This window comes from Ranitomeya variabilis, chromosome 2 (assembly GCF_051348905.1).
Source record: "Ranitomeya variabilis isolate aRanVar5 chromosome 2, aRanVar5.hap1, whole genome shotgun sequence".
NCBI classification, from domain to species: domain Eukaryota; kingdom Metazoa; phylum Chordata; class Amphibia; order Anura; family Dendrobatidae; genus Ranitomeya; species Ranitomeya variabilis.
The window spans coordinates 345,854,176-345,906,154 of record NC_135233.1 but is presented as its reverse complement, the minus strand read 5'-3'; the positions used below and the strand labels follow the sequence as shown (position 1 = coordinate 345,906,154).

Below are 51,979 nucleotides of genomic sequence, written 5' to 3'. Positions count from 1 at the left end.
CCGTCTGTGCTTGCCATTCCTATCTGTATATCAGCCGGACCCGTCAGCACTCCCTGTGACAGTCTGTATATCAGCCAGCCCCCTCTGCACCTGCCAGTGCCAATCTCTATATCAGCTGCACCTGCCAGTGACTGCCTGTGTCAGCTGTCTTCACCATCCAGGCTGTTCCAGCTACCAGTCCGTTTGGGGTCAGCTGCTGTGTGTCCGTTGTCTTTTCTGGAGTAGCACCTGGTGTTCAGCAGTAGCCAAGCCTAACCCCACCCTTAGGGGCTCTAGTGAAAATCAGATGCACACGCCCCTACAGGCTCTCCTCTGACCATGGCACAGTGGTTTCTTCACTCCAGTTACAGTTTGCACTGGCCATGGAATCCGCTGGCTCTCAGGCTTCTTCTGTCTCTGACCTATACCAGGAGGTCTCTCTCCAGAAAGATCTACAGGATAAAATACTCTCCTACCTGCAGACAGTAACCACCCATCTAGATTCGCTGTCAACTTTGGCCATGTCTGCTCCTACCCAATCTGTGACCACTTCGCCCATGACCCAACAGCTTGTCAGCTGTGTGCCTGGCTCCAGACTCCGCTGTTTGTTTCTCTATGTTATGGCAGTGACCATGCCCTATGTCGGGGGTTTATTAATGAACTTTCATCATGTCCCATCTCACTGGTGAAGCTCTAGCGTGGCTCAATCCCCTATGTAAGAGAGGGGATCCTATTGTGTGAATCCTCCAATCCTTTCTTGAAGCTTTCGATGAGCCAGGCTGTATTTCTTCTACAGCATCTTCTCAGACTACGCCAGAGTATCCTCAGTACGCTGTCCGTTTTCTTATCACCTGCTCTTGCCTGGAATAATGAGGCTCTGGTGGCTACCTTCTTGGAGGGCCTTCTTGGGTGAGTCAAGCATGAGCTGGCCGGTCGTGATATACCTACTTCACTGGATGACCTGGTGTCCCTTGCAACCCGGATTTACCTCAGGTTTCATGAGCGTTCCAAGGAGGTGACCCATGGGACCTATGCGCCTGGCTCCTACCTTTCAAAGGCCGATCACTGAGCAAGCCTTGGCTTGCTCCCCCAGAGTCTGTGCAGATTGACCAGGTGAAGATGGCTAAGCGTCATCAGGAGGCTCATCGTGCAGAGGGAAGATGCTTCTATTGTAGCAGTTCTGAGCATATAATCCGTTTCTGCCCACAGAGATCGGGAAACTCCAGAGCCTAGGGTCTGTAGGAAAGGCTACCCTGTGTGAGAATCGCTCCTTTCCATTGCTGACTGTCAATATGCATTTTCTGTGGTAACACAGGTAATCTCATTTAACAGGCTGTTGTGAAGCAGTATCAAATCCCGATCCAATGTCTTTAGGATCCGTTGGTGGTTTCATCGGTGGATCGAAAACTTCTCTCTGAGACTATCTTTTTCGTCAACGAGTCGGTGGAAATTTGGGTAGGAATGCTACACTCAGAGAGGATTCCTCTCTATGTGGCCGTCTCATCCCCTGCTTCTAGGTCAGCCATGGCGGCGCAAACACAAGCCTGTCTTGGATTGTAAATCCGGAGAATACTACTTTGGGGACAGGAGTTCCGTGAGAGCAGTCCAGTTCCCATTCATCCTACTTGATCTCTGGCTTCTCCATCTAATTTGCCCAGCTTGCCTGTAGCATATTAGACATACGCTGACGTCTTCAACAAAAGCGAGGCTGAGACTCTACCACCTCATCGGCCGTATGACTGTCCTATCGATCTTCTTCCAAGCGCTTCTCCTCCACGAGGATGAATCTACCCCCTGTTACAGTCTGAGACCCGAGCCATGTCCGAGTACATTAAAGAAAATCTTGCTAGGGGATTTATCCGGAAGTCTTCCTCCCCATCTGGAGCAGGATTCTTCTTTGTAAAGAAAAAGGACTGTTCACTTTGACCCTGTATTGAATATAGGGGTCTCAACCAAATAACAATCAAGAATAAATATCCTCTGCCTCTGATCTTCAAGCTGTTTGATTGTCATAAAGGTTCCAGAGTCTTCACGAAAATCAACCTTTGGGGGGCATACAATCTGATCTGAATACGCTAGGCAGATGAATGGAAGACTGTTTTTAATACATGTGATGGCCATTATGAGTATCATGTAATGCTGTTTGCATTTTGCAATGCCATGCATTTTTCAAGACCTGATGAACGATAACTTTCGTGATCATCTTTACATGTGTGTGGTAGTTTACCTGGACGATATTTTGGTGTTCTCCTCCAATCTGCCTTCACACCGAAGGGATGTTCTCCAGGTTCTGCAGAGATTAAGGAAGAACCGTCTGTATGCCAAATATGAAAAGTGTGTCTTCGAGCAGACCTCTCTTCCTTTTCTTAGGTACTTCATCTCCGAAACTAGCCTGAAAATGGATCCCGAGAAGGTGTCTTGGAGTGGCCCTATCCAGACAGTCTTAAAGCTATCCAGCAGCTTCTCAGATTCGCAAATTACTAGCACCAGTTAATTCCGCACTTTTCCTCTCAGACTGCATCTATTTCTGCCCTGACCAACAGGCCAATCCTAAGATTTTCACTCCAGAGTCAGAGAACACCTTTGTGTCTCTAAAACAGGATAGTCCTATTTGAGGACTGGCCGCAGGTCTACTGACCTAAATACAAAAGCTTTATAGGTATATATGGGCCTGTCTGCTTTGGATGAAGAGGCTTGAAGTCAGTCTGAAAATATTGTTTCATCCACAGATCGTGGAACTTAGATGCGTAAAGCCACCGATATCAAGATGCAACACTAAAACCACTCCCCTGGTCCATCTGTAACCATAAAAAATCCTTCTCTCCTCAAACCCATGGATAATTGAGGCACAGACTGAAAGATGCAATAATTAATAGTGATCCCCTAATAAGCCGTGTTCTGTATGATGCAGCATGAAGGCCGCAGTATCACCCCTCCGAGCTGAGGAGGGACACATGGCGATGCGGGGCGCAGACTGACTGCAGGTGAGCTTAGATCTAAATACCACTGTAGAACCTGCATCTCTGTGCCCGTCCCGATCTTGTAGTAGGTCAGTGGGGGTCTCATAAAGACAGATTCTTTTGGAGCCTAAGGTCCGAGTCAACCTGTCCTTCCCACTGCGGACAATCCAATGCAGTCCAGACCTGTAGATGCAGATCTACGTCCATTGCAGAGGCTGACATGTCAATTTATAGCACAGATTTCATATCTGCACTGTGGTCAGTCTATAAACCTTATTCACACTGCTGCTTCTGTAACACACAGGGTATTGTCCACAGGTAAGTCTGCGGTGTAGCCATCCACCTGGAGGAATGACCCCTCCAGGACTCGGTACCTTTTATCACCTCTCCATCATAGAGCCATAAGGCACGAGGGCTGGTTTCTTGCAGGAAAAGTTACATTTTGTCAAGCTCTTTAACATTCCTATAAACATAGTGAAGGAGTAATTAGTGTCGGCCACGTAACAAGCCAGAGTGCTCCTGTACCAGGGCACAGTCATATGGAAGTGCATTGCCCTACACAAACATGGCCGCGGCAGCCTTGCGTGCGTGCCCGGGGAGGAGCCCCGCCAGCCTGTGATCATGTGCTAACGTGCCCTTTATAGACATGGCGTCACGTCGAGCTGCCGCCTGCACTGCCCTCCTCAGACATGGCGGCCGTTGCTTCATGCGCCGGAAGGTGCCAGCAAGGTGACCCAGAAGCTGATTCTTCGCGTCGCCTTCTGATGACGCGCCGAGCTGCCATTGGTGGAGATTGCGGTAGTGTGTGCGACTGTGTTCCCGGCTGCTTCTCCCGAGATCCGGCGAGTACAGTGACAGAGCAAAGAGCAAGATGGCGGCGCCGGGGGGTGAGACTCAGGTAAGTGAATGTATCCTGCGCCTCGGCCTGTAGACCGGAGGGGAGGGCGCGGCTCTGCGGGGGAGACCAGGGTAACACGCAGGTGAAGGATCAGTGTGGAGCCCCCTCCCTCCAGCGATGTGGTCCGGTATATGCCCAGCACTGCCGCCTCCATCAGTTTCCTAATTCCTCCCAATGTCACATGTGGTGCACGGGCAGCCCGAGCCAGGGACAGACGGGGCTGTGCGGCGACCCCTGCAGCACGGCGGACCACAACTCTCAGCAGGCACCAAGATGGCACCACTGAGACCTGGCACCTTGTAAGGGGTAGTGCACAGAGAAGCTGTGTGTCCGCAGGCTAGGTGGGGGAATGTCAGACTGCAGGACATACCACCCATCATGGGCAAGGGGACCCTCCCTCCACACCCTGATTATGAGCCCCTCATCCTGGTCAGCCGCAGGAAAGGGGACCCCCGCATCCTGGTCAGCCGCAGGAAAGGGGACCCCCGCATCCTGGTCGGCCGCAGGAAAGGGGACCCCCGCATCCTGGTCGGCCGCAGGAAAGGGGACCCCCGCATCCTGGTCGGCCGCAGGAAAGGGGACCCCCGCATCCTGGTCGGCCGCAGGAAAGGGGACCCCCGCATCCTGGTCGGCCGCAGGAAAGGGGACCCCCGCATCCTGGTCGGCCGCAGGAAAGGGGACCCCCGCATCCTGGTCGGCCGCAGGAAAGGGGACCCCCGCATCCTGGTCGGCCGCAGGAGAGGGGAGCCCCGCATCCTAGGCGACCGCAGGAAAGGGGACCCCCGGCACCCACATTGATCACTGGGAGGCTATCACGGGAGAGGGGACCCCCAAAAGCCAACTCTGCACTCTTTGATCAATGGAAGGATGATCGATCACTCCTCCCCCCCCCCCCTTTTCGCTCCTCGCCATTGTCAGGCATTGTCCATGGCAGGCAGGTATTGCATGTGCGTCCTAATAAACAAGACAGCTGAGCAATATATGGCAAGCGTCCATCGGAGTCCCGTCAGCAGCGACTTTTTGGCCCCTGTGGAGACACGAGGGTAAGTGGGTGCTCTCATCCCCTTGCCTGGCTGTCATTAGACAGACCTCATGGACCAGGGCTCATCCCACTGAACGCCCACTCCCCTTCCCCGTGGGCAAACTACTACTTGGACAACACGGGTTGAGGGTAAACCAGTGTGGCAATACTTTATTGAACCACCAACAGACTATAACACATAGAGCAGTCCGAACAAATACACAAGATGGTGCACGTTACAGAGTCTCACCCTTTTGTTGGCTCACCGGGATTAGAGGAGCTGCAACTTCCAGGGCTGACTACCCCCTCCTTTTGCACCCCGCTTTTGGCTGGCACCCATAGAGAGAAAGTAGCAGCAAGCTTCAGAAGCTGACAGTCCTTTGTGGTATGTTATCTTCACGGATTCGGTGGAGCTGGACATTTTTCTTCATGTGGCCAGTTGACCTGATTGTCTCAACCTGGCTTCTCCAAATTTCTCCATGGGTCCAGGTGATGTGATTCTCCCAACCTGGCTTCTCTAAACATCTCGATCATCTTCACTTGATTCTGTGCAACCTGGCTTCTCCAAACGTCTCAATGAGTTCAGAGAGATGGTCAATGGAGCAGATCTGTATTTCTCCAGCTGGAGCCGTGGTCCCCTGAGCTGGCGTCCTGTAGAATGTCTCAAATCTGTATTCCTCCGCTTGGAAACAAGAACAAGAGGGGCACACTCTTCTATCCTGTCAGATGGTGCTCAGAGGAAAAGAATACAGTATAAAATATATGTGTAACCTCTGGCACTCAAAATATTAAATATTTTATATTTCCTCCGATTGGAGCCATGGTGCATTGACTACTCTTATGTAGAGTCTTTTAGAACAGAGGCCGATTCCCCTTTTATAGTTCACAATTGTCCTTCAGGCCATCATCCACAAGTCAGGGGGAAGGTGGGATGAGTTTCCTCATAATCAATCTGCATAGTGTGTCCTACACTGATTGCAGGTCAACAAGCTTCATGGACTAATACAATCGGTAACTACATAATAGCAAACATTGATTTTTCAAGTACCCTGGGTCCTTGTCTTCCAAGGATAGCAGCACAATAAGTTGCAACAAGTATCAATTCGAGTCAACATTCAGGCTCACATAAACATTGGCCTGTGTCTCTTGACCCACTGAAGAAAAATACGTCTGGCCTAATTAAGAATTGAGGCTGTGACGAGTCGACACAGCATTCAATATAGAATTGAGAGGCTAGCCCCTCGTTTGCAGTGGAGTACATGATTGTGCACAGTCCTCCAGAGACAGAGCCTCTCTGCTATCCCGTGTAGGCTGGCATCAGATGGGCATAAAATTCTGTATGTGGATTGCTATGCCCGGACTGAACACTGGTCTCACGACATGAACTTGCAGCCTCATAAATAGGACATGGGGTGTCTTGCAGTTTTGCAAAGGCGCATTGCGCCGTACTGTTTATTAATGGGTTGTGCAGCATCTCTACCCTCTACACACACCTGCCATTCATGCCTTCTTCCCAGACACGCTATCATTGGTAAGGCACAAGTGAGTGTGCCGGTCAGCCTCTGTGTTGCTGTGGGAAGTAATTTGTGCGACTGATCACCCGAGTTCTTTGCAATATGTTATATGTAGGGGCGGCAGCTGTAGACTGTTATATGTCATGGTGCTAAAAACTGTGCCATACAGTCTACCCCTTCACAGAGCAATGCTGGGCAGCTTGGATTCCCCACCTCGGCTCTTATCAGGCTGCTTTATGGAATTGCTATGCATGCAGCTTGCTGGCTCGGCTGAGCATACCCATTAACCACAGTGTTAATGTTTGTGTCTGGTCGGACCTTAATCAGGAATTTTTATTGCATTCACTTATTAACCAATTCACAGGAGGATTCCTCCACAGCTGGTCTTGATGAAATTAGCAGAGGTATGAATGCACACTCCCCCATGATCTATGCAAAATGGCGCATGAAATAACTCCTTAATAATTTGGGTATGGCAGAGCCAAATTTGTGTATCATCTTCTACATTCTTAGTTAATGGGTGACTTGGTCACCCAACACCAGGCTCTGCGTAGCATGGGCATTCATAAAGTGGTTATTCCAGTGGAGATCATGATGGGGTGATCCCCGAAACGTCTGACTAGCCGCGGCCCAGTGTACATAGCTGCTAATCATTACGGATTAGAAGAGCAACTTTTTGTCCTTGTGAGTTAACACCTTTCAAAGGGGATTTACACTTATAGCAAGATCGCTTTATCAGGCTGCTATTGTAAGTGGAACAACAACAACCCCCTACAAACTGGAGCCAAGGGATCCAGAGTATCTTGTACCGAGCAAATACATTATATTTAAGCAGAATACATTAGCATAATTAAACAGAATAACTCTGCCAAAGCAGGACTAATTAGGGATCCAAACTAAAATCTGTATAAACAGCAGATGTCAAAAGGAGAAAAAAAAATAGACTCCAAGATTATGTATATACCGTACATTGTGGTAGAATTATAAATATATACAAAACCACATTAAGAGGCTATTTAAAGTTGGCAAGTTGCTCCATTGCACATAAGGCAGTACACTCAGGTGAGGTAGCAGGTGACAGCACATGGCGCTATGTGTGGCTATGTAAGAATAAAGTGCTTGAATTGCAGTACCACAAGTGGTATAAGGTGCATACAGTGGGCAAGTAATTACTGGTTTAGTGAGAATGAAAGGATCCCAGCCTACCACCCCGACGCGCGTTTCGCTGTGTCTTCATTAGGAGGTTTCCTGAGGAGGAGAAGTCGGCCTTTTATCTCCTCCTGTGCTGAAGCCAATTTGTCAATCATGCCACTGTGTATTATCCCAGCGAAATGCAGTGGTGAGCGGCGATGCTCCCCGATTTAGTCCACAAGAGCCTTCTATGAAGGTGTTAAGTTCAGATCAGGCGTCCCGTAGCTTAGCTTTCCGTACTCAAGACCATGATACCCGGACATCTGAATTAAACCTAATTTGCAGATTGAAATATCTAGCCAAAGTGGCTGAGGTGCCGTTGACTAATGCATCTTTTGACCACAAGTGTTGTTTGTTTGTTTTTTTTTGTTTTTTTAATTTCCAATCAATAGTTTGTATTAAAAGGGCCATAATTACACATGCAATAGGCATTATTTTTGATCACATGGCAATCATTCACCTGGATTTTCGGATCTGGCCAGGAAAACACCCCACCATTCTAGTAAACCACATCGAGATCATAAAAGCGTGTCTAGAATTTTACGCGGATTCCCGATGGCCATTAAAACGTCCTAATTTCTATCCAGATTGCCATTTATACTGATAAAAAGATATCCAGCTCCTAATAATCATGTCCGGGCTTCTCTACTGGTGTTCGTACAGCTCGAATAGGCAACACCCCGAGGAAGTGTCATCCAGGGCATAGTCTAAGGGTATGTGCACACGTCAGGATTTCTTGCAGAAATTTCCTGAAGAAAACCGGAAATTTTCTGCAAGAAATCCGCATTTGTTTTTGCGTTTTTTTTTCCCGTTTTTTTTTTTTTTGCGTTTTTTTAGCATTTTGCAAGCGAAATTAGCTTGCAGAATGCTAAAGTTTTCCAAGCGATCTGTAGCATCGCTTGGAAAACTGACAGGTTGGTCACACTTGTCAAACATAGTGTTTGACAAGTGTGACCAACTTTTTACTATAGATGCTGCTTATGCAGCATCTATAGTGAAAGAATGTTTAAAAATAATAAAAAAATAAAAAAAATGCTAATACTCACCTGCAGACAGCCGATATCCTCAGCGGCGTCCGTTTCTATAGATGCTGTGTGTGTGCAGGACCTTCCATGACGTCGCGGTCACGTGAGCAGTCACATGACCAGTCTCCCGACCAATCACAAGACCGCGACGTCATCGCAGGTCCTTCACCGCACACCAGCTATAGGAACCGAAGCGGCAGCATGCACCTGAGAGGCGGGAAGACTCCGGAGGCCATCGAAGGTGAGTATATCACTATTTTTTATTTTAATTCTTTTTTTTGACCAATTATATAGTGCCCAGTCCGTGGAGGAGAGTCTCCTCTCCTCCACCCTGGGTACCAACCGCACATAATCTTCTTACTTCCCGCATGGTGTGCACAGCCCCGTGCGGGAAGTAAGCAGATCAATGCACTCCTAGGTGTGCGGAATCCCCGCAATTCCGCATTTTTAATGAACATGTTGCTTTTTTTTCCATGATGCGATTTTTTTCGCGGAAAAAAATGCAACATTTGCACAAAAAATGTGGAATACACTGTAAATAATAGGAGGCATATGTTAGCGTTTTTTTGCGTTTTTATAGCGAAAAAACCGCGAAAAATACTGAACGTGTGCACATGGCCTTACACATGAAGATTTTCGTTGAGAGAAGACTTAGCTGGGTAGAAAGGTAAAATGAGCAATTGTAAGTACACCGTGTTATATAATATGACTGCAATATATTAAAAGGGAAAAACTTTGTTGGGAAGAGTGATTCTTTAACCCCTTCAAGACCTTGCCCTTTTTCGGTTTTGCGTTTTTGTTTTTCGCTCCCCTCCTTCCCAGAGCCATAACTTTTTTTTATTTTCCCATCGGTATGGCCATGTGAGGGCTTGTTTTTTGCGGGACAAGTTGTACTTTTGAGCAACATTATTGGTTTTACCATGTCATGTACTAGAAAATGGGAAAAAAATTTCCAAGTGACATGAAATTGCCAAAAAAGTGCAATCCCACACTTGTTTTTTCTTTGGCTTTTTTGCTAGGTTCACTAAATGCTAAAACTAACCTGCCATTTTGATTCTCCAGGCCATTATGAGTTCATAGACACCAAACATGTCTAGGTTACGTTTTATCTAAGTGGTAAAAAAAAATCCAAACTTTGCTTAAAAAAAAAAAAAAAAAATTGTGCAGTTTTCCAATACCCGTAGTGTCTCCATTTTTCATGATCTGGGGTCAGGTGAGGTCTTCTTTTTTGCGTGCCGAGCTGACGTTTTTAATGATACCATTTTGGTATAGATACGTTCTTTTGATCGCCCGTTATTACATTTTAATGCAGTGTCGCGGCGACCAAAACAAACGTAATTCTGGCGTTTCTAATTTTTTTCTTGCTGCGCCGTTTAGCGATCAGGTTAATCCTTTTTATTTATTGATAGAGCGGGCGATTCTGAACGCGGCGATACCAAATATATGTAGGTTGATTTTTTTTTTTTTTTTTTATTATTATTATTTTATTTTGAATGGGGCAAAAGGGGGGTGATTTAAACTTTTATTTTTTTTTTATTTTCTTTCATATTTTTTAAAAACTTTTTTTTTTTTTTTTTTTTACTTTTGCCATGCGTCAATAGTCTCCATCGGAGGGTAGAAGCTGGCATAGCCTGATCGGCTCTGGTACATAGGAGTTAAGCTCAGATCGCCCCTATGTAGTAGATTTACTGCATTGCTATGATTACCGACCACAGGGTGGCGCTCACAGCAAGCCGGCATCAGCAACCACAGAGGTCTCAAGGAGACCTCAGGTTATCATGCTGACGCATCGCTGACCCCCGATCATGTGGTGGGGGTCGGCGATGCGCTCATTTCCGGCCCGATGGCCGGAAGCGGTAGTCAAAAGCCACTGCCAGCGTTTGACAGTTAATAGCGGCGGGTGAATCACGTTTCCACCCGTCGCTATTTCGGGCATATGTTAGCTGTTGAAAACAGTGGTTTTCTAGGCTCCAAATATGTATTATGCAGACAATTCATAATCAAAGGTGTATTTCAGTCTCTAAAAATTCACTAGATAGTTGGTAGATCTGTGAAGCTCCCACCGATAGTACCTGGATGCGCACAATACCATATCGGCCACATGGGTGGGCACTTATTCTGGATCCAGCAAAGTGGTGGCTGGTGCAGTCCTTTTATTTTGGGCTCATTGTATCACAATGGGTTCCCGGACAAGCCTGAATTCGGGGTGGTATTACATAAATTCTTGCACAATTAGTTAAGAAATCAGGAAACTGGAAGCCCCGGTTTTTATTCTGAGTGATGTTGTAACTTCTGACAGGAGGCAGGTGATGGTTTCTGGAGTCCTCATGTTTTGGGGCAATGTTCTATGGAAGTACACAGGATACTATGCAAGAACTCAGTTTACATTGGCTTCCACTCAAAAGAGGTGGTCGGTCTAAATCCCGAGGAGGCGAACCCGGATTCCTAGTGATTAATATTTTAGGTGCTGTGGAAAGTGTGTAGGATGACCGTGCCATGGTGGGAGTTGTGGTTTGTGGTCTGCCAAGTTGCAGGTTGGTCAGGGCCATCATAAAATGTCCGTAGTGGAGAACTTGTAAGATCTGATGGGACAAAAACTTGCGTCGTTGTCAAGGACCGCACATATCGCCTTGCCTCAGGTTTTCAGATTTCTTTAGTTTTTGTGTAAATTTCTGTCATCCCGACTTAGTGGTGTGTTTAGTTGTCTAAATCCCTGATAATGGAGGCTTCGGTCTGGAGGCTTCCTCCCCGTCTGGAGGTGTTTCCAGCTCTGATGTGATGGAGGCCGCTTTAACTCCCAATTATGGCTAGATGTTGGGTTTTTTTGCCATGTTTTACTATTTGTTTTCAGACCCGTGACCCCGTATGCCCTGGTGTTTGTGTTGTCAGCAGGTATTTTTTTTTTCTATGTGGTGAAAACATTTCTTTTGTGTGTGTATAATACAAGGAAATTGGCGATTCAGGAGTCTGGTGGCAGAATGTAGTCAGGTCGTGTTTAGCTGGAAACGTGTTGTGCTTTTCGTAGAGATGACAGTGGAGATTACGACGAGCTAAATACTGCGGATCATTGGGTCACATTCAATACCATCTTGTGACCCAGTATACATCCATAGATAAATTGCAAATAATTAAAATTTTAAATTTATATGGAATAAAAGTTAAATTTTAATTACACATTTCCCTTTTCTCTTAAACGTGATCTAAATACTGGGGAGCTGCCTGTTCAGACTGCGCCTCTTTTTTGTCTCAAGGCATTGTGTGCTATTGCAGATCAGCCCTGTTTAATGTAGGGAAACTTGTCTGCTGTCCTATAATGGACCAACCCATCCCACAGTAGGAAAAGTTGGTGAAGAGTGTGGCCCCTACTCTGGGGAGCACAGCGGGACTTTCACCTAACCCCACTAAGACGTCCATGCATGGACCACGGGCTCCTGACCTGATCTCCACACCCTCTTGGGCTCTTTGCGTTCCAGGTGCCGCGGTCCTTTCTCTGACCCTTATACACGGAGGCCTAGATCTTTGTGCTACTATGCTATACTATATCACATACAATCCAAGATCGCAGATTCAAGTCCCCTAGAGGAACAAAAAAGAATTGTAAAAAGTGCGGTAGATAAAAAAAAAAAAAAATAGTCACAGAACTTTAAAACGCCCCATTTTTATCAAGCAAAAAAATGAAGAAATGTATAAAAAAATGCACATTTCGATCCATGTCTATATCAAAATCTAAAATTGATTTTTGTCATAAACACAGTAACGACAAATTGAAATGCCAGAATTGCCATTTTTGAGTCAGTACGTTCCTAAAAACAAAATGAGCTATATGTCGTGTACCCCAAAATATTACGGTATATTAAAAAATACAGCCGTCTCTCAGCTCCATCGATGGAAAAGGGAAGTTATTCATCTCAGAAAATGGCAACACATTCTTTTCTTAGTGTTTGACAAGTGTGACCAACTTTTTACTATAGATACAGCCTATGCAGCATCTATAGTAAAAGATAGAATGTTTAAAAATAATAAAAAAAAATGGTTATACTCACCTGCAGGCATCCGTTCCTATAGATGCTGTGTGTGTTCAGGATCTTCGATGACGTCGCGGCTTGTGATTGGTCGCTGAGCGGTCATGCGACCAATCACAAGGCCGCGACGTCATCGCAGGTCCTGAACACAGACCATCTAAAGGAACGGAAGCGGCAGCATGCCTCCGGGGCCATCGAAGGTGAGTATAGGACTATTTTTTATTTTAATTCTTTTTTTTTTGACCAATTATATGGTGCCCAGTCCGTGGAGGAGTCTCCTCTCCTCCACCCTGGGTACCAACCGCACATGATCCGCTTACTTCCCGCATGGTGAGCACAGCCCCGTTCGGGAAGTAAGCAGATCAATGCACTCCTAGGTGTGCGGAATCCCCGCAATTCCGCATTTTTAATGAACATGTTGCTTTTTTTTCCGCGATGCGATTTTTTTCGCGGAAAAAAATGCAACATTTGCACAAGAAATGCGGAATACACTGTAAATAATAGGAGGCATATGTAAGCGTTTTTTTCGCGTTTTTCTCACGTTTTTATAGCGAAAAATACTGAACGTGTGCACATGGCTTACGTAAAAACCAAGACAAGAAAACATTGCTGGAATTGCCGTTTTTTTTTTTTTGTTTTTTTTTTTTCATGCCTGAATTTATTTTTTCTTGTTTTTCTCCATACATTATATGGTAAAATAAACGGGTCTCCTTCAAATCTACAACTCATCCCACAAGAATTTTACTACTATGGAAAAATTACCGTAGTTATTTCTCATGGAAGAAGGGGAGGAAGAAACAAAAGTGACAAAAAAAACCCAGGACTGCAGTTAGATGAAATTATAAAATCCACAGCATGCCAAATCTTTGTGCCAAATTCATTCTGCGTTTAACCCTTTGCGACACTACATGTGCCACCCTGATCCCTTTACCTGTAGATTCTGACTGTTGTACATTTGTTTCTGGATTATCTATCACAGGTCTTGGGCTGTTTATGGATTATCAATTAACAGATTACCTGTCGCATAGAAGGGATAAAAAAATGAAATAAAATATCGCCGATGGACTCCATAATATATCTGCTTTATCCCTGCGGTTCCAGGGTCTCATCCCCTGATCCCCCTCCTGCTTGTGTTCAGTTTACATTGGCTGCAGCAGTCACATCCTGTATACCTCACATGACCGCTGCAGCCAATGAGTCTTCTGCTGTGGAGGCTATTGATTGACTGCAGCGGTTGTGTGGGATGGGATATAGGACGTGACTACTGCAGGCAATGTAAACCGAAGACCAGCGGGGAGGATCGGGGATGGCGAGGGGGTAGCATAGGTGAGTATGTAGCTACTTATCTTAGCTCTGTTGCCGCCAGTGAGGAACGTCTTACTTAATTAACTTAGAAAACGCCTGTTAAGCAATATACCGTGTAAAATTAAAGGGGATGTCTGGGCGCAGGTATTAATTAACCTGTCTGTAGAATAGTTCATTAATATCTGATCGGTGGGGGTCTGACCTGGCTGCCTGAGCATGCATTGGCCCATCAGTGGGGGTATCGGGTACCAGACCCCCGGATAGCTCGCAAGTACCTGTGCTTGGACAGCCACCTTAATGTCACTGGTGTAAGGGTCCGGGGATAGCGCTGTGTATCCTGTATATTCCCCATGAACGCTGCAATCCCCCACAGACCGTGCATACTGTTACTGACGGATTGCAGCATACAGCTGCTTAACCCTTACTGCACGCGCTCCGTCCTGATTCTGCACAGCACCTGATGGAGTGACATGGCCTATTAAAGGGGTGCTGCCCCCGAATTAAATAAAGTGCTCCCCATTGTAAAATGAAAATGCCCTACACTCCCCTCCCACCCCGGCCGCAGAGCTCATGTGGCACCACAATGTGACGGAGCCAGTGCGGGAGGAGAGTATAGGGGATTTCTGTTTTACAAGGGGGACTACTATATTTAAAAAAAAAAAAAAAAAGTGTCCGCTTAGTGGCCACATTCCACAGGTGGGGAAATAATACATTCTGTCGCTCCTCATCTTGATTTTTACATTGATCTGATTACTGAAGATTAACTTTGTTTTGTGCTTTTGCAGACCAGCATCAATGGCTCTGTCGGGACCGAAGCAGCCATCGCTCCTGACCAACAGAATGCGCAACAACAGCCGCCCCCGCCTAATGCATGGCAGGTGATCAAAGGTGTCCTCTTCAGGTCAGTGGTCTCTCTGTACCCCCACCGTATAACACTGCAGATGTATCGTGTGCCCATCACCAGGTGCTGCACTCAGGCATTGGGGCCACTGAATGCGTCACACACGGGTCCGGGCCTTCTATTGGGTCCTAATATTAAAATTGGGCCCCTCTATATTTAGAGAATGTCGCCCTTTTGGTTTCATAATGGCAATTCATTAATACGACCACTTTCTATGTATTGATCCCTCTGGATCTGTCACCCGTCAGACCCCCTTTTCATTACATATCTATAATTCCCCGTCCGCTAACTGGTTTCCAATCTGTGAAGAATAGAGCGCAGCTTTATCCGCTCCACAGTATATGGTGCTTTGCAGGGTGCACTTTGTTGTATTACCCATGTGTGACCAACAGGTGGTACTATTGAGCCAAGTTTACACAATTATATAGCAACTAGATGGTGGCCCGATTCTAACGCATCGGGTATTCTAGAATATATATGTCCACGTAGTATATTGCTCAGCCACGTAGTATATTGCCCAGCCACGTAGTATATTGCCCAGCCACGTAGTTTATTGCCCAGCCACGTAGTTTATTGCCCAGCCACGTAGTATATTGCCCAGCCACGTAGTATATTGCCCAGCCACGTAGTATATTGCCCAGCCACGTAGTATATTGCCCAGCCACGTAGTATATTGCCCAGCCACGTAGTATATTGCCCAGCCACGTAGTATATTGCCCAGCCACGTAGTATATTGCCCAGCCACGTAGTATATTGCCCAGCCACGTAGTATATTGCCCAGCCACGTAGTATATTGCCCAGCCACGTAGTATATTGCCCAGCCACGTAGTATATTGCCCAGCCACGTAGTATATTGCCCAGCCACGTAGTATATTGCCCAGCCACGTAGTATATTGCCCAGCCACGTAGTATATTGCCCAGCCACGTAGTATATTGCCCAGCCACGTAGTATATTGCCCAGCCACGTAGTATATTGCCCAGCCACGTAGTATATTGCCCAGCCACGTAGTATATTGCCCAGCCACGTAGTATATTGCCCAGCCACGTAGTATATTGCCCAGCCACGTAGTATATTGCCCAGCCACGTAGTATATTGCCCAGCCACGTAGTATATTGCCCAGCCACGTAGTATATTGCCCAGCCACGTAGTATATTGCCCAGCCACGTAGTATATTGCCCAGCCACGTAGTATATTGCCCAGCCACGTAGTATATTGCCCAGCCACGTAGTATATTGCCCAGCCACGTAGTATATTGCCCAGCCACGTAGTATATTGCCCAGCCACGTAGTATATTGCCCAGCCACGTAGTATATTGCCCAGCCACGTAGTATATTGCCCAGCCACGTAGTATACAGCACAGAGCCACGTAGTATATTGCCCAGCCACGTATGTCACAGGTTAAAAAAATAAACATATACTCACCTTCCGCAGGCGCGTTGTAGTTCTGTCGCCTGTGTGGGGTGCAGGCGGCTGCTTCCGGTCCCAGGGTGTGATGACGTCGCGGTCACATGACCGTGACGTCACGGCAGGTCCTTCTCGCGCAGGCCTTGTGATGACGTCGCGGTCACATGACCGTGACGTCACGGCAGGTCCTTCTCCCAGACCATCCTTGCCACCGGAACGTGCCGCTTGCATGGACCGGCCGGAGCATCGCGAGGAGCAGAAAAGGCGGCGGAAGGTGAGTATCTAATGATTTTTTATTTTTTTTTAATTATTTTTAACATTAGATGTTTTTACTATTGACGCTGCATAGGCAGCATCAATAGTAAAAACTTGGTCACACAAGGTTAATAGCGGCGGTAACTGAGTGCGTTACCCGCGGCATAATGCGGTCCATTACCGCCGGCAATAACCCTGTGTGAGCGGTGACCGGAGGGGTGTATGCGGGCGCCGGGCACTGAGTGTGGGGAGTAAGGAGCGGCCATTTTCTTCCGGACTGTGCACGTCACTGATTGGTCGTGGGCGTTTTGCCACGACCAATCAGCGACTTGGATTTCCATGACAGACAGAGGCCGCGACCAATGAATATCCGTGACAGACAGACAGACAGACAGACAGAAGGACAGACGGAAGTGACCCTTAGACAATTATATAGTAGATAAGCCATTTCTACTGGCCGAGTCACATAAAGCCTGGCGAGCACGTGCCTAAAGTGACTGCAAGAGCATATTACAATAGGTCATTGGAGAGCGTCCAAAGCGATTCAGACGGGGGTCCAGCGAACCTCCTCTTGCCTGCCGGCAGCCATGACTCTTGTTTTGATTAGTAACCCTGATGTGTAACGGAACAAAATGACCGTGCCATGCCGACTAATCAAAAGAGGGGTCTGGATGGTGATGGGTTGGTGGTGGTTCACTGGGCTCCTGTCTGGCAACCACAGATTACGGTTGTGGCCCCTGTACTGAGTCCTGAGAATGGATTTGCACCAATATCACATCAGTGGTTTTGCCAAGGGTCAGACCTTCATAGAGGTAAATGGGAGCGCTCCCCCTATTCAATGCCACACTCCAATCAGCTGATGGGCCGGGGGGCTCAGAGCTGAACTCCCACCCGTCTGATAATCATACAGATGGGTCATTCATTTTGAGAGCCTTATGTAATAATGAGATGTGAACTTCTTCCGTTTGGGGAGAGTCACTGACACAGGAATCTGTCTGAAGTCTTCATTTCCTGGAATATGTCATGTTATGTTGACTTTTCTCCTATTACAGGATCTTTATCATTTGGGCCATCAGCAGCTGGTTCCGCAGAGGATCAGCTCCCCAGGACCAAAACACATCCGCTGGGGCCCCGCGACCCCCCAGCCGCAATCTCTTTCCTAAAGACACTTTAATGGTACGGTTGTATTGTTGCTAGTACTATCCGGCTGAACTGCACCGCCGGGCGAGTGGCCACTCACAACGTCGCTCATCTTGTTTTTCTGCAGGACCTCTACGTGTTCCTTTCGGAGAGCGAGCACTTCACGGAGTTTAACTCTTCCACGGCTCTCTTCTGGGAGCAGCGAGATTTGGTCTACGGGGACTGGAGCAGCGGTGAAAATGGAGACGGCTGCTACGATCAGTACTCTGAAATCAGTATTCCTGAGGTGAGGGGTCGCATACAGATCAGTTGGCAGAAAAATAAATTGGGCCGACTGATGTCGTATAATGGTTTCCTATGGTGTCACACTGCGACAATCACACGTTTCCAAATATGTTGGATATTCTCTCTCGTTGGTTGCAGTTCACTTGTCATAGACTTCAGTGCAAGTCACGTGCAACTGTGCTATAAATGCGACGTGCCTGCAAGAGCGGGAACCTTGCGATAATTGCATTTTATGTCTTGGTCTTAGGGAGTCCAGAACAATGGCACCTTCTATATTCATGTATACCTGACCAAGAGTGGCTTCCACCCGGATCCCAGCCGGAAGGCCGTACACCGGAGGCTGGCCACTGTTTATACATCTCGTAGTAAGGATCGCGTATTCTTTATTATGGTCCATCCCTCGCCATATTATCCCGTGTATTTCCCCATCCACCCCTTTCTTTCTCACTCTTTGCTGTCTCTCATTGCCCCTTTTTTCTCGCAGTGCTTAATAAATACAAACGCAAGCGATTCCTCAAGACCAAAAACCTCTTGACGGGAGAAACAGAAGTTGATCCGGAGATAATAAAGGTGGGCGTCCATATAACCAAGTAGCCGCGTCACACTGACTGTATATGGAGAGACGCTCATTCCGTCCTCTTATTTCAGAGAGCAGAGGACTTCGGCCCTGTAGAGATCATCTCCCACTGGCACCCTAATTTAACCATTAATATCGTGGATGACCACACTCCGTGGGTGCAAGGCAGCGTCCCACCTCCTCTCGACCAATGTAAGTGGCGTGCAGACGTCTGGCTGTCACGGTGTGTATTGGCTGGAAACTGGCCCATGGAACATGGCCATGTAGGTTGTGTCAGAGAAGTCATTTGTAGTGGACTTGGAAGTTATTATTTTGGTTGATATGTGCAGAAGTTATTTGTACAGGGACCAAAAGGACTATTTCCTTCTCGGTAAGTGATCATATCGCCAGGAGTCCAACCTCTAGGACCACACAATCCTGACGATGAAGCATGGCGCTCTGCTGTCAGGTTTTTTTCCCCGGCCGTGTGGAGGAGCAGTGCCATCACCCCTTCAATCTCAGGATCAGTTTGGGTCCCAGAGGTAAAACCCCAAAGGATTGCATGTCCTAATGAGAGCCATGACTTCCTGAGATAGGAATCCATCTTGATGGCGTTTGCAATAGGAAAGTCCTATTGACTGTAATGGAGATTGACCACACAAAAACGAGTGCCCGCTTCCCTGCTGGAACCTCCCCGTTCTACAACCAGTTCTGTCTCTTCCTCAGATGTGAAGTTTGATGCGGTCAGCGGTGACTACTATCCCATCGTGTATTTCAATGACTACTGGAACCTACAGAAGGACTACATGCCGGTCAATGCCAGTGTGACAAGCTTGCCCTTGCGACTGTCATTTTGTCCTCTGTCCCTGTGGCGGTGGCAGCTTTATGCAGCTCAGAGCTCTCGTAGCCCCTGGAGTTTCCTCGGAGAAGACATGTACGAGCAGTCTGATGAGGAGCAGGACTCCATTAAGGTGAGGGCATTTTCTCTGCAACCCCAAAAAAAACGTGCATCGGTGTATGTTATCTTGAAATGAGGCAATCATCAATACGGGGCTCGATCTGTCAGAGAAAATCATGTAATGTCCTCGGCTCCTTCTGCATCCGTGGCGTCGACCATCGTTGGCTGCCTCCATATTTCCCATGGACGGTGTGCATTTGTGGCAATAAGTGTCCCGTATCTGGACTCCATATCTGATGTTGTTTCAACTGCAGAAACTCTACAGGGGCAGATTTGGGCATAACTGGTTCTCTTGGGGGCAAATGATCCATCATATTTGATGCTGCATCTCCCTCTCTTGCTTATAAATTTGGACTTTGGCTCAGTGATCATTATAAATCAATGAGCCAAATGAAGTGAGGGCACAGTGGGTTGAGTGTTTGACCCCCAATTAAATGTGTATTTGGTCTTTCCAGGTGGCTCTTTTGGAGACAAACCCCTACCTCCTAGCTCTCACCATCACAGTCTCCATTGTACACAGCATCTTCGAGTTTTTGGCTTTCAAGAACGGTGAGCTTTTCCTATCTGACAACGTCAGAGAAGATGCTACATGACGCTTCTTATTTGTGCCATGACTTAATTTGTGTTTCGCCTCAGATATCCAGTTCTGGAATAGCCGTCAGTCTCTGGAGGGGCTCTCTGTCAGATCTGTCATCTTTGGGGTCTTTCAGTCCCTTGTGGTCTTGCTTTATATCTTGGACAATGAGACCAACTTTGTGGTGCAGGTCAGCGTGGGCATTGGTCTGCTGATTGATTTCTGGAAGATTACCAAGGTTATGGATGTGAAGGTAAGGGGTCACCGCTAGATGTCACATTGGGTTTACTAATGAGAAGCTGCACTGGCAGATGGTCGACGTAGTAGCAGGAGGATTACAGGTCTCTGCTCCTGCAACCATAGACTACTTGCGTAGCTGCGGGACCAGGGCCTTACATTCCTAAAAAGAAAGAAAGGTAAATGTTTTGCTCATTTCTAGTATATAATAAAGCTTGATTGTTATTCCAGCATTAGGTGGGTATTTGCTCTGTGGAAATGGCCCTTTACCATTTTTAACCTTTGATTTTTGATTTTTTATTTTTTTTGCTTCGCAGTTGGACAGAGAGAATAAAGTGGCTGGTATCTTCCCCAGAGTGACGGTGAAGGACAAGTCCACATATGTAGAGTCGGCTACAAAAGTGTACGACGATGTAAGTTTTGCGTTCTTGAAATTACTTAGGATATGTAACCATGATGAGGAACAGCGTGTTAATGCAGCGTCAAACTCGCAGCGTCCAAATGTCACAGAATAGAGGATGGGATCTCTAGAAATTCCATTTCCACTATTCGTGCCTCTGCAGATCACCGGCGGAGACTGACATGGGGCGCGTCTATCAAGACCTCAGCATGTCAATTTGTCTTGCAGAGACGCTAGTCTCCACAACAGTAATGTTATCGATAGAAATGTATTGAATGTGGTAAATCCACACGGTTCAGTGATCACCTGCTAGTTCCTGATCGTGGACACCCAGCTTTAGGCTATGTGCACATGCTGTGGAATGGTGTGCGGATTTTTCCACACTGATTTTTGGTAAATTCGCAGGTTAACTGCACTGTGGAATTACCACAGATTTACCACGGTGTTTGTGCGGATTCCCCCTGCGGTTTGACACCTGCAGATTCCTATTGAGGAGCAGGTGTAAATCGCTGCAGGATCTGCACAAAGAATTGACATGCTGCGGAATGTAAACCGCTGAGTTTCCGCGTTTTTTTTCCGCAGCATGTGCACTGCAGATTTTGTTTTCCATAGGTTTACATGGTACTGTACACCTCATGGAAAACTGCTGCGGATCCGCAGCAAAATCCGCAGCGTGTGCACATAGCCTTATAGTACTTGCCGTACAGCCAAGTTTCTCCTGATCACTAGTTGCCCATCAGGGCAGATACTTGTTGTCAAAGGACCCGATTAACAAGGCGTTTGTTACAATAGATCGATAGGAGAAAGTATGATCTGCATGTAGGGAAGCACAGAGGACGACGGAGATATTCACTCATCTTCATGATGCTGTGAATTGCATAGAATTGAGTACATCGTCCTCTGACCCTGGGGATTAACCTTCTTTATGATTCCTGTGCACAGATGGCTTTCCGATACCTGTCCTGGATCCTGTTCCCATTGCTAGGATGTTACGCCGTATACAGCTTGCTGTACATGGAGCACAAGGGCTGGTATTCCTGGGTACTGAGCATGTTATATGGCTTCCTCCTCACATTCGGTAAGAATCGGCAGAATTCAAGTTGTGAACTGTTCATGCACTGTATTTGGGGAGGATTTTCTACAAAATACAGTACCAGCTAAGTGCACGAGACTTCATCAACTCTACACATCGCGGCCATGTACTGTATTTTCGTTGCCTATTTTTAAGTCCACAATCTATTATTTGTGTAGATTCAGCACAGCAATGCAAAAGTGGAATTCTTCTCTCTCTGTTGTCCTTAAAATTACCTTTTAGTATTAAGACTTTTAAGGCTACGTTCACATTTGCGTTGTTGGGCGCAGCGTCATCGACGGATACCGACACATGCGTCATGCGCCCCTATCTTTAACATGGGGGGCGCATGGACATGCGCCGGTATGCGTTGTAATGCGTTTTAAGACGCATGCGTCATATTGACGCACAAGACAGGGCGCATAGGACGCCACTTGTAGCGTTTTCCCTGCGCCGAAACTCCTGATCTTTACTATCTTATGACAACGCATGCGTCGCAAAACGCTGCGTTGTGTACATGCGTTGTTGGTTGCGTCACCGACGCTGCGCCCAACAGCGCAAATGTGAACGTAGCCTAAGTCTGTCATACCGTGTCCAGGTCCAGAGAAATGTTTTCCCACATGCGTGTCCAGTTCATTCCTGATTGTGTGTCTGTGTAGATTGATTCTTGTTTGTGGTGTCAGCATGGTTTCGCCAATATAGCTGCCTCTGGGGCTCCTGTTATATCATGTACACCACACTGGAGGATGGACATGAGGAGAGACCCGTGACCTTATAGTCCTGATTTGTGTTTGGTACACGGACTATATCTGTTGGTAATATGTGGGTACATGTTTTGCATTTTTTATTGTTACAGGGGAATGTGCCCGTCACTGATGGTGATGCGAGGACACTTCTGACAAGGAGATTCCTTAAGTTAGGGGGCTGTGTGTAGGAGAGAAGTGGTAGTTCTGGGAATATGTCTATCAGTCTGTGGAATATGGGTTGGAGATCACCAATCTTCCTTAGGATGCTCATGTGGGGGTTGTAGGTGACCACTATAGACGCCCTGTTGTTCTCCTCTCTGTCTGTAATCCAGGAGGCTTCTCAGGATCCTTGTAGCTCTGTGGATCCGTTCATCTATGACCAGTGGATGGGATCCGTGTAGGAATGTATTCCTCAGTGATAATGGCTGTAGTGTTCTGTCAGCAGTGTCTGAACCTCGGAGCCTGACTGTAGATGATGGATTTTTTTTGTGTCTTAGAAAGCATAAAGATCCATTAACTCTTTGTGTGATTTTGCAGGTTTTATCACAATGACTCCACAGCTTTTCATCAACTATAAATTGAAGTCAGTTGCCCACCTCCCATGGAGGATGCTGACCTATAAAGCCCTGAACACCTTCATCGATGACCTGTTCGCTTTTGTCATCAAGATGCCCATGATGTACAGGATCGGGTGTCTGCGAGATGGTAAGACCTCCGTTATCTTATTGTGAGGGGTTGTCTTTCTTTAGGCGTCCATCAACATTAGACTAACATCAGCTGAACCCGCCGAATTCGGCAGGATCGGCCAACAGTCTAATGTATATGGGGGGCCTCCCGTCTCTTCCCTGATAGATGTGTGTCAGGAAAGGGGGCTGTTCATGGGGGACTTCAGTATTCCTCTTTCCTTGTGTCCTGTTGAATAGCTACGAGACATGCAGCCACGGTGACTCGACCATAGAGTATCTTAGGAATATTATTAGCACAAGAGCATGCTTACCTTATCCAAGCACACTCACGCATCACTAGAAAATAACTAATAATAAACTACTAGTTTTTTATATATGTGCTGACCTGTAGAATCGTGTTGTCAGGTCATTTTTACGGCACAATGACGAAAAAAACATTACAGAATTGCATTTATTTCACCCTATTTCACCATACTAGAATTTTTTTTCTTATTTTTCAATACATTGTATGGTAGAATAAACGGTGTCATTTGAAAATTACAGCTTGTCCCTCAAAAAAAATAAAAAAGCCCTCATCTGGCTGTAATGAGAGTAAAGTTACCGTATTTCTCCTATGCCTCATTGGGGGACACAGGACCATGGGTGTTATGCTGCTGCCACTAGGAGGACACTAAGTAATACAGAAAGAATAGCTCCTCCCCTGCAGTATACACCCTCCTGCTGGCTCTCAGTGAACCAGTTCTTGCTTAGTGTCTGTAGGAGGCACTTGGGTCTGTTTCAGACCCCACCGTTTTTATTTTAATTTTTGATTTTTTGTTCTATTTTTTCCTTTAACGGAGCGAATGGGGGTGACGGAACCTTTCTAGGCTCCGATCTCCCCCGAACCATCAACAGGCAAGTACGTGGAGCGTTCCTCCCGTATACTTTCCTGCAACATTGGATGCCAGCCCTGAGCTCATCTTGCGGGCGACGGTTCCTTCGCGTTCCGATCTCCCCCCTCCATAGCAGGCGACCACATGGAGTAGCCCTCCATCTACCTCTCCTGGAGCCAGGTGCACAGCCGGACATATTATGAATGGCGTCCGTGCAGCCTCCCTCTGCATCACCACTGATATAGCGGATGACGCATGGCAGCAGAAGCTCTCCACCCCCTCCCTGACTATGGCGACAGTGGATTGAGCACCGGCCCACCGCATCTACCGTGAGTACACTGTGGGGGCCGAGGCGCTGGAGGGTCCTGGTCCCCGGGGTAAGCGAGGTCCGCACCTTAAAGCCTGGGCCCGTGGGTGGTCTGCAGTGGGGCAATTCCTTCAGAGAGTGTGGCTTAAGAATGGCGCTAATAGCAGTCGCGGCGCTGCAGGCCGCAACCGCAGGTTTAAAATTTAGCCCCCGGCTTTTACCTTTAATAATAATTTTATAATAATAATTTTATTTACATAGCGCCAACATATTCCGCAGCGCTTTACAAATTATAGAGGGGACTTGTACAGACAATAGACATTACAGCATAACAAAAATCACAGTTCAAAATAGATACCAGGAGGAATGAGGGCCCTGCTCGCAAGCTTACAACCTATGAGGAAAAGGGGAGACACGAGAGGTGGATGGTAACAATTGCTTTAGTTGTTCGGACCAGCCATAGTGTAAGGCTCGGGTGTTCATGTAAAGCTGCATGAACCAGTTCACTGCCTAAGTATGTAACAGTACAGACACAGAGGGCTATTAACTGCATAAAGTGTTGATACGAGGAACCTGATTATGGGTTTTTTTTGTTGTTTTTTTTTTAATGGGCCACACAGGGATAGTTAGGTTAATGCGTTGAGGCGGTAGGCCAATCTGAACAAATGAGTTTTTAGGGCACGCTTAAAACTGTGGGGATTGGGGATTAATCCTATTAACCTAGGTAGTGCATTCCAAAGAATCGGCGCAGCACGTGTAAAGTCTTGGAGACGGGAATAGGAGGTTCTGATTATTGAGGATGCTAACCTGAGGTCATTAGCGGAGCGGAGGGCACGGGTAGGGTGGTAGACTGAGACCAGAGAGGAGATGTAGGGTGGTGCTAAGCCATGGAGTGCTTTGTGGATGAGGGTAGTAGTTTTGTACTGGATTCTGGAGTGGATGGGTAGCCAGTGTAATGACTGGCACAAGGTAGAGGCATCGGTGTAACAGTTGGTGAGAAATATAATCCTGGCAGCAGCATTCAGGACATATTGGAGCTGGGAGAGTTTGGTAAGAGGGAGGCCGATTAGTAGAGAGTTACAATAGTCCAGACGGCAATGAATAAGTGAAACAGTAAGAGTTTTTGCAGAGTCGAAAGTAAGAAAAGGGCGAATTCTAGAAATGTTTTTGAGATGCAGATAAGAAGAGCGAGCCAGTGATCGGATGTGAGGGGTGAATGAAAGCTCGGAATCAAGGATGACCCAAAGGCAGCCGGCATGTTGCTTTGGAGTAATGGTGGAACCGCACACGGAGATGGCAATATCAGGCAAAGGTAGGTTAGAAGAGGGAGAGAACACGAGGAGTTCAGTTTTTGACCGGTTCAGTTTCAGATAGAGGGAGGACATGATGTTATAGACAGCGGTAAGACAACCACTGGTGTTTTCTAAAAAGGCAGACGTGATATCAGGAGAAGAAGTGTATAATTGGGTGTCATCAGCATAGCGATGATACTGGAAACCAAATCTACTGATTGTTTGTCCAATAGGGGCAGTATACAAAGAGAAGAGGAGGGGGCCTAGGACTGATCCTTGAGGAACCCCAACAGTAAGGGGAAGGTGAGAGGAGGAGGAACCAGCAAAGCATACAGTGAAGGATCGGTCAGAGAGAGGAGAACCAAGAGAGAACGGTGTCCTTGAGGCCGATGGAGCGGAGCATAGTGAGGAGGAGCTGATGATCCACAGTATCAAATGCTGCGGAGAGATCCAAGAGAATTAGCATGGAGTAGTGACCATTAGATTTAGCTGTTAGTAGGTCATTAGAGACTTTAGTGAGGGCAGTTTCAGTAGAGTGTAAAGAGCGGAAACCAGATTGAAGAGGGTCGAGAAGAGTTATCTGAGAGATAGCGGGTAAGACGGGAGTGGACCAGGCGTTCGAGGAGTTTAGAGATGAAGGGAAGATTAGAGAGAGGTCTATAATTAGCAGCACAGTTTTGATCGAGGGATGGTTTTTTAAGTAATGGATGTATGATGGCATGCTTAAATGAGGAGGGAAAAATACCGGAAGTGAGAGAAAGGTTGAATATTTTTGTTAGGTGAGAGGTGACAGCCGGGGAAAGGGACTGGAGGAGATGTGATGGAATGGGGTCACTGGTGCAAGTGGTCGGGCGAGAAGATGCAAGGAGCCTGACTACTTCTTCTGTAACTGGCTCAAAGTCAGAGAGTGAACTAGATGCAGTGGGGGAGGGAGGACAGCGCATGGTATGAAGAGATTGGGAGATGATTTCCTGTCGAATGTGGTAAATTTTTTCTTTGAAGTAATTGGCCAGATCGTCAGCGCGGAGATCCGTGATTGGGGCCTGCTCTCTTGGGTTGAGTAGGGACTGGAAAGTGTCAGAGACGTTTAGGGTTATTGGACAGTGAGGTGATCAGGGTGTTGAAATAGGTTTGCCGGAGTTTTGGCCACGCCCACCGGCAGTTACCGCCGCCCACTCTTTCTGGCGCTTCTCGTTCCCTGAGAGAGACTCTCACTTCCTGATCTCAGCGGCCATCTTGGTACACCCACAGGGCTGATGCTGCAGCGCTGCTCCAGCATTTTCAATCACAGCCTTCAGGATTAGCGATTCCTGTGCATAACTCCCGTGGCATCACACTGCGGACCTCCCCTGGGGACTCAAGACACAGGACCATGGGTAAGCTTCAGAAACATAGCTTAACCCTTCTCCTGCTAGTAAGCGCTTTCCTCCAGGCTTTACTATGTCTCAACCAAAGCCTCACAAAAAGTCTGGGAAAACCCACACTGTATTTTTCGCTGCATGTACCTCTTGTAAGGTATCATTACCCCAGGGTCACAATACTGCATTATGCACAGCTTGTGAACCGGTGACGGCTCAGGAACCACCTGTTGCTGATACTGAACCCAGTGAGCCTAGTCCTCCTGAGTGGGCTACCTTCCTTTCCCGGTCTATGGTATCCCTGGCAAAAGCGTTAGACTCGTTCCCAGACCCTTCCTCTAACCAGGGCACTAATACGGACGACGCTTCCGATGGTCAGAACCCCTCGTACTCCAGGGTTCGTACCTTGCCAAGGAGTTCTCATTCTTCCAGGAAAAGGATTCATGCCATATCCCCAGACCATCACCAGTTTTCGGGTTCTGAGAGCTCCATTTCTCGCTCCCCTTCCATTGGGGCTAGTAGAGAACCTGTTTCAGAGGACGATTCTGACACATCCCTAGATCAGGAATTTCATCACGTTCAGGAGACTCTCGACTCTCTAATTGAGTCAGTGAATAAGGCTTTGAGACTTGAGGAGGAACCCTTATCTAAAACGGATCATGCCGTGTCCTTTAAGGGGACCAAACGAGCTTACAGAGTGTTCACCACTCATCCCGAGTTTAAGCAAATTGTTGAATCTCACAGGATCCGTCCAGATAAACGATTAACAGGGCAGAAGCCCATAGAGTCCTAATATCCCTTTGCCCAGGATCTAAGAAAAGATTGGTCACAATCTCCCCTGGTAGATCCTCCGGTATCGCGCCTGGCTACGAAATCTGTTTTATCCTCCTTGGACGGCGCCTCTATTAAAAATCCAACCAATCGTCAGATCGACAATATGGCGCGTTCAGCTTTTGAAGCCTCAGCGGCCGCACTCTTTCCATCTTTTGCCACTACGTGGGTGGCTAAGGCTATGACCCACTGGGCTGAGGTCTTGTCTTCAGCAGTACTGGATACCAATCTTCCCCCCGAGATAGCAGACCTCGCTACTCAGATAGCCAGGGCTGGAGATTTTGTAATGACCGCATCCCTGGATGCCGCTGACTGCGCTTCTCAAGCAGCAGCAAATGCCATCACCATCCGGAGGTCCTTATGGCTCAGGGACTGGCGTGCGGATTCTACTTCCAAAAAGTCATTGACTTCTCTCCCATATCAGAGCGGTCGCCTTTTTGGCAAAAAGCTCGACCAGTTAATTTCTGACGCCACTGGAGGGAAGAGTAAATTTCTTCCACAACAGAGACCCTCTCAGCCCTTTCGGAACCTGCAACCACAGGCTCGGTCCCGATTTTTTTTTTTTTTTTCGTCACCACTCAAACTGGTCCTCTACTTCCACATCTCCCGGTTTCGTCCGGGCACAACACGGAGACAGAGGTTCACAGGCCTCTTTTAAGCCTTCCCCTTCATGGAGAGGCAGGCCAAGGCTGCCGGGATCCAGAGGCGCCAGAACGGGCAGACCTTCCACACAATGACTACCTGCGGTATCCGGAGGACATCCTTAAAGTAGGCTGCCGCCTGCTTTCCTTCAGTGCCGCGTGGCTCTCGGTCGTTCACGACGAGTGGGTCCGCGATCTAGTGTCCTCCGGATACAAGATAGATCTCTTATCTCGTCCCCCAAACCGTTTTTTCCTGTCTTCTCCTCCCAGGGCAAAAGCATCAGAGTTCTTCAAAGCTATAAGCTCTCTGAGAAAAGACAGAGTTATTATTTCGGTCCCTCAAAGCGAAAGGTTTCAAGGTTTTTATTCAAACCTCTTCATTGTTCCAAAGAAGGACGGTACAGTACGGCCCATAATGGACCTAAAACTGCTGAACAAGTTCGTCAGGGTGCGATGGCTCTTGATAGAATCGCTTTATGTCATCGCCTCCATGGAAAAAAGCGAGTTCCTGGCGTCTATACTAGACATCCAGGACGCATACCTCCACATTCCTATTTTACCTTCTCACCAAAGGTTTCTTCGCTTCGCAGTTCAGGAAGATCACTTCCAATTCGTTGCTCTGCCCTTTGGCCTCGCCACCGCTCCCAGGGTATTCACCAAGGTCATGGCGGCTGCCGTGGCCATACTCCACACCCGAGAAGTGGTGGCGCTCCCGTATTTAGACGATATCCTCATCACAGGCCCCTCTTTCTGCTCCTGCAAGGAAGCCGTGGCCATCACAATAGATACCCTTTCTCGCCTGGGTTGGAAGATAAACTTCAAAAAATCTTCCCCAGTACCGGCTCAGCGAATTTCCTTTCTAGGAATGATAATCGACTCGTCCCGGAGGTTGGTTCTTCTTCCCCCGGAAAAGATCTGTCTTACAGCGAGAAGCTCAGAAGCTCTCTCAGCCTCGCTCTCACTCTCTGCGCTTCAGTATGAGAGTCCTCGGCAGGATGGTAGCAGCTATGGAGGCGGTTCCATTTGCCCAACTACACCTCCGTCCTCTACAGCATGCCCTCCTGGCTGTTTGGGACAGGAACCCGTTCTCCCAAGACCGTCGGTTCCTCTATCCCCAGCGAGTCAGACAGTCTCTCAGATGGTGGACATTGAAATCCTCCCTGAATCAAGGGAAGTCTTTTCTTCCAGTACACTGGCTGGTTGTGACGACAGATGCCAGTCTTCTAGGCTGGGGAGCGGTGTTCTTTCATCACACTGCTCAGGGCCGCTGGTCCCCCCAGGAATCACGCCTTCCAATCAACATCTTGGAAATCCGGGCGATCAGGCTGGCACTTCTCCAGTTCCATCCCTTCCTAGCAGGTCGCCCAATCCGGATTCAGTCCAACAACGCCACTGCAGTGGCATACCTCAACCGCCAAGGGGGAACCCGCAGCAGGGCGGCCATGACAGAGGTAGGCCGAGGTAGGTCCTCCGATTGGCCGAGGAAAACCGCTCAATGATCTCTGCGGTTCACATCCTGGGAGTGGACAATTGGGAGGCAGACTTCCTCAGTCGGCAATGCCTCGACTCCGGGGAGTGGTCTCTCCATCCGGAGATCTTCCACCAGATCTGCTGTCGTTGGGGAACCCCGGACGTGGATCTGATGGCCTCTCAGCTGAATTCCAAGGTTCCCGACTTCATGGCTCGGTCCCACGATCCGGCAGCCATCGGGGCAGACGCTCTTGTACTCCCGTTGCATCATTTTCGGCTTCCGTACATATTTCCCCCGCTTCCTCTCCTACTGAGAGTCATCAAGAAAATCAGAGCGGAGAGGGTACCGGTAATCCTGATTGCGCCAGATTGGCCGCGCCGGGCGTCGTACGCGGAACTAGTAGATTTAGATCTCGGCTTCAGGAAAATGGCCGCCACGATCTCCATCTGCGCACGCACGGCCTTCCGCGGCCATTTTCCTGAAGCCCCGGGAAGCAGAGCACTCCATCTGCCCACGCGCGGCCTTGGGAAGATGGCCGCCGCCACCGATAAACCGGTGATTAACCCGGCTCTGCTGCTCACATTGCATACCGGGCCGCTGCGTCACCTCACCTGTGGAAGGGACCCTGCTCACGCCATACCTCTCATTATCCCCGCACCTCTGCCGTCGCCACACCACTGCTGCAACCCCCCCATGGACACCAGGCCGTGGCGTCGCCCACCTAAGCAGGAAGGGACCCTGCTCAGGTGCACGCCGTACCTCATCACCCCACCTCTGCTGACACCATGCCTCCTGTGACCCTGCTCTGCCACCGCCAGCCCTCAGGTAAGATACTGTAAGTTTGGACAATAAGACGGACCCCCATCTTATAAAAAAAAATCTTTTTTTCTGCAATTTTCACCCCAAATTTGGGGTGCGTCTTATGGTCCGAAAAATACGGTATGTCTCATGGCTGAAGGGGCAAGAGGAAAAAAAACAAAAGTGTAAATAAATAAATAAATAAATGTAAATCTGTAAAATTCATGAAGGGGTTAAACTACAGCTCTAGTGTCAGTTTCTCATTTGTCCCCTTTCCTTTTCAGACGTGGTATTCTTCATCTATCTGTATCAGCGCTGGATTTATAGAGTGGACCCCACGCGAATGAATGAGTTTGGGACCAGTGGAGAGACCCCCGCTCCTCTTCCGAGCCAGGATCAGCCAGCACTCCCCTCCTCCAACCCTGAAGACACATCTCCACCAAAACCAGCAGAAGACAAAAAGAAAGACTGATTACTATGTTTATTTTATTTTTTTTTCTTGTTCCCATTGTACATGAACTGTTAAGCCCCCGCAGGGGGGAGATCGGCTGCTGTTTTATATATTAATCCCCTCTGTCCCTGATTCCCCCCTTTGTTGAGACGGCGTTTCCCCGTCTGTTAATTATGTATATGGGACTGGTGAAGTTGGTCTTTCTCTGCCCACCCTGTCGTTTTCGGTCATCCCGTCCGGCTTTCTGTCCGGTCTGTTCTTTCTTTCCCTCATTGTCCCGCGCCCCTCGGTCTCTCTCCTTTCTCTCCCGTCTGATATATTTCCATTGTGCTGTGCCCTTTTCTTCTGCCTCTTCATCATGACTCCTCCGTGGGATCAACATCCTCAAATCAGGTTTAATAAATATGGCCGCTCCTTATCTTCCTGCAGTTTGGGCGGCAGAATAGTTCAAGATGTTTCAAGCTTGTTTTACACCAAATGGAGCCGTTCTAGATCGTAGATATGGAGTCGGTGGGCTTTCACACTTGGGTTTTAGCGCAGACCCTAAGGGCCATTTCTTGTAATACTTTCCTTTAGGTCAATTCAATATATGGCAATTGACATGTCTGACACTATTGGGTTATCGGCTAGATTTGCCAATTTCTAGTTAAGCTTCTTTTTGCAAGTCATTTTGGGCAATCCCTGCCTGTGTTGCAGCCACGGGGACTAGGACATATTATTTTAGCATGCTGAAGACACTCGGTTAGTATCAGAGCATGCTCAGATAACACCTTATCCCAGCAAATTCGCTCATCGCTAGTTGTGACCCAATCTTATACAACCAATATCTGCCCATGGAGTTACTGAAGGACAACTTTTTTCTCATTTTAGGAGAAATGCTTTTTATTCTTAGAAGTACAGCTCTGTTTGCACTGATATATAATAAGACACGCAGCCGGCTCGTCCCAGGCGATAAAGCGTCTTCTCCGATCCTTTTATTGTCTGTCTTACTGACAACGTTAATCATGTAAAAAAAAAAATATATATGGAGGAAGATGATGATATCTCTTACGTTGTACTATATACAGTTTTCCATTGTGTTATGTTTTTAATAATGTTGTATTCAGTCGACAAAAAAAAAAAAAAAAAGCAAAAACAAGATCTGTACTGAAAATGCACTGCTGTAGAGACGTAACCTCTACAGATGCATGACCGGTGTAATGGCTGCTAGGATGTTCAGAAACGAACTAATAGTCTAATACAATTTTTTTTTTTTTAATTGGGTTGTAACTTTGACCATTGCCGTGTATTCTTCACTCAACGGCAGATTATCGGAGCCTTGTTCTGCAAGTCTTGGATAATCTGCAAGAAGACGTCGGTGCAACCGGCTAAGCATCTAATGTGTATGAGGTCTTCTAACTCTTCCCTGAGAGATGATGTTGGAGAACATAAGGATTAGATGCTCATAATTTTATCTTCTGATCCTTATGTTCTCTCTCCTGGATTAGCGCTGCCATATGATTATGGCACTGGCTCTTTCATGGAGCATAGGTGAGCCTCAGCTCCCTAACGTGCATGCCTTGTATGTGTGTTATGTTATTTGGCGCCATGTAACTTCAGAATCTAATTTTGCTGCCTCTGTCTTGATTCCCACAGACTGGTTCTCTTCTTCTTTTTGCAGTCTGGTCCTCTTCTTCTACTTTCCGCAGTCCAGCCCCCTTCTTTACTTTCCGCAGTCCGGCCCCCTTCTTCTTTCTGCAGTCCGGCCCCCTTCTTCTTTCTGCAGTCCGGCCCCCTTCTTCTTTCCGCAGTCTGGTTCTCCTTCTTTCCGCAATCTGGTTCTCCTTCTTTCCGCAGTCTGGTTCTCTTCTTCTCTTTCCGCAGTCTGGTTCTTTTCTTCTTCCTTCTGCAGTCTGGTTCTCTTCTTCCTTCCGCAGTCTGGTTCTCTTCTTCTTTCCGCAGTCTGGTTCTCTTCTTCTTTCCGCAGTCTGGTTCTCTTCTTCTTTCCGCAGTCTGGTCCTCTTCTTCTACTTTCAGCAGTCTGGTTCTCTTCTTTTACTTTCCGCAGTCCGGCCCCCTTTTTCTACTTTCCGCAGTCCGGCCCCCTTCTTCTTTCCGCAGTCTGGTTCTCCTTCTTCTTTCCGCAGTCTGGTTCTCTTCTTCTCTTCCCGCAGTCTGGTTCTCCTCTTCTTCTTTCTTCAGTCTCGTCCTCTTCTTCTTTCCGCAGTCTGGTTCTCTAATTCTCTTTCCGCAGTCTGGTTCTCCTCTTCTTCTTTACCCTGTCTGGTCGGCCCTCTTCTTCTTCTTTGCCCAGTCTGGTTGGCCCTTCCCCATTCTGGTCAGCCCTCTTCTTCTTTCCGCAGTCTGGCCCTCTTCTTCTTTCCACAGTCTGGTTCTCTTCTTCTCTTCACGCAGTCTGGCCCTATTCTTCTACTTTCTGCAGTCCAGCCCTCTTCTTCTCTTCACGCAGTCCGGCCCTATTCTTCTACTTTCTGCAGTCCGGCCCTCTTCTTCTACTTTCCGCAGTCTGGCCCTCTTCTTCGTCTTCTTTCCGCAGTCACATACTGCCAGGACATTCAACCGTGTCCAGGCCCCAGAGGTCACTGTTCCTCATACCGCATGTTGCGATCTTACAACACGGAGTGACCTTTCAGGCCTGGACCTGGCAGGATATGCAGCGCGCGACGGCAGAAAGAAGTGGACCTAGGCAGCGAGGTATTCATTTTTTTTTTATTTATTTATTTATTTTTTTTAAATCTAGTGTTAATAACTAGAAGTCGGAGACTGTATGTATGCTGCTGTTCTGCCACAAAGTGCATCTGCATAATATAATCCTATTAATATGTTAATCTGCAGAACATCTGTAGGAATGAATTGTCAAAAAAGAACAACCCCTTTAAAAAAAAAAAAAATTCAAATTAACTGGAAACGACAAACAGAAAATGTCCTTCATTGAACTGAGCGCAGGTAATATGTAATATCATATCAGATGGTGGACTTTTATTTTTTAACCTGGACATGTTTGATTTGTACAAAATTGGAGTAAATTTCAGATTTGATGTCACACCCGAGTCTGTGGAGTATGAAGGCACCGAGTGGGCTGTAGAGCTGTCCTGTATGTGTGTTTCTTCACAAACCTACAGTTTAGCTTCTTTTGGGGTATGCTGGGTTCTTGCTTTTTGTATTTTATGCACTTTTGTTTTAGTGTTACTCCGTTAGGTAGCTTGTAGTTCCTATTTTCTTCCAGTCTCTTATTTTTAGATACAACCCTCCTCCTTCTTCCCTCAACAAAATAATACAAATCAGCAGAAATATGCAGTACATTGTAAGATCAGAGGAAGAAGCTGCACTTTGTTTTCTCTTGTAGTGTGTGTTTTGGGAAACAGGGTTTCTATTGGGTCCAATTCGGCTGAAAAAAAACCCCAGAGTGGCTTTTTTGCCTCCTTACTGCCTGCTGTACTTTAACCCCTTCATGACCGTGGGATTTTCCGTTTTTCCGTATTCGTTTTTCACTCCCCTCCTTCCCAGAGCCATAACTTTATTTTTCCGTCAATTTGGCCATGTGAGGGCTTATTTTTTGCGGGACGAGTTGGACTTTTGAACGACATCATTGGTTGTACCATGTCATGTACTAGAAAACGGGAAAAAAATTCCAAGTGCGGTGAAATTGCAAAAAAAGTGCAGTCCCACACTTGTTTTTTGCTTGGCTTTTTTGCTAGGTTCACTAAATGCTAAAACTGACCTGCCATTATGATTCTCCAGGTCATTACGAGTTCATAGACACCTAACATGACTAGGTTATTTTTTACCTAAGTGGTGAAAAAAAATTCCAAACTTTGCTAAAAAAAAATAATAAATAATTGCGCCATTTTCCGATACTCGTAGCGTCTCCATTTTTCATGATCTGGGGTCGGTTGAGGGCTTATTTTTTGCGTGCCGAGCTGGCGTTTTTAATGATACCATTTTGGTGCCGATACGTTCTTTTGATCGCCCGTTATTGCATTTTAATGCAATGTCACGGCGACCAAAAAAACGTAATTCTGGCGTTTCGGATTTTTTTCTCATTACGCCGTTTAGCGATCAGGTTTAATGCTTTTTTTTTATTGATAGATCGGGCGATTCTGAACGCGGCGATACCAAATATGTGTAGGTTTGATTTTTTTTTTTATTGATTTATTTTGATTGGGGCGAAAGGGGGGTGATTTAAACTTTTATGTTTTTTTTATTTTTTTCAAATTTTTTTTAACTATTTTTTTTTTTACTTTTGCCATGCTTCAATAGCCTCCATGGGAGGCTAGAAGCAGGCACAATTCGATCGCCTCTGCTACATAACAGCGATCATCAGATCGCTGCTATGCAGCAGAAATGCAGATGTGCTGTGAGCGCCGACCACAGGGTGGCGCTCACAGCTACCGGCGATCAGTAACCATAGAGGTCTCAAGGACCTCTATGGTTACAATACTGAAGCATCGCCGACCCCCGATCATGTGACGGGGGTCAGCGATGACGTCATTTCCGGCCGCCCGGCCGGATGCGGTAGTTAAATGCCGCTGTCTGCGTTTGACAGCGGCATTTAACTAGTTAATAGCGGCGGGTGAATCGCGATTTCACCCGCCGCTATTGCGGGCACATGTCAGCTGTTCAAAACAGCTGACATGTCCCGGCTTTGATGCGGGCTCACCGCGGAGCCCTGCATCAAAGCAGGGGACCTGACGTCGGACGTACTATCCCGTCCGACGTCAGGAAGGGGTTAAAGAGGTTGTCTACTACTTGGACAACCCTTCTCGATCCCGGTTTTCTCCCACTGTAAAATAGCAACATCTATACTCTCCTCCAGTGTCGGCGCCGTTCCAGCAGTGTTGGCACCGGCTCTCCCGGGGATTGCGTGACATTGTCACACGATCAGTGCTGGCTTCACTCTCGCCATTAAATGAGAGGTCGGCAGCAGATCTCACTTCCTCCAGCTGGCTGAAGGAGAGTGAAGTCATCGCTGATTGGCCCCAGGGATTGTGTGACATAATGTCTCACAATCCCCGGGAGTGCCAGTGCTGACGGTGCTGGAATAGTGTTGGCATGGGAGTTGAGTATAGATGTTTTTATTTTATGGGGTGGAAACTGATTGAGAACGGATAATCCAAGTAAAGGATAACCCCTGGCTGCCATCGGGAACTACTGTACTGGTCCAGAAAACCTACATAGAAAAGAAATACCAAATATACTAATAAGTACAGAGAATAGGATACTGAAGATAATCCAAAACCAAAAACACGAAAAAAGTATCTACAAGAAACCCAAATAACAATATAATCAATTTTATAACAATCAAAAGAAAACAACATTATTGTGCACAAAGATGATTAAAAAAAGCATGCTAAAACATGATAAAACCAACGATGAGATGAGGGGGCATAGTATGCCACATAGCCAGTACAATAAAACAATAGAGTAGGGTCAATAAGTTATTAAATAACCACATCCGTCAATGGCAAAGCTGTCTACAGTAACTCGTACAATTTATATCCATATGTATATATACAATGAAAAGTGCATAGTGCTGAATATACAATATTAGCAATCCAATAAATAAACATAGGCAGCTTTAGCCAAGAGACAACTGAAGTAAAAACAATAATGATGACATGTAAGAATACTGACAGATGGCACACACCGCCCCCTCACTGCACTCCAACGCGCGTTTCGCTACCGCTTCGTCTACCAGACACTACACCCCCTGAACAGAACGGAAATATCAGATGAGGATGTCAATCAGATGTCCATGTGTTGTTTTTTTTTCTTTTTAGTGTGTTGGTTCCATTTTTGTCAGTTCTTACACAGTGTTCTTTTTTTCTTCTATACATCGGCTGCTTGGTTGATACATGGATGGCATCTGAGCGCTAGTTTTTCCGCAGACCCATTCACTTGGAATGGATGAGCTTGATTTACAAAACGACCAAAAGACAATACTGGTACGTGGTCAATCTGTAAAAAATGTGAATACAGCACTTAAGAGAACGGACATCTAACTGAGGCCGAAGTGTCCTCCCTGCATTTTTGATTTGGGCCTTTTATACACTGTTCAGAATTATTAGGCAAGTTGTATTTTAGAGGATTATTTTTATTATTGATCAACAACTATGTTCTCAATCAACCCAAAAGACTCATAAATAACAAAGCTTAATATTTTTGGAGGTTGGAGTGTTTTTTTTTTAGATTTGGCTATCTTAGGAGGAAATCTGTTTGTGCAGGTAACTATTACTGTGCAGAATTATTAGGCAACTTAATGAAAACCAAATACCGTTTATACTCGAGTATAAGCCGAGATTTTCAGCCCATTTTTTTAGGGCTGAAAGTCCCCCTCTCGACTTATACTCGAGTCATACCCAGGGGTCGGGAGGGGGAGCGGGGGCTGTCTAATACTCACCTGCTCCTGGCGCGGTCCCTGTTTCCCCGGCGCCCCAGCTTCTTCCTGTACTGAGCGGTCACATGGTACCGCTCATTACAGTAATGAATATGCGGCTCCACCTCCCATATGGGTGGAACCGCATATTCATTACTGTAATGAGTGGTAACGGTGACCGCTCAGTACAGGAAGAAGCAGCAGCGCCGGGGAAGCAGGTGAGTATAACGGGAAGGGGAGCGCTGCGCGATATTCACCTGCTCCCTGTTCTGTGTGCCGCTCCGTCTTCAGCGTCTTCTGCAGTGACGCTCAGGTCAGAGGGTGCGATGAAAGTGCTGGGGGACTGAGCAACGGAGAGGTGAGTATGTGATTATTTTTTTTTTATCGCAGCAACAGCAAATGGGGCAAATGTGTCTGTATGGAGCATCTTATGGGGCCATAACATTTGTGCAGAATTATATTGGGCAAATGTGTCTATGGAGCATCTTATGGGGCCATTATTAACCTTTATGCAGGATTATATGGGACATATTTTAATATGGAGCATCTTATGGGGCCATCATAAACTTTATGGAGCATTATATGGGGCTCCTGATTCAATATGGATATTCAAAAACACTTAACCTACTGATGTCTCAATTAATTTTACTTTTATTGGTATCTATTTTTACTTTTGACATTTACCGGTAGCTGCTGCATTCCCCACCCTAGGCTTATACTCGAGTCATTAAGTTTTCCCAGTTTTTTGTGGCAAAATTAGGGGGGTTGGCTTATACTCCGGTCGGCTTATACTCGAGAATATACGGTATATTCCCATCTCACTTGTTTATTTTCACCAGGTAAACCAATATCACTGCACAAAATTTAGTAATAAACATTTCTAACCTGCAAAAACAAAACCCCCCAAAATTAGTGACCAATATAGCCCCCTTTCTTTATGATGACACTCAGCAGCCTTCCATCCATAGATTCTGTCAGTTGCTTGATCTGTTTATGATCAACATTGCGTGCAGCAGCCACCACAGCCTCCCAGACACTGTTCCGAGAGGTGGATTGTTTTCCCTCCCTGTAGATCTCACATTTTATGAGGGACCACAGGTTCTCTGTGGTGTTCAGATCAGGTGAACAAGGGGGCCATGTCATTTTTTCTTCTTTGAGACCTTTACTGGCCAGCCACGCTGTGTAGTAGTTGGAAGCATGTGATGGAGCATTGTCCTGCATGAAAATCATGTTTTTCTTGAATGATACCGACTTCTTCCTGTACCACTGCTTGAAGAAGTTGTCTTCCAGAAACTGGCAGTAGGTCTGGGACTTGAGCTTCACTCCATCCTCAACCTGAAAAGGTCCCACAAGTTCATCTTTGATGATACCAGCCCATACCAGTACCCCACCTCCACCTTGCTGGTGTCTGAGTGGAGCTCTCTGCCCTTTACTGATCCAGCCTCTGGCCCATCCATCCGGCCCATCAAGAGTCACTCTCATTTCATCAGTCCATAAAACCTTTGAAATGTCAGTCTTAAGATATTTCTTGGCCCAGTCTTGACGTTTTATCTTATGTTTCTTGTTCAAAGGTGGTCATTTTTCAGCCTTCCTTACCTTGGCCATGTCCCTGAGTATTGCACACCTTGTTCTTTTTGTTACTCCAGTAACGTTGCAGCTCTGAAATATGGCAAAACTGGTGGCACATGGCATCTTCACGCTTGATTTTCCTCAATTCATGGGCAGTTATTTTGCGCCTTTTTTTGCCCAACATGCTTCTTGCGACCCTGTTGGCTATTTGTCATGAAATGCTTGATTGTTCGGTGATCACGCTTCAAAAGTTTTGCAATTTCAAGACTGCTGCATCCCTCTGAGACATCTTACAATTTTGGATTTTTCAGAGCCAGTCCAATCTCTCTTCTGACCCATTTTGCCAAAGGAAAGGAAGTTGCCTAATAATTACGCACACCTTATATAGGGTTTTGATGTCATTAGACAACACTCCTCATTACAGAGATACACATCACCTGATTTACATAATTGGTAGTTGGCTCTCAAGCCTGAACAGCTTGGAGTAGGACAACATGCATAAAAAGTATCATGTGATCAAAATACAACTTGCCTAATAATTCTGCACACTGTGTATGTCTAAGGGCTCATACTCGCGAGAAACTCGTTTGAGTTTTGCATGTTAATACCCGGCACTCAGACCGGAGTGTGCGGCCGCATAGGAATAAATGCTGCCGCACTCTCCGCTCCTGAGTGCCAGGTGCAGTGCCGGGTATTGCCGTGCGAGACTCATCCAAGTTTCTCGCAAGAGAGTGTGAGCCCTTAGGGATAACATTTCTCCATGTGGAGAGTGACAAGCCAAGCCTGGCATGTCAGAGGGAGGAGACTTATAGGCCGTGCATACTCTGGGAAATTAAATATGCACATTACCTCTTCAGGTGCGAAGAGGCCTAGAACTCTAGAGTTCTAGTCTTCATCTCTGTAGAGACAATTTGCATATTTTAACATGGAATAAATAGCGCTATAATAATAAATAATATTTAAATGCCTCGTATTCAAACTCCAAACCCATACAGCTCTTTTCTTCTTGTCATCGGTCAGTCCTCCCCGGCTGTTATACGAGCAGATAAATATCGGTGCAGGTCCTGCTTTTCACCCCGGTGCGGATGCTGCCTACCACCAAGGACTACATAAGGAAAGGGTGAAACCGACAATACCACACAATGGGGCTGAAGACTGCAGAAACATACCGCCGCTGATGCACTTTAATTGTTAGGTGTATCATGGTGCTAGAAAGCAGCTTTTCGATGCAAAAAAAGTGACCATCACAATCAATTTTTTTGGGTAAAAATCATGCATCAATTTCATAATTTAAAGACTGCGGTGACATCAGTGCTGACTTCTCTGGATTTAGAAAGTATAAGCCCCGTGTTTCAAAAACCCATAATGATGACTATGTAGGCTTGTAAATGAAGAGGAGTGACATCACAGCACGATGATGTCACCGAACCTCAGATACCTGATATAGCTGATATCGCCATTTGCTCAGGGGTCCATCCATGAGCCCGGTTGTCGTTTTCGGAGGTTTTCAAGCAGGTAATCACATACAACACCATTCTGACTTCAGGCCAGAAGGGTGAGCTCTACACCTGACTTCAGGGGAGCTGCTCTCTCTGATCAGGAGGAGGAGTCAGTTGCTAGGCGGTTAGGAAGAGTTAGTAGTTGGTAAGAGGAGAGCAACGTGTGAGGAAGAAAAGCTGGAGCCGTGCAGAGGAGTGATTCTGCAGCTCCTGGGAAGGAAAGACAGAGTAGAGCAACTGATAAAGAGACTGAGAGGGAAAAGAGGCAAAGGTGAAGTTAAGACCAGGGGAGAATAGCTGCAATTGAGCTACCTCTTGACAGAGCGCAGACACCGGTGGCTGGAAAACTGAGGTTGAGAGGGGCTCTAGACTCACAGCAGAAACCGGCAGTAGAACTGAACTACAGGTCACTTGCCCGCCCTAACACCTGAAGACAGTGGCGTATAGGGCCCGAGTCTTGCTAGAGACCCTGTGAAAAGGCTTGAGACACCTGTCATACAGGTTAGTGTCCCACTTACACAAAAGGACAGAAACCTTGTGAGGACCTTGTTGGACAGCTATAGGCAGCAAGGAACTACACCACAGTGCTAGAAGGAAGGCTTCTAACCCCACCTGGTAAGGGGGAAATCCCAACTTGCTTCCAAGCCGGCCGGACCAACACCAGCACCTGTGATCCGGTACCCTGGACTGTGGCTGCCTGGATTGCTTCAGTAAAGAGACTGCAACCTTGTGTCCTCTGTTTCTTTTTACACCATCTCCATCTACATACGGGAGCCCTGGGGACCTACTTCACCTGTGGGAAGTTATACCATCCGGCTGCCATAACATCACAACAGAAGACCCCTTTAAGAAGCGTTGGTCGCCCCTGACCGAATACCACAGGTGGTGTCACGAACATTCCTTTATTTCAAAAACGCCTTTAAAGACCGTCCCTTTAACATGGGTGCCTAGGGCCACGGACCGGGTCTCCACCGTGACACATCCCTTTAAGTACCGAGTACCCCACGGCCCTGGCGGGCGACTCGCAACCAATCACTGACAGCAGTTGTGATGCTGGCATTGATGGCAGGTCATTAGACGCAGAGCATAGACTAGTAAGGGCCCAAAGGACCGATGTAGCTGGAGGAGCAGGTAAGTTAGGGGCGTACTATTCAACCAAATCTGACACTAGGTTTGGAGGGCCGTAAGTACACTCTGGTAAGGGGGTAAGAAATGATATGCATTAAACTTCTTTAAAGTTGATGTCTCGTGAAAAGAAGTTCTCACCTATCCACAAGGTAAATGGCAGCTTAGTAATCGGAGGAGGTCCCATAGCCGGGACCCGCATCAATCGGCAAAATTTGGAACTTTTATCCCTGTGCATGCTCGATCAATTGCCATCAGGCTGCGGGAAAAAGCGGAGTGCTACACTCCCTAAGAGAATGAATGGAGCAGTGGTTAAATGTGCACATCCTAATGGGGAGAAAAGTTATATCGTCTAAGGCTTCTATCACACTAGCGTCGGCCCGATGCGCGTTGTGAAAATAATACCCGACGTGGGCAGCGGAAGCAGTCTTACGACGCTTCCGCTGCCCCATTGTAATGTCCGGGGAGGAGGGGGCGGAGTTTCAGCCGCGCATGCGGGGTCGAAAATGGCGGACACGACGCGCAAAAAAAATTACATGTAACGTTTTTTGTGCCGACGGTCCGCCAAAACACGACGCAACCGTCGCACAACGGTTGCAACGTGTGGCCATACGTCGCAATGCGTCGGTAATGTAAGTCTATGGGGAAAAAACCCATCCTGCAGACAACTTTGCAGGATGCGTTTTTTCTCCTAAACGACGCATTGCGACGTATTCAAAACGACGCTAGTGTGAAAGTAGCCTTAGGCAGGGGCGGGCAATTAATTTTCCTATCTGGCCATGAGAGACCGTGACTGTTGTGAAGGTCTGAACCAATAGGCCTGGTGGTGTCTAGTGGAATAGGAGCCGATCTGCAGCACTTGGCAGCCGCTGCTACACACAGTGTAGAGCCGTGGAGTCAGCGCCATCCAATGCTCACATCCAGCTGGCGGAGCAGAAAAGAGCTGATCTATCCTCCCCTACAGACAACCCATTTAAAGAGATTGTTTCATCTAAAAATACAAAGTGCTTGTAAAAAAAAAATCCAAATAACTTTGCAATATACCTCTTTATTAAAAATCCTCTCCATTCTCAAGAACAGAGATGTTAAAGTCTATGAGCTTGCTTTTGTCATTTGCATTTTTTAAACCACTTTTCCTTTTTTTTTATCCTTTTGTCTTGTTGTATTCTTTAAGGCCATGTTCACACAGTGCATTTTTTACTGCAGAACCGCAGCGGTTTTGCCGCTGCGGTTCCGCAGCTTTTTTCCATGCAGGGTACAGTACATTGTACTCTATGGAAAACAGGAACCGCTGTGCACATGATCCTGAATTTAAAAAAAAAAACCGCGCTGAATAGCTGCAGGAAAAAAGAAGGAGCATGTCACTTCTTTGCCCGAAACAGCAGCGGTTCTGCACCCATAGACCTCCATTGTGAGGTCAAACCCGCAGTAAAACCCGCAGATCAAAAATATATCTGCGGGTTTTATTGCGGTTTGTGGTGCAGAACCGCTGCAGCCGGAAGTGCGGGGAAGCGGCCGGAAGTGCGTGGGCGGAAGTGCTTGGGCGGAGAGACATGGAGGCATACCGTCGCATGGGGATCGTGTCGGCCGTTTGATTGATTTGGTGTGTGTGTGTGTGTGTGTGTGTGTGTGTATGTCTGTGTGTGTGTCTGTGTGTATGTGTGTGTGTGTATGTGTGTGTGCGTGTCCCCATGCGACGCTAGTGCCACCATTGTGCTAAGTCGCCGTATGGGACTACTACTCCCATCCGGTATTAGGATGGGAGAGTTGTCCCTGTGTCCGGCGACTTAGCACAATTGTAAAGTTACACAAAACACCTACACACAATACACATACATGACACACAGTACATACAACACATAACATAGAGTATATACTCACCAACAGCACACTTGTAGGCGAAGCCCTCGATCCTCCAGGAAAAAAATCACAAAATAAAAAATCAAATTCATACTCCCTGTCCGCAGAATCCATAAAACGAGTGTCCCACGCCGATCGGCTGCTCTCCGGCGATACACTGCCAGGAGCGAAGCTCCTAGCAGTGTATCGCGTACTGTTCCGGAGTTCAATGACTCCGGCGTCTCGATTAACGGCAGTACAGCTGCGTTGAACTTTCCCACGCAGCACTGCCGTTAAGCGAGAGTGCCGGGGTCAATGACCGCCGGTAAACTCGCTCGCGCATGCGCAGTGACACACCGACAGGAACTATGGCTCCTGTCAGTGTGTTGCTGCAGCCGTGGAGAGCAGACATGTCTCTGGATGTGTCTGTTCTCCATGGAAAATCTTCGTGGGATACGTGGCACTTAAATACGTGGCAATTAAATACGTGACACGTGGCACTTATACGTGATACGTGTCACTTAAATACGTGATACGTGTCACTTAAATATGTGGCACGTGGCACTGAAATACGTGGCACTGAAATACGTGGCACGTGGCACTGAAATACGTGATACGTGGCACTTAAATACGTGGCACTGAAATACGTGATACGTGGCACTGAAATACGTGGCACTGAAATACATGGCACGTGGCACTGAAATACGTGGCACGTGGCACTGAAATACGTGGCACTGAAATACGTGGCACTGCAATATGTGGCACTTAAATACGTGGCTCTAAAATACGTGGCACTTAAATATGTGGTACTGAAATACGTGGCACTGAAATACGTGGCACTGAAATACGTGGCACTGAAATACGTGATACGTGGCACTGAAATACGTGGCACTGAAATACGTGGCACGTGGCACTGAACTACGTGGCACGTGGCACTGAAATACGTGATACGTGGCACTGAAATACGTGGCACGTGGCACTGAAATACGTGATACGTGGCACTGAAATACGTGGCATGTGGCACTGAAATACGTGATACGTGGCACTTAAATACGTGGCACGTGGCACTGAAATACGTGGCACATGGCACTGAAATACGTGGCACTTAAATATGTGGTACTGAAATACGTGGCACTGAAATACGTGATACGTGGCACTTAAATACGTGGCACTTAGGCTATGTTCACATTTGCGTTGTGCGCCGCAGCGTCGGCGCCGCAACACACAACGCAAACAAAAACGCAGCAAAACGCATGCACAACGCTGCGTTTTGCGCCGCATGCGTCCTTTTTTTGATTGATTTTGGACGCAGCAAAAATGCAACTTGCTGCGTCCTCTGCGCCCGGATGCGTGCGCTGCAGTGACGCATGCGGCGCAAAACGCAAGTGCGACGCATGTCCATGCGCCCCCATGTTAAATATAGGGGCGCATGACGCATGCGGCGACGCTGCGGCGCCCGACCGCAAATGTGAACGTAGACTTAAATAGCTGGATAGAGCTGGATCCGCGGGCTGTGATCTGGCCTACGCTCAGCACTCTGCGGAGCGCTGTCATTCAAAACACGTCCACTCATTTTGGTGTTTAGTCCCAAAATGGAGGATGGAAGAAGAAAAGGGTTGGACAAGGAAATGACATCATTTCTTTTTTTTTTTTTTCCCCCACTGCAGTTAAAGCTTTATTTGTGTCAAACACAGACAATCTGCAGAGAAAACTGCATAAAAAACCGCACCAAAAACCGCATCAAAAAACGCATCAAAAACGCACCAAAAACGCACCTGCGTTTTCTGCCAAGAGCTGCGGTTTTTGTCCTGAAAAAAAAGGATTGAAATCAGGATCGTGTGAACATACCCTAATAGCGTAGGCAGGGGTGGATTAAGGGTAGCCAGGGCCCCGGGCTGTTCAGACTCTGTGGGCCCCCCGGTCATGTGACGGGGTCATCATATACCTGAACCAGATTATTCCAGAAAAATAGTTGCTGAGTGAAACTCCACTTCTCACCTATCACACATTAACAGTTCCCATAACCAGATCACACCTATAACTGGCAGCTTTTGTTTTAGCCAAAAAAATTTTCAAGCCGCCACCATAACACGGTAGACACTTTTGGCCGGGCCCTACTCTATTATAACCTATTAAATATTTGTTAAAATATGCAATACAATTTAGGTATATTTTTATTTATTTTTCAATTTTTAAAATGACCAATAATATCACATACAAGGAACAAATACAACAACATGGCCAGACCACATATTACCACCAGTGACCGAATAATACCACATACAAGGAACAAATACCACCGCACCATCACCAGACCACATATTACCACCACAAAGTGACCAAATAGCACACACAAGGGACAAATACCGCAACACCATGACCAGACCACATATTACCACCACATAGTGACTGAATACTACAATCCTGACCAGTAATAAAAAAACACAATGCTATCACCATAAGTGCCATTATACACAGATCTGTACTTAGTATGCAGTGTCTGTGTAGAGGTAATACAGTGATCACTGGTGATATCATACACAGGAGCTCTATATATAATATACAGTGTATAGTGTCAGTGTATAGGTAACACACTGACTCACCAGTGACGTCTCTAGGTGAAGTCCTTCATCTTTCATCCAGCACAGACCTCCATCACTTCATCCAGCCAGGATTCGTCTCTGCAGGAAATAACACGGTTATCTCGAGCTCCGCTTGCAGAACACATTACTTAATTTTTCCCAACTTCTACATTACACCACATGAAGAAAAAAAGGCGACATAGTATCATTCTACACAGTAACAGGACCGCCCCCCATTTAAAACAGTATACTCAAAAAATAAAATAAATACATCACTGCAGAAATAATATCCCTTAATTAGCCCCTATGGTAATAATAATATCCCCCATCCTGGCCCCGTGTATCTCATTCCTGGCTCCAGCCATATGTTCTCGCATCCTGCCCTCATGAGTATCCATCCTGCCCCATATGATCTCCCCATCCTGCCCCATCAGTCTCCATCGTATCCATCCTGCCCCATGATCCTGCACGATCTGTCTCCAATCCTGCCCCATGTCTTTCATTCTGCCCCGTGTCTTCAATCATGCCCCATATCTACATTCTGCCCATGTCTCCAGTCCTACCCCCAGTGTGTCCAGCATCTCTTCCCCCAATGTGTCCAGCATCTCTTCCCCCAATGTGTCCAGCATCTCTTCCCCCAAGTGTCCAGCATCTCTTCCCCCAATGTGTCCAGCATCTCTGCCCCAATGTGTCCAGCATCTCTGCCCCAATGTGTCCAGCATCTCTGCCCCCAAAGTGTCCAGCATCTCTGCCCCCAGTGTCCAGCATCTCTGCCCCCAATGTGTCCAGCATCTCTGCCCCCAATGTGTCCAGTATCTCTGCCCCAATGTGTCCAGCATCTCTGCCCCAATGTGTCCACCATCTCTGCCCCAATGTGTCCAGCATCTCTGCCCCCAAAGTGTCCAGCATCTCTGCCCCCAATGTGTCCAGCATCTCTGCCCCCAATGTGTCCAGTATCTCTGCCCCAATGTGTCCAGCATCTCTGCCCCAATGTGTCCAGCATCTCTACCCCCAAAGTGTCCAGCATCTCTGCCCCCAGTGTCCAGCATCTCTGCTCCAATGTGTCCAGCATCTCTGCCCCCAGTGTGTCCAGCATTTCTGCCCCCAATTTGTCCAGCATCTCTGACCCAATGTGTCCAGCATCTCTGCCCCATCTGTGTCCAGCATCTCTGCCCCCAATGTGTCCAGCATCTCTGCCCCCAATGTGTCCAGCGTCTCTACCCCAGTGTCCAGCATCTCTGCCCCCAGTGTCCAGCATCCTTTCCCCCAGTGTCCAGCATCCTTTCCCCCAGTGTCCAGCATCTCTGCCCCCAATGTGTCCACCATCTCTGCCCTCAATGTGTCCAGCATCTCTGCCCCCAGTGTCCAGCATCCTTTCCCCCGGTGTCCAGCATCTCTTCCCCCAATGTGTCTAGCATCTCTGCCCTCAATGTGTCCAGCATCTCTGCCTCCAATGTGTCCAGCATCTCTGCCCCCAGTGTCCAGCATCCTTTCCCCCAGTGTCCAGCATCTCTGACCCAATGTGTCCAGCATCTCTGCCCCATCTGTGTCCAGCATCTCTGCCCCCAATGTGTCCAGCGTCTCTGCCCCCAATGTGTCCAGCGTCTCTGCCCCCAATGTGTCCAGCGTCTCTGCCCCCAATGTGTCCAGCGTCCCTACCCCAGTGTCCAGCATTTCTGCCCCCGGTGTCCAGCATCCTTTCCCCCAGTGTCCAGCATCTCTGCCCCCAGTGTCCAGCATCCTTTCCCCCAGTGTCCAGCATCTCTGCCCCCAGTGTCCAGCATCCTTTCCCCCAGTGTCCAGCATCTCTGCCCTCAATGTGTCCAGCATCTCTGCCCTCAATGTGTCCAGCATCTCTGCCCTCAATGTGTCCAGCATCTCTGCCCTCAATGTGTCCAGCATCTCTGCCCTCAATGTGTCCAGCATCTCTGCCCCCAATGTGTCCAGCATCTCTGCCCCCAGTTTCCAGCATTCTGGCCTGGGTCCCCCGGATTGCAAAAAACAAAAAAACACGAGTTCTTCTCACCTGACCACGCTACTTCGGCGAAGCTCCCTCCTCGCAGCTGAAGCGCGCACTCGCCGGCGACTGACAATCACGTCAGACGCCGGCAACGTGCGCGCTGCGGCTGACATCAGCTGCCAGCCTCCGATTGGCTGGCGGCTGTTAACTATTGACGTGTGGGCACGGGCCCGCACGTCAATAGCGTTAAACTGCCGCAGCGCCGGTAGGGGCCCGGTGAGCACATGAGACAGGGCCTGATGCGGGCCCCCTCTGCCCACCGGGCCAATACGTCAGTCAGGGCAGTAATGCCCTGATGGCAGCGGTCAATCTGAGCGGTAGCCCTGGGCCCCCCCACACCACTGGGCCATGGGCTACCGCCCAGATTGACCTCATTATAATCCGCCCCTGAGCGTAGGCAGTTCACGAATTTTGTGCAAAATAAAAATGCTTTTTTTTTTGTCTTTACCAAGTTTTGCAACCTTTAGCACAAACAGTTGCACGTTCCACTAAAATGTGGCAAAAACAGTAACAAAATTTCAGGTGCACAAAAATAATAAATAAATCACATACCAGTGTATATTTGAGTCATAAGTTAAAATTCAAGATTCGGCTGAAAATATCTGGAAACCCCGACCACAATGATTAATACAATACAAAAAAAGATGTTAATTAAAAGAATAACGGCACAAATGGGAAAAAAAGCAAAAAAAATGTAAAAAAAACAGACAAAAAAGGCAATAATATAATCACGACTTCTAGTTTGCTCTACCTTATCGGCAGTGGCTGGTTTCCTAGGCATGAGTGTGCGCTTACAATCTGTTTGCGCTCTGGAGATGGTGGATCAGGACAACTTTGACGCCCTTGTGCTTCTTCCACTCCTGCTGTTACCTTGCAGAACTGTCAATCTTCAAGAGCGGCCCCCCACAACCTTCAGCAACCAGGAGTCTGGGGAACTGTGCGCCCCTGAAGATAGAAGACCCCTTTAGGCTTCGTTCCCATGATGAGCCTGTAGCGAGTTTCTCATGTTGCAGATTTTCTGCACCTATTTAGTCAATTTAATTATATTTTTTCATTGCGTTTTTTTTTTTTTAAACGTTTTAGGGTATGTTCACACGCTGCGGTTTTTGCTGCGGATCCGCAGCGGATTTGGCACTGCGGATCCGCAGCTTTTTTCCATGTAGGTTACAGTACAATGTAACCCAATGGAAAACAAAACCCGCTGTGCCGACGATCCTTTTTTCCCCAGGCAAATCCGCAGCGGTTTTGCCTGCAGAAAAAAGAAGTACCTGTCAATTCTTTCTGCGGATTCTGCTGCGGGTTTCCAGCAGCCCCAATAGGAAACTGCAGTTGGAAACCCGCAGTGGAATCCGCAGAAGAAAAAGGATCAAAAACCGCAGCTAAAAATCAGTGCGGATTTCAGCTGCGGTTTTTCAAAACAGGACCTGAAAAAAAAAGGACGGAAAAAAGGATCGTGTGAACGTAGCCTTATTGCATTTTTGACGCTGCGGTTTTTGCCTCTTGTTGGTTTGTCAGGTTTTTGATGCTTCCTGGTAATTGACCAAATTTCATAAATATAGTCATGCGCGGATTACACGGGATTGATGTGCCTCCACTACGGAAATTCACTAAAAACGCATCTAATGCAAGTCGGTGACAAAAATCTGCATAGAACGCTCAGCATAGCCGCAGGAGAGATGGACACGGTGTGGATTTGTAACACATTACGCTGAGCAAAAAAACAAATAAAAAGCGCAGTGGGCAAATTTCTATAAATCCCATCCACTGTGCTAGGACTGTCGGCCGCCGCCACGCTACGGATGCAGCAAAAATACGCAGCGTCAAAAACTCACTAAAAGCTCACAGTGGGAAGCTTAAGGGAGCCATCTGACAGCACAATACACTGCAAGTGCACAGGTAAGCCAAGCGCAACTATTACAAAAAATTACATTAAAAATGTTTTATTTATTATCCAAAAAGACAAGAGAAACATTTGCTGTGGCCAATACTGTACAGAGCCACTGAAAAATAGGGATTTCTGTGTACTCACCGTAAAATCCTTTTCTCCGAGCCACTTATTGGGGGACACAGGACCATGGGGTGTTATGCTGCTGTCACTAGGAGGCTGACACTACGTTGAGACAAAGAGTTAGCTCTTCCCCTGCAGTATACACCCTCATGCTGGCTTCCAGAGACCCAGTTCAGTGCAAAACCAGTAGGAGATTAATAACAATATATTACATAACATTAGAGTATAACATGTCAGAGAAAGTCAAGAACCAAAAAGGTAGCGAGCCATAAGGCTAACAGGGTGGGTGCTGTGTCCCCCAATGAGTGGCTCGGAGAAAAGGATTTTACGGTGAGTTCACAAAAATCCCTATTTCTCCTTCACCACATTGGGGACACAGGACCATGGGATGTCCCAAAGCAGTCCCTGGGTGGGGAACAATACAACCAAATAACTGTGTACCATCTGACTATAAGTGCACAACGGCCGCCTGCAGAATACGTCTGCCAAGGGCCGCATCCGCGGAAGATTGAGTGTGGACATTGTAGTGCTTTGAGAAAGTATGCAGGCTAGACCATGTTGCGGCCTTGCAAACCTGCTCCGCCGTTGCCTGGTGCCGAATGGCCCAGGAAGCACCCACCGACCGAGTAGAGTGTGCTCTAACCCCTGCTGGGATAGGTCTGCCCCTGACCCGATAAGATTCTTGGATAGCCAGTCGGATCCATCTGGCTATCGTGGCCTTAGACGCGGCTGAACCCTTTCTGTGACCCTCCAGGAGGACAAAGAGGGAGTCCGATTTGCGGAAGGGAGCAGTCCTAGAAACGTACCTCCTGAGGGCCCGTACCACGTCCAAGGTGTGAAGGGCCTTTTCGACCCTATGTCTCGGCTGTGGGCAGAAGGAGGGAAGAATGATATCTTCATTAAGGTGGAAGGATGAAACCACCTTAGGGAGAAAAGCTGGAGATGGGCGTAGGACTACTTTGTCCTGGTAGAAGGAAAGGAAAGGCGCCCGGCAGGATAGTGCGGCCAACTCCGAGACGCGCCTGATAGATGTTACTGCCTCAAGGAAGGCAACCTTCCAGGAGAGGATGGTCAGCGGGACATCCTGCAGAGGTTCAAATGGAGATTCCTGAAGGACGCTCAGGACCAAATTGAGATCCCAGGTCTCTAACGGCATTCTGTAGGGGGGTACTACGTGGGAGACCCCTTGAATAAAGGTCCTGACTTGCAAGTTAGCAGCAATCTTACGCTGGAACAACACCGATAACGCTGAGATCTGACCCTTGAGGGAACTGAGCGCCAGCCCAGAATCCAAGCCGGACTGGAGAAATTCCAGAATGGAGGGAATGGAGAAAAAGAGAGGGGGGCGACCGCGGAGCCTGCACCATGAGAAGAAGGCTTTCCAGGTGCGGTGATAGATGCGAGCGGAAGACGTCTTGCGAGCGCTGATCATGGTGGCGATGACCTGCTGGGAGAAACCTGCTTGAGTTAGGATCCAGGTTTCAACAGCCAAGCCGTTAAACGTAGGGCCCCTGAGCTCTGGTGGTAGATCAGTCCTTAGCACAGCAGATCTGGGCGGTCTGGTAACCACCAGGGGACGTCGGATACGAGATGAACGAGTTCCGCATACCATGCGCGATGTGGCCAATCCGGGGCGATAAGGATCACCGGAGTTCTCCAGCAAAGGCAGATTTGTTGAAAAACCTCTGGATGGAGTTCCCACTCTCCCGAGGTGAGACCCTGACGGCTGAGAAAGTCCGCAGCCCAGTTCTCGATGCCCGGAATGTGCACTGCGGAAATGGTGGAGTGGTTGGTCTCGGCCCAACTGAGA

General features: G+C 47.4%; 2 protein-coding genes across 2 annotated transcripts; both read left to right on the top strand.

Annotated features, from left to right (window-relative positions):
* The first annotated feature begins 3,610 nt into the window (after positions 1–3,610).
* On the top strand, positions 3,611–31,602 carry CLPTM1 (CLPTM1 regulator of GABA type A receptor forward trafficking). Its single transcript, XM_077285480.1, has 14 exons — positions 3,611–3,837; positions 14,701–14,816; positions 17,529–17,652; positions 17,744–17,902; positions 18,149–18,266; positions 18,386–18,471; positions 18,550–18,670; positions 19,184–19,428; positions 19,871–19,964; positions 20,052–20,242; positions 20,544–20,639; positions 21,569–21,704; positions 22,982–23,149; positions 30,985–31,602. The coding sequence occupies exons 1-14, from the start codon at positions 3,811–3,813 to the stop codon at positions 31,170–31,172; spliced, it is 1,869 nt and encodes a 622-aa protein (XP_077141595.1). The 5' UTR covers positions 3,611–3,810; the 3' UTR covers positions 31,173–31,602.
* Position 31,603: 1 nt separating this feature from the next.
* LOC143803743 (uncharacterized) lies at positions 31,604–33,966 on the top strand. The gene is made up of 3 exons (XM_077281517.1): positions 31,604–31,657; positions 32,787–33,576; positions 33,632–33,966. Exons 1-3 carry the CDS (start codon positions 31,604–31,606, stop codon positions 33,835–33,837), a joined length of 1,050 nt encoding a protein of 349 aa, XP_077137632.1. The 3' UTR covers positions 33,838–33,966.
* The last annotated feature ends 18,013 nt before the right edge of the window (positions 33,967–51,979 follow it).

Excerpts from the sequence above, each read along its gene's own strand:
- CLPTM1 (XM_077285480.1), top strand. The coding sequence starts at position 3,811 with ATGGCGGCGCCGGGGGGTGAGACTCAG. Across the intron at positions 18,472-18,549 it reads TTGATCCGGAGATAATAAAG|AGAGCAGAGGACTTCGGCCC; the intron begins GTGGGCGTCCAT and ends CTCTTATTTCAG. Across the intron at positions 23,150-30,984 it reads GATCGGGTGTCTGCGAGATG|ACGTGGTATTCTTCATCTAT; the intron begins GTAAGACCTCCG and ends TTTCCTTTTCAG.
- LOC143803743 (XM_077281517.1), top strand. The coding sequence starts at position 31,604 with ATGTTTCAAGCTTGTTTTACACCAAATGGAGCCGTTCTAGATCGTAGA. Across the intron at positions 31,658-32,786 it reads TTCTAGATCGTAGATATGGA|ACTGGTTCTCTTCTTCTTTT; the intron begins GTCGGTGGGCTT and ends TGATTCCCACAG. Across the intron at positions 33,577-33,631 it reads TCTTCTACTTTCTGCAGTCC|GGCCCTCTTCTTCTACTTTC; the intron begins AGCCCTCTTCTT and ends TTTCTGCAGTCC.